At 40.2% G+C, this 72089-nt stretch overlaps 2 protein-coding genes across 3 annotated transcripts in view; one reads left to right on the forward strand and one right to left on the reverse strand.

The window, feature by feature from the left end:
• The window catches only part of LOC131253115 (probable LRR receptor-like serine/threonine-protein kinase At3g47570), a 5614-nt gene extending 3108 nt beyond the window's left edge, over positions 1-2506 (forward strand). Inside the window, exon 2 of the mRNA XM_058253946.1 lies at positions 1912-2506. Coding sequence (XP_058109929.1) covers positions 1912-2315 — 404 coding nt within the window. The 3' untranslated portion in view covers positions 2316-2506. The remainder of the gene's footprint in view (positions 1-1911) is intronic.
• An 11477-nt stretch (positions 2507-13983) lies between these two features.
• Positions 13984-52490, reverse strand: LOC131253116 (kinesin-like protein KIN-5D). Of its 2 annotated transcripts, none has more exons than XM_058253947.1 (23): positions 52319-52490; positions 33162-33369; positions 32909-33038; positions 32641-32799; positions 31798-32274; positions 31279-31376; positions 31036-31192; positions 30844-30913; positions 30597-30673; positions 30436-30489; positions 30262-30342; positions 30024-30135; positions 29066-29152; positions 28780-28955; positions 28522-28683; positions 28330-28437; positions 28065-28223; positions 27869-27952; positions 16159-16364; positions 15964-16065; positions 15765-15874; positions 15146-15297; positions 13984-14455 (listed from the first exon to the last, which is right to left on the reverse strand). In XM_058253947.1, the coding sequence occupies exons 2-23, from the start codon at positions 33335-33337 to the stop codon at positions 14222-14224; spliced, it is 3171 nt and encodes a 1056-aa protein (XP_058109930.1). In that variant the 5' UTR covers positions 33338-33369; positions 52319-52490; the 3' UTR covers positions 13984-14221. The 2 variants fall into 2 exon arrangements, with proteins under 2 accessions (XP_058109930.1, XP_058109931.1); XM_058253948.1 differs by lacking the exon at positions 52319-52490 and adding an exon at positions 51397-51415.
• Between the last annotated feature and the right edge of the window lie 19599 nt (positions 52491-72089).

Below are 72089 nucleotides of genomic sequence, written 5' to 3' on the forward strand. Positions count from 1 at the left end.
GTGTGTGTGGAGGAATGCTCACCTGCGCACCTCTATTTTGTTTTTTTATCAATAGGTAAATATTTGTTTTTATGGTGTGAAGCACTTGATCAGTAGATAGGGCCGATTTTTTATACTAGGTGATCCTCAATGTTGGGTCTACCCATTGGAAGCAATGGATTTCATAAGCACTTCACAGTGTGAAAGTTATCTCTTGATGGGCCATCAGTACTTATGGTCCAACTAGTTGGACTTGAGACCTATACATATTTATAGGTGTGTGTAGATTTATAGATGAAACATGTTATAACTTTGGGGAGGAGAATAGTTGTCAACCATTTCCCAATGATATTCTAGCCCAACGCATACCTTTGCACGTACCTACTTGAGTGTGTGGGAACAAGCCAGTGCATAGGGTGGAGATAATCATGCACGAAAGTAAGGTTCGACCACTCATTATGGCAGTTTTAAGAGGCATCCTAAATATAGTCCTTCGAGGCACACATTTGACGTGCCCAATGAGTGGATTGTCAGATTTCTGGATACTGTATACTTGGGGGCATCTCAAATTAACATCTCTCACAAACTTACTATGTTAGCAATATTTTGCCTGTGTGCTCACGGTCTTGTTTTCTTTTTCTTTTTTTTTTTTTAACAGCTATATATTGATATGGACAAGTATACAAGATGAGAAAACTAGTTAAGAAACTATACATATACATATACATACACACACAAATAAATATATATATATATATATATATATATATATATATATATATATATATATATAGAGCTCATATTTTTCACACAAGTGATACATTGATGAGAAGGTGTGAAAGCTTATCAATATATATATATATATATATATATATAACTGAATGCTCAGCTGATCACCTGTTCGCATAGAACTCATGCGAACTTTTTTGAAAACCCATCATACGTGATTTGGATTAAAAATCTAAAAGCAGCACCTCATGAAACCCCCCAAGTCCAATTTTTGCATTTCCCTTTGTTATGGCCCATCAGAATTTTAGATCAGGGTGAAATTTTCTCTTAGGGTTTCATGGGATTCCACATCACATGGACTGATCGGATTAGACACCCATGACACATACGCAAAGAGGTGGTTGTGCTTTAAATCTCACCACGAGTTAAAACAGGGAGATGCTAGGTGAGCCACAAACGTACCGTGAGTCAGATCGTGGGTTGTACCTTAATTTCGATGGCTCAGGCTACCTGATGAACAAACCATCCTGGTATGTATCCCAGGTCAGCTTTATGGTGCATCCCACCCTTTTCACAGCTTGGATTTTCTACATAAGTAAAACATCGGCAGGAAAATATGTTGTATGTAAAAGTCCGCATATGATATTAAATTTATCAATTTAAAAATGTCTGAGTGATCATATGGATGGATTCTCATGGTGGCACATGTACCACAATGGCACAAGTGGTATTGTGGCACGCACTCACAAAATCATAGCAATCGATCCATGAGCCGGGACCTTTCCAAAAATGCCATGGGCTAATGCTTCCGGCTTGAATAGGTAGACTCGGGTACATTCATCAGCCATGAAATGTACCTTGAATATGAAACACTAGCCATATTTTTTCTAAGCTTCGAAATTTTCCAATGCTTATGGATGATTAATGGAACTTCTTACTGTCTTGGTCTGGGATTTTTATAGTGGGTACCGCCTGTCAAATGGCTTAGGCTTTTATATGCCCAGCATATTAGGGAGCTTGTTCTTTATGTGGGCTCCAGCAAAATATGTTGCCTTGGCCTGATAGCTCTTGTGATCAGGCATGCCACTCTTATACATTGAATATGGAACACTAATAAATCCTTTAAGGGTTGGTTTGATTACAAACCTCTAATTTTAGTTTATCTAACTGGTTGCTTTCAATTATGAGATGTACAAATTGCAGAGTATGCGATGGGTGGTAAAGCATCAACAGAAGGAGATGTTTACAGCTATGGAATCCTTCTATTGGCAATAGTAACTGGAAAGGAGCCAACTGATGACATGTTTAAAGACAATCTCAGCCTTCATCATTTTTCTAAGTTGGCACTGCCTGAACGAGTAATGGAGATTGTAGATCCACGGCTGCTCTTAGAAGAAGCTGAAGTTACTCACACTAACGAAAATCATATCAATACCAGAAAAAGACTGCGCGACTGTTTGATTTCAATGGTCAGAATAGGCGTCTTGTGCTCTACGGGATCTCCAAAGCAACGAATGAAGATGAAAGAGGTTGCCATGGAAATGCATGCAATCAAGGACTTATATCTCGGGGTCAGGATTTATGGTGACAAACAAGTTAGGTCATAGGTGATAAGTGAAGGTCCATCTTACCTCAGTCATTACTAAGATATTGTTGGTAGTTATGTTGAGAAAGATTTCAAAAATAAAATAAGTTTGTTGAATACTTTTCATAACAAGTTTTAGATATATTTAATCTTGATGCAGGAGTGTGCTTATACTGATGGTTTATAAAGGGAAGATGTCTTCCTTTTTCTTTATGTTTGCACCACTATATACAATCCAGCAGTTAGGTAAAGGGGGATTATATCAAGAATTTAATAGGATAAAGATATCATCTTATTATAATAAGAAGATTATTGGATTACTAAGATATTTAATCCATGAAACATTTTATAAAATCCTTTTCAAAATACCACTATATACAATCCAGCAGACTCCCATTACAGATTTAAGATCTTTTGGCGGATGAATGAGTATCATTGCTCTACTTTCAAATGCCCATTGATACACCATCAACAAGCATTGTTGGAATCATCCAAACATTGTAATGTCCTGCTACCCAACCTAAGTGCATGTCCAGATAACTAGGTGAATACCAATAAATGCAAATGACCTAAGTCCATGTCCAGATAATTAGATAATTAGCTAGGTGAATACCAACAAATGAAATGCAAATGCAACCTTGTGAGAACCGTGTATACATTGATATGGTCCTGATTGAGGTTGAGGAATTAGTGAAATAAGGATTTTTCTCATCTCAATAGTACTTGACATTTATTTCTTAATCTTAATTAGGTTTTATGCTTCAAGTCGTTTATTTCAGTTCTATTTCTGTTAGTTTGAAAGATGTTATGGTATCTCCCTAACAGACCCAATACATTGTATATTACATATTTAGAATATTTGGTGTACAGTTGACTTATTCTTGCAATCTTCTAACTTAGGAAAGCCAGTTATTTAGAATATTTTAGTTTCCTTATTCTTTGGCTTTCTCGATTGTATATACGTGTATATATATTTGTGCATTCTAAATGGAAGATATACTTTTCCGTTCAACTCTGTTATGGTATCAAAGCCGTTGGCTCACACCTACAAAGCATAATTTTTTTTCTTTTTCCTCTTTCTTTCACCACCATTGTTGCTTGCTTACTGCTGCTGTCACCAAGGAATCACAGTCTTCACCAGCACATGCCTCCTCCTGGGTCCAGTCCACAACCGCTGTTACGGTTCAACCGGTCACTGCAGCCACTAATCCAACCGATCAATGCACCACGTCAACCATCATTGCGCTCAATGTTGCTGCGCAAGCACCATTGAAGCTTACCGCCTCAAGTTATTTTTCGTGGCGCCTACAATTCTCTACTCTTCTCACCGGCTATGATTTGCTCGGATTTGTAGATGGCACACACCCATGTCCTGAGCAAACCATCACGGTCAATGGCACCACAACCGTTAACCCCACCCATCACACATGGGTACGTCAAGATCAACTCATCTTGAATGCTATACTTGGTTCATTGTCTCCGACTTTGATTCCTTTATTGCAACCGTCCAAACGTCTCGCGATGCTTGGTCAACCTTGGCCCTCACATATGGTAAACCGACGCGTGGTCGAATAACCCAATTGAAAACTCAACTAAGTAACCCGATCAAAGGCTCCCAAACGATCACCGAGTTTATGCAAAATATCAAGACAAAAGTGAATGAACTTGCAATGATGAATGCCCCAGTTGATATCGAGGATCTTACCATCAAGATTCTTAATGGTCTTGATGAGGACTATACAGAACTTGCCAATGCTATTCAAGCACGAGAGACGGTGATTTCCTTTGAAGAACTGCATGAGAAGCTCCTCAATCGCGAAGCCCACCTTGCCGCCAAGAAGGGTAACCAAATACCCCTCCCGGTTACTGCCAATGCAGCTGCTAAGTCTGGACCACTGAATAGGCCGAATAATCACCACACGGGTTCACCACAACCTAGTCCTTTTCGACCTTCTGGGACATGGACTCCTCGACCTCCACAGACATAAAGTCAACGTGGCCCTCATCCTTACCTTGGGCGCTGCCAATTGTGCGAACAACAAGAACATTCTGCTAAGCGGTGCCCAACCCTCCAACATTTATCATGGACTGGTTTGGTGGCACCACGGCCTTAGCATAGACCCAAATATGCTTCTCCTCAAGCCAACGCTAGAGCCTATTCCTTCACTTCATCCTCATCTGAATGGATTATAGACTCGGGTGCCACACATCATGTCACAACGAATCTTGCTAATCTCTCACTCCATTCTCCATATGAGGGATCAGATGATGTCATCGTTGGCAATGGTGCCAGCTTGAACATTACCCATATAGGTTCTCTCTCTCCACCTTATAATCATTCTTCTCTTAAATTTTCAAATGCCCTTTGTGTGCTTTCAATGAACAAAAATCTGTTATCTGTCTCCCAACTCTGCAAAAATAATAATGTTATTGTTGTTTTTACTCCAACACACTTTCAGGTGAAGGATCCTCACACAGGGGTCATCCTCCATCAAGGTCCACTTAAAGGCAGCATCTACTCTTGGTCTTCATCTTTGGGTGTGTCGACATCACCACTGGCTTTTTCTGTATCTCATAAATCTTTTTCATTATGGCATAGTCGTTTAGGTCATCCCTCCAACAGAGTCATGCGTCATCTATCATTGTCTAAGTCTGTGTCCTATTCTTTTAGTTCATCGAGTAATTTTCATTGTAATGCTTGTCTATATAATAAAAGCCACAAATTACCCTTTCATGATTCCTCACTTGTATCCAATTCTCCTCTTGATTTGGTGTTTTCAGATGTCTGGACTTCTCCGGTTTTATCATGCGATGGCTATAAATATTATGTGATTTTTATTGATCATTATACCAAATATATCTGGTTCTATCCACTTAAAAATAAATCTGATGTTCTGGCTATGTTTAAATGCTTTAAATCGCTTGTGGAAAAACTTGTCAATCGACCTATTGTCACACTCTACACAGACAATGGTGGGGAATTTATATATCTCAGAGATTTCCTTAGGGCTTATGGTATCTCCCATTTGACGAACCCAACTCACACACCTGAACATAATGGTTTTTCAAAACGCAGACATCGTCACATTGTTGAAACCGATTAAACGTTACTTCACAAGCATCCGTCCCCTCCTCGTTTTGGCCATTTGCCCTTGCTACCGCTGTCTATTTCATTAACAGTATGCCCAAATGAAACCTACCCATAAAATCATCCTTTAAGTGTCTCTTTCAAACTCCTCCTAACTTCTTCAAACTTCGGGTGTTCGGGTGTCTTTGTTATCCTTGGCTACGTCCTAACACATCTCACAAGTTGGAATCTCGCTCTCGTCCTTGTACATTTCTTGGTTATTCCCTTACTCAAAGTGCTTACTTATGTTATGATCTGTCATCTCAAAAAATTTACGTCTCTCATCATGTTGTGTTTGTCGAGTCTGAGTTTCCTTTTCAATCGTCCTCTTTGGCTAGTGTTGGTGTTAATTCCCGCGGTGGATTGCCGAATATGGTACCGTCTGAGGTGGCCGAGGGGGCCTCTGTGCCGGGTTATCCTTTGCCAGTTCCTCCACCCCCACCTATTGCCGAAGTTACCTTGCCCAATTCACCTCCCAATCCTACATCCAAAGATCTCTTACCGTCTCCTCTATTCCTCCCGCAGACCACTTCCTGCGAGACATCTCCCATGACCTCCTCTCTTACTGACACCCAATAGAATCTTCCCCGTAGTGCCTCACCTGCTTTACCACTTCCCACTTTCCTCCACCCAATGGTAACTCGATCCAAGAATAACATCATCAAACCAAACCCGAAGTATAGCCTCATCGTTGCTACCGAACTGGATACCACTGAGCCTACCTCTCACACTCAACCTCTCAAAATTCCACGTTGGCGTGTAGCTATGTCCGAAGAGTTTGATGCTCTACTTCGCAATGGTACCTAGGACTTGGTACCTCCTGATACGTCTCAGAATATAGTTGGTTGTAAATGGGTTTTCTGTATCAAGCAGAAACCCAATGGCACCATTGATGCTACAAGGCCCGGCTTGTAGCGAAGGGCTTTCATAAACGACTAGGGCTTGACTATCATGACACGTTTAGCCCAGTGGTTAAACCCACCACAGTTCGGGTTCTCCTCTCCTTAGTGGTTTCCCGAGGTTGGTCTCTCCGTCAGATGGATTTTAATAACGCTTTTCTTCAGGGTCCACTAGATGAAGATGTCTTTATGTCCCAACCGCCGGGATTTGTTGACCCTAATCTTCCCACCTATGTGTGCAAGCTCAACAAAGCCATCTATGGTCTTAAACAAGCTCCTCGAGCATGGTACAATGAATTGTGTCGCTTTCTTCTTGAGGTTAGTTTTATAAATTCCATATCAGATGGATCACTACTTATTTATCATCATGGGGAGACTACCATGTATCTTCTGGTATATGTTAATGACCTGATTCTTACGGGGAGTGATGATATGGCTGTCCAGAATTTTGTTGATCAGTTGGGTTCTCATTTTTTTATAAAAGTTCTAGGTGCTTTATCCTATTTCCTTGGTGTTGAGGTTTTTCTTGTCCAGAGGGCCTACGCCTCACTCAGTAGAAATATCTTATGGATATCCTTACCAAGCACAACATGAAAAATTCTAAACCCATTCAGACGCTGCTAGCCACCTCCTCTTCCCTGCAGCTGCATGATGGTTCTCCACCTGCAGATGCAACGCTTTATCATCAGACAGTTGGCAGCTTACAGTATCTTCTCATTAGTCGTCCTGACATCGCCTTTGCTATCAACAAGCTATCCCAATTCATGCATGCTCCGACGACTCATCATTGGGGCACTGTTAAGCGTCTCCTTTGGTACCTCAATGGCACACGGTCCTATGGTATTCGACTGCAGCGCCATAACTCTTTGTCTCTTCATGCTTTTTGTGATGCAGATTGGGCGGGTGATCCTAATGATCGTATCTCTATAGGTGCCTATATTGTTTTTCTTGGTCCTAATCCTATCTCTTGAAGTTCAAAGAAGCAATATTCTGTTGCTCGCTCTTCCACAGAAGCTGAGTATCGGGCAATTGCTTTTGCTGTTGCATAACTTCAGTGGGTACATTCTCTACTTAAAGAACTTAGTGTCTTGGTCAATGTTCCACTGACTCTTTATAGTGACAACATTGGTGCGACATATTTATGCCCGAACCCGGTCTTCCATTCTCGCATGAAACATATCGCTCTAGACTATCATTTTATTCGTGAGCTAGTGCAAAATGGTCACCTTCAAGTCTCTCATGTTTCTTCCTAAGATCAGTTGGCAGATGCACTAACTAAACCGCTCTCTCGTTATCGGCTCCAAGATATTTCTCTCAAGATTCGTATCTCCACTGGAGCACCATCTTGAGGGGGCCTAACAGACCCAATACATTGTATATTACATATTTAGAATATATGGTGTATAGTTGACTTATTCTTGCAATCTTCTAACTTAGGAAAGCCAGTTATTTAGAATATTTTAGTTTCCTTATTCTTTGGCTTTCTCGATTGTATATACGTGTATATATATCTGTGCATTCTAAATGAAAGATATACTTTTCCGTTCAACTCTGTTACTCCCCTGATAAACTATTAATGTGGGGCCTTCTTGTGATCCAAATCATTCATCCGACAGGTCATGGTGGATTATAGTCTCTAAAAGCTTACAATTGTTCATTAGCTCCTGGAGAAAAGAGTGTAGAGAAAGCTCAGTGCGCATCAAGTAGGGGTGTAAATGGGCTGGGATCGGGCCATCCAAAATCAAGATTTTGAATAAGCCTCGCCAGACGGCCTGGCCTGAAATAGTTCAAAATCTGAGCTAAGACCAACCCAGGCTCAGCCTGTTGACAACCCTAACATTGAGTAATCCTGCTCACAAGCTACGGCGTGCTATTGTCTTAGTTATTTGGACAATAGTGCCCTAACCTGATATCCTTTCATCTCTGTACTATTGAATACTTGGGTGAACAAAATATGTGCTTTCCATTCTGTTATCTACTCCTCGTGTGTAAGCCAAAGCTCGGCGATCTCATCGGTTCATACGTTAAGCCCCCCTTAGGTGGGTCTTGCTTTGGGATTCTTCTTTTGGCACAAGGAGGGCCGTGATGAGGCCGATCACCATATTCTTCAGTAGATAGCTACTCTAAATCTAGGATTCTTCTTTTGGCGTAGGGAGGGACGTGATGAGGCCGATCACCATATTCTTCTGGGGATAGCTATTCTGAATCTACGGAGTTCTCTGGACTCTTCAGAAAGCTTCCTTGAATCCATGATAGATAAAAATAGGAATAATTCCTAAAAAATTCAAAATAACTTGCTTGATCATAAATTTTAAAAATAATAAAAATAAACAAAAATAAACAAAAATAAAATAAAATTACAACTCTTTAAATAAGGAATTCAATCCTAAGATGGAGTTTTAGACTTAAGACTCTAACTCAAACACCCTAAAAGCATGACTTACTATAAATAGATAACTTACTATTTATATTTATAGACGACGTCTATTCTTACTAGACTTCGTGGTTTTCAGCTAAAATAGTAAGTGTCCAATTTGGCCGAACCATGTTATTCTCCTAACTTTCTAATCCCTTTTCATGTTAGGCATAACTTCTACGACTTAAAGAATCAAAGGTTATAACTCAAACTAAAACTTACTATTTATAGTAAAAATGAAACTAATCATCGATTTGATGGAATCTCACAAATTCAATGTGCACAACCCAGCAAATCAGGGTTGATTGGCTTAAGTGGATTCTCCTACCCCCAAAATTATATATAATATATTGAAAAACTCATAACACTTTGTGAGATATGACTAATTTAAGGTTCTGACGGTCCGGATCGTTTCTACCTCCGATCGAGCCTTCTCTGGTCCGTCTTTGCCATGAAAGTGTCTGTGACCTGCTCTGCATCAGTCCCCTCTACTTCGAAAGAACTCAACCTCGAGTTCTCGTCTAGCTTCAGTTTATGATACTCTTTCAGGTCCGCAACATTAAAAGTACGAGAGATCTCCATGTCATCTGCAAGATCAACAATATAAGCGTTGTCATTGATTTTTCAGAGGATCGGTATCAGTCCAATCTCTTATTCTTCAACTTGTTATTGGTACCAGTCAAAAATCTTTCATTGCGTAGATAACCATAACATTGTCGCCCACTTCAAATACTTTTTTGGTCATTGATGCTTGTCGGCTTGCTCCTTATACTTGTCATTCGAAGCTTCCAACTTAGCTTGCACATCCGCATAAATGCCTACGATTCAGTTTGTTATATGTTCGGCTATAATGCTCATGCTCAGGAACTTTGGTCAAAGGGACCAAGTCAAATCTGTGGCAGGGCACTCGACCATAAATAATTTGGAATAGAAATTTTCCTATCAAGCAGTTCACTATATTATTGAATGCAAACTCCGCTTGAGACAAAGCTAAATCTTATTACTTCAGCTTAGAACCTAAAATATAATGGATGAGGTTTTCCAATGTGCAATTCACAACTTTAGTCTGCCCATTGCTCTGTAGGTGGTAGGCACTACTGAACTTAAGTCGCGTACCGAATTGGTTCCACAAAGTCCATTAGAACCGGCTAATAAACTGTGTTATGGTTAGAAGTAATGGTTATATGAATCCTGTGTAGCTACACGACCTCTTTGAATAATAGAATTGTCGCGTGTGTTGTATCGAAGGTCTTCTTACATGAGATAAAGTGTGTCATCTTTAAGAAATGATCTAGCACCACGAACACCGAATTCATGCCACGCTATGTTCATGGGAGACCATGCAAGAAGTCAATAGATAAGTCCTCCCAAGGGTCGTCAAGCATAGGTAGCAGGGTGTAGAGGCTCATATTTTGAGACTGTCCATTGGAGATCTGACAACATGACAGCTTTATACCGCTTTACCCACATCACATACTAATTACAGCCAGTAATACCGTTCCTCAATAAGAGCCCGCATCTTATCTCGCCCAAGGTATCCACAAAGGTCATCTGCATGTAGCTTTTGGATAATCTGCTCCCTCAGATAACTTTGAAGGATGCAAAGTTGATTCCCTTTGAAGAGGAAACCATCTTGCATATGAAGGTCACTACGATGACTCGCTTAGCACCTCATCTATGCATTCTTAAAGTCCTCATCTTCAACATATCGCTCCTTGAGACATTCGAAGCTGACCATATCATTGCTCATTGTAAGTGCTAATGATGCATGACGATCGACTAAGTGCATAAGACACTTTATTTTGTTATCCAAACTTATTTTTTAGAACGAACATGAATTCCTGTAAAAATGCAACTCATTTAGCATGCACACAGTTCACGTGACGAATCTAGAAAGAACCAAGACCAGTGTTATAGACAATCAATACTTGATTTCAGCAAAGCTCTTGTCAGCCTCATTGGTCCATTGAAATGGCCCTTTTTCCATGCAATCTATAATGGGTGGGACTATAATGTTGAAATTCTGCACGAACCGATGATAGAATATCGCCAACCCATGTAAACTCCTCACTTCATGAATGTTCGTCGGAATCTGTCATTATCTGATAGCTTTTACATTTTCATTGTCCACACGTATGCCCTATGGACGTCACAACAAATCCTAAGAATAACAAGTTATTCGTTAAAAACTGCACTTCGTCAAGTTGAGGTACAACTTGTTAACTACAAGTACTTGTAGTGCCTGCTTGAAATGTTACATGTGCTCCATCTCATCCTACCTATATATCATCAAAATATATATACTACCATAATTCGATCAATAAACGGCTTCATCACTTAATTCATCGGACGTATAAAAGTGCTCGGTGCATTCGATAGACCGAAGGGCATGACCGGCCACTCATACAACCCTGCCTTTGTCTTAAATGTCATTTTCCACTCATCATCGAGCAAGATACAAATCTAATAGTATCCGCTCCTTAGAACTAGCTTAGAGAACACCTAGCAAGTTCTAGCATATTAAGTATGTCATCAAACCCTAATATTAGAAACTGGTATTTAATGGTAATCTTGTTAACTATTAGGCTGTCAACACGCATGCGTCAGATCCCTTCTTTCTTTGGCATTAATAAAGCTGCCACGACACATGGGCTCATGATCTCTCTCAAAAGACCATTATGGATCAATTCCTCCATATGCCCCTAAAGTATCTCACACTCTTTCAAACACATTCGATAGTGAGGGCGGCTTGGCAAGCCAGTCGCAAGGATGAGGTTTATATGATGTTGAATGTCACATATGGGAGGCAATCCATCAGGTAACTCTTTGGGCTAGATTTTTTTAAATTCGTTTAGCAACGGCCTTAAACTTGGAGGAATATTTAAGGGATTTGGTTCTTCACTTTTTACCACCATAGCGTACACCTCGCCGATTTCCTTGGATTCCTTCACGAAATCTTGAATGGTCAGGAGGGAGCTCCCTTCCACTTTAAAAGCTTTGAGTGGGTTGTCTCGTGCTATAGGGACAAGGATTGTCATACGACCGTCCTTAACGAAGATGTAGACATTTTCTCATCATCGGTGGGTCGTATCATGGTCAGGTTGTCATGGGCGACTGAGCAACACATGGCATGCTTTCATGTCGACCACGTCATAAAGTAATTGATCCTTATAATTTCTATTACTTGAAAATGAGACAATGCATTGTTTAGTTACCTTTATCTCTTTTAATTTTTTTTTCCAGCCAATCGAGTAAGGGGAATAATGTTTTGTCGTATATAGCCATAACTTGTCCACCATCACCTTCGAGACAATATTCTCGCTACTATTGTACTGTTCAGGATGCACCTCCTTCCTTGGAGTGTATAATAATTACTGCCTCACGACCAAGGATTTGCCATGATCCTCAGCCAACCATTCTTCGTCACCAAATCCTTCAGCTGTTTTCATTGCCCTTTCATTAATGGCTAAGTAGGTTGTAGGGTATTGAGGGCAGATATTCAATAAGTGACTTGGTTGGCTGCAATGAAAACAATTATCCGGCTGTAATCAACCATAAGAATTTGGAATCTTGCTCAGACCTGCAGCACATTGAGGCTTAAATGGACCGCTCCCCGTGTCATAATTTACTATTGCTTTGATATTTGAAACCGACTGATTTTTTTCACATTATTTTGCTGAGCCATGCCTAACTAGTGAGTTTGATGAAAGATACACACCTTGGTAGCCCGACACACAACACTATGGTTAGCATCCCATCCCATCATTCCCTATGATGTGGCCCACCCAAGCTGTGGATCTCACTAACTTTTTTCTCTAAAGGTTCTAGAATCGTGAATATAACCTGATGGATGGAGTGGATTTTATGTATAAAACATGGTCAAGCATATAAGCTTGGGTGTTTTTGACGCTGTGTAAAACAGGTGTTACAAGCTAGATATTAAGAAAGAAAAAATAATAATAATAATAATAATAAAGAAAGAACGGTAAAAAAACTCAAAAGATCAGAAAAAACTCGTTTATTTTGTGGTAAACGGGATTAAACGAAGCATGTTTTATTAAGAGAAAAAAGGCTTCTGAAGATGATTTAAAAAATAGAACCGTTGGTACAATTGAGTAAATAAATGCCTGAAGATTTTAGCAAGGACGTATCGATTTATAAGGGAAATAATTGGAAAAAGAAATATTAAAGAGAGGCAAAGAATACTATTAACTCACTATTTGATTACATATGTGCAAAATCATATAGAACGTTGAATTTATTTTAATTGAAGTTTGTATTTTACTCTTATTTTATAACACATTACAATAGCTACCATTTAAAAATAAGACTGATTGAATGATCATCCAACTAGATTTGGCCTAGTCTTTTGTTGAGGTCCTTTCTCCAACTCATGGATGGGATTTTTAAGATTGCCCAACAGAAGTAATTCTTTAGAATCATGGCTAGGATTGTTAGGATTGCCCAACAGTAGTAATTCTTTAGAATCATAAGTAATCCATGATCGGAAAGCCCGAAAGGAAAAGCAAATGACTTAGGATGGAATCTGCTGGGAAAAATCAATCCAAGTCTGCTAATGCACATAACATAGGTCTCGGCCGTAACAATGCATACGTGTTAAGTGCGCCAAAAGGTGTTGAAGTAGCGTTATAACCTACTACTTACGCCATGTGCACACTATCCTTGTGGGAGTTCAATCCATGGACTTGGAGAGGCCAAATGCTCTCAAGTAACCAACTCGCCTCTTGTGCATTTTGGCCATATATTGATTTTCAGAAGTTGAGTGAGATGTAAACCAAAGGAATCTTTTTTTCCATTTTACAAAGATCCACCCTTATTTTGAAAAGCCATCCCAAACATGTTTACAATGCCCAACAAGATCGCAGTATCATGGCCTTTTTAGCAATTGAATATAGACATTCCTTAAAACCATCTATTTCCATTTTGCAGGGCGATGAAAAGTTGGTCCAATTGCATACCTCATATCCTTGGCCTTCTTTAGGTTGATTATAGACAACTCCTAATTTATCTGCATTAAAACAACTCATGCATATAACAATATTTGGACCGGGGTACTTTGTAGTTCCACAGCAGCATGCGGAAAAGTCTCCACCAGCCTTGAAAATAGAATGGAGTGAGCCTGAAGTTGTATTGGTAATTACTTCAATATCAAAAAGCTATCAACCAACAAACACTTGGTAGTCATGCACTCATTAAAAACAATTCAAACAGAACCGAAACTCCCCCAACAATGAAATTTTAGAACTTTTTTCCTCATTGCACTTTAATATCACACAATATATCTTCTGCACTCGTTCCTCAACCAAGCAAACAGTTACGGCCCTCAAAATCAGCGGCCTGCTTTCATCTCGAAACAAATTGATAATGAATGAATAACAACATTCATAATATATCTATGTAACTGATGCTATTAATTCTGTACATATGTTTTTATAACCAAAGGCATTGCTACATCCGGACGCCATTTAGTTGATAGTGGTAAGAGGAACTCTTGGGTCTCTTAACGACTGAGCTTGAGCCTCATACACCACCCCAAGTAAATGTTTCATGTCTCCATTTGCAAGCTGCTTTCCAGACCTTGCTTCCCAGAATGACTTTAACAGCTCTTCAAAGGATGGAGTCCGCAGTTCTTCAATGGATGCCATGCTTGGCAAATTGAATTGCCTTCTCCTCGGTGTTGAACAAGACGGTTCATCCACCTGGTATTGAAGGACGAGATGCCTGATTAGGCAAGGATCACAGGAAAAACAACTCTAGTGGACTTTGCTAATCCGTGCATGAGCAGGCAGATATGACCAACTTGAGTCGCATGAGTAAGATGCAATCATGTCAGCAGGACCCATCATGTCAATCCCAGCTCAAAGATTACAGTGGTCAACACCATCAGATGGTCCACACATGTACAAAGATCACAGTGGTCAACACCATCAGATGGTTCACACATGTACAAAAACAATGTACAAAAACAATGGACAGTAAAACAGAAGGACAATAGTTCATGTTCAATGTACATGCGTGGTCCACCTTGCAAGAGGTGCATGCCAGATAAGTGGCTTGGACCCTGCACAGGTTGGCATGAGTACCCTGTATATGCCAGATGAGTGACTTGGACCCTGCACACGTTGGCATGAGTACCATGTATGTGCCAGATCAGTGGCTTGGACCCTGCACACGTTGGCATGAGTACCCTGTAAGTGCCAGATGAGTGGCTTGGACCCTGCACACGTTGGCATGAGTACCCTGTATATGTAGAGATGTGCATGGGCAGGTTTGACTGAAATTAGAAAAGTTCACTTCTAGAAAAGATGCCAACAGACGCATGGGCAGGTTTGACGGAAATTAGAAAAGTTCACTTCTAGAAAAGATGCCGACAGACCAGACCACCTTACCATGTATTCTTGTTCTAGAGATTTCCCAGCATTTTCTGTAATCTCCACAATCTTGTGATAGTGACCGCTCCTCAAGTCCCTCAGCTCACCACAACAAGGAACGATCATCGAGTCCATGTTTCCGCATGCATCATGATCAAGCTTCAAGGAATCTGTGAAGTGCATCAAGAGTTAAAATTCATTGAGCACCTATGATGAGGATGCACTCAAATCAAAGGAAATAAGCAGTGTGCTTGATCGAGCTTTTGTTTATCCCAATGAACTATATGTGTGGGAAACATTTTCTAGTGACCCAAATCATTTTGAGAGTGCCATGTTTGATGGGAGATACCCCCAAATCCACCCATGATCCGAACCATCTGATTTAGGCTCCATGTTGAACGACATTCTGTCACTGTCCATTTCATTTGACATATAGGATCATTTCACAAGGAGAGATGTTGAGGCATGGACGTCCCATGATGGGTGCAACCAGATCAACAGCTTAGGCTACCAAAAAGTTAGCCCAACCTGTAACACCATTGCTGGGCAGAACAAAATTGCTCTGTAATTGCTCTGTTTCTCTTGATCAAATGCATGCAAGTAGAAGTTAATGAATACAGGAAGGACTATATCTTACAGTCAATAGCGGAAAGGAGACTCCTATTTGCAACATCAACATCTTCAAGAGCAGTAGAAGCAGCAGAAGACAGCCTTGCACGGAGCACCTGATTGGCTTCCATTCCACCCCTGCCAAAATCAAACGCAAAAAGAAGAAAGATCATGGATTGCCCCCACAGATGCAAATAACAGTAGAAAGTCATTGACTCCATAATCACCTGACAACGGAATTGACAGATGCAACATTCCTCTCTTCAAGACTGAGGAGAGATTCTTGCGCATTTTGCCATTGTTGTGCACTCACTTTCGCCTTTGTCATACTATGCAATTCGTATGATAGATCAGGAACAAGCTTTCAAAGTAATATTTTACCCAACAACATACATCAAAAATAGTCATGACTTTCCACTTACCAATGTTGAAGACCTTGTTCCAAGCTAAGCTTTCCACTCTCCACTGCAGAGGTATCCTCAAGATAGTGGCTCTCAGTTTTCTCCACGTAGGCTGTCCATTGATCTTTAACAGAAAAGGTGAAATCTTGCACTGTAGACACTTCTTGCTGCAGCTCATTAGTTTTACTGGCAGCAGTCTCCCGGAGGCTGTCGACTGCAGTTTGAACCTAAACAACAAAACACATAAAGAAGTCAACTTTATGGTGACATTTTGTATATTAAACACATGGTCAACTGAACCTTGTCTCTTCTTTATATCTATGCAACCAACTCTAACAAGAAACCTTAAGATGTCCCTAAACAAGATCTTTAGATGACTCCCATACTCAAACTAAACCTTTGAGGGTTTTTCCTTTTCTTTTTTTTTTTTCTTTTTTTTTTTTAAAATTTTACGGAGCTTTTAGTATTTCTTCTTCAGAGAGGCTAGCGAGGTAGTTCATTCCCAAGCTAGAAGACTGACAAGGAGATCACTAGTTTTGGGGAAATCGTTTCCTCTTTCTTAGCTTCTTTGGTTGTTTGTTTCTTTCTCTTGATAAATAAAGTTTAGTTATTCATAAAAAGTTTAAAAGCCATATCCTGATTGTATCTGGGTATTGGTGCCTCGGTGATGGGAAAGAGGTTCATAACCAACAGTTTTAACTATTGTGCTGTTTGGACGCACGCAAAGTCATCTATCACACATGCCAGGTCATGCAATGCAGGACTAGCTACACTTTATCCTATTTGCCAAGCACTTCGACCATTGTAGAAGATGTGGGGAGCTTAAGACAGTTAGCAACACATATAGCATAATGGTGCACTTGTACACTGACTGACACGTGACAAATGTGAGGCGCTTGAAGATTGATGGTGGCAAACACGGGACATGTGGGATGCTTAGACATGGATGGCAGCGCATCTAGAGCCTTTGACACAAGTGATGTAAGCACACAGAACATCGTTCCTGAATGCATCATACAAGCTTTTTAAGCATGTGTCTATCCAACCTTTAGAGCAAGGATACTCTGTCCATGGGTAACTGTTGTAATGGCTGTGTACCTTGTACTCATTTTCCTATTTTTGTGTGCAAAAGGGTGCGTGGCAAACTGCGTACATACTATTAATGCTGGATGGCGCATGCAGTACACGACTTTGCATGCATCCAAAGAGCCCCTCTGATTCCTACAAACCTAGATAACCTTCAAAATGTACAGCATGCACCATACAAGCCTTTTAAGCATGTGTCTATCCAACCTTCAGAGCAAGGATACTGTCCATGGGTAACTGTCGTAATGGCTGTGTACCTTGTACTCATTTCCCTATTTTTGTGTGCAAAAGGGTGCATGGCAAACTGCGTACATACTATTAATGCTGGATGGCACGTGCAGTACACAACTTTGCAAGCATCCAAACAGCCCCTCTGATTCCTATAAACCTAGATAACCTTCAAAATGTACAGCATCATGTGCAAAGCCCATACTTAATTGGTGTCGTGTGCAAAACGCACAGCGTCAAAATGTATGGTATCATGTTCAATACCTCAATTTTAAGGTGCAAAACCCCTACTTTTTTCATGCCCTTGATATTTCCTGACGTTCATGTTATAGAAGAAAAGTTCCATAAGAGAAGGAGGTGATTATAGATAGGTTACTTAGAGAGAGCAATACATTGGTAGCAGATTCCTGATACTAAGATCATTCCTCCTTTATTAATCTTTCTGAGCAACTTGACCCAAGTTCTTCCCAGAGTTGTTGGGATAAATTGGAGAATTGGTGGACGCCCCAGAAAATTTCGAGGTGCTATACATTCATGCCCAACAATCTTGTAGAATCTACTTAGTTGATAAGGAACAAAGAGAACGGAAGTGATAAAGTGTCCTATGCATAGATCTGAATATTAGTATCGTATTAGCTGATACGGCCATATCGTATCCATATCAGCACGAGAAGGTATGTGATACAGGGCTATATTGGCTTCTATCAACCTGTATTGGGCTATACTGGTTGATACAGGGCGTATTGGCACTAATATGAGACTGATACGCCCATAAAAGCCCAATTTTGAACCCCTTTTTTTTTCTTTCAAATTTTCAATCACGTCTCCTCTTCTTTTTTCATTTAAACCATGAAGGAAACTTAAAAACTCATTTTAGGCTAAATCTAGAGACATTTTGGGATCAAAACAAATGATTTGAATGGTATTTAACAAATCAAAGCACAGTGGACCATTATGGGAAATTTTGGAAAGAAGGGTAAACAAACATTCACTTTCTTTTTTATATTTTTATTTTATTTTTGTCATATTTCAATGTAATGGGCCCTAATTGAACACCAAAATAATGCTTGATTTGTGAAATTTCAATGTAATGGGCTCTAATCGAACTCCAAATCATTCTTGATTTGTGTTCAATTGGAGCCCATTTAGTTGACCTTCAACAAATCAAACCAACAAACAACATTCGCATAAAAGAATGGTATGATGCACCAAATCATGCTTGATTTGTGATATTTCAATGTAATGGGCCCTAATTGAACACCAAGTCATGCTTGATTTGTGTTCAATTGGGGCCCATTTAGTTGACCTTCAACAAATCAAACCGATGGACAACATTCTCATCAAAGAATGGTATGATACACCATCATTGCATGTCGAAAAAACAAAAAACAAAACAAAAAAAAAAAAAAAAAGAATTAAATAAATAAAAATATAAAAAATGATAGAGCAATCGCGCAAAGACTAATAAAGACATGAGATGAATGCCAATGAAATTTAAATGACAATCACTCTGGGAGCATAGGGATAAAAGGAGACAAACTCAAATGACGTCAAAGTCCATAGTTACTTTCGTAAGGTAAGATATGTAAGTGGAAGAAGCTTTGAGAAAGATGAAAACAAGAAAGGCCCTTGGACCGGATGATATACCAATAAAGGTTTGGAAGTGCATGGGAGATACTGGACTATTTTGGTTGACAAAGTTGTTCTAACAAGATTGTAAGATTAAAGAAAATGCTAGACGAATGAAGGAAAAGTACTATGGTACTTATTTATAAGAAAAAAGGAAACAAAACTATTGTGGGATTAAACTTATGAGCCATACTATAAAACTTTGGGAAAGAGTGATTGAGCAAAGCCAAATACATGAGACGAATGAATCATAGAGTTGATCAACAAAATTTTAAGATTGAAGAGAATGCCAGACAAATAGAGGAAAGGTGTCATGGTACCTATTTATAAGAACAAAGGAGACAAACAAAATTGCACCAACTATCGTGGGATTAAACTTATGAGTCTTACTAAAAAACTTGGGAAAAGAGCAATTGAGCACAGACTAAGGACACGAGATAAATGTATTAGAAAATCAGTTTGGTTTAACGCCATGGAGGTCTACCACTGAAGTTATTTTCCTACTTAGACAATAACAGGAGAGAAATAGGGAGAGGATGAAGAATCTTCACATGGTCTTTATTGACTTAGAGAAAGCTTATGATAAGGGGTCCCTAGGGAATTGATATGATGGGCGTTGGCAAAAAAAAAAAAAAAAAGAGTTTCAAGAGGATATATTGACATGATTAAGGAGACGTATGAGGGAGGATTAACAAATGTGAAGACCAATAGTGGAGAGATGAGCGAGTTCAAGTACTATAGCTTGCACCAGGGGTTGGCATTGAGCCTGTACTTTTTCGCATTGGTTGTAGACAAGTTAACAAGGCATTTGCATGAACAAATCCCATGGTGTATGTCGTTTTAGACGACATGGTTTTGATTGAAAAGATGAGGGAGGGCATAAACATAAAGCTAGATTTATGGAGGGTTCCTTTAGAATCTAAAGGATTTAAAATTAGTTGGACAAAAACATAGTATATCGAATGCAATTTTAGTAACATAAGAGTAGGAAAGAGAAATTAGTAAAGATTAGTAAAGAATTTTGACCGAGAAGTTTCCTAAAATGACCACTTTCAATATCTTGGGTCAATAATTCATGGGAGTGGAGAGATTAAGAAGGATATTGCCTATAGTATTCAAGTGGGGTGGAAGAAAATAAGATGTGCCTCTAGAGTTTTATGTGATCATCATGTACCACTCAAACTGAAAAGGGAATTTTATAGAATGCCTATAAGACCAGCCACACTTTATGACAAAGAATTTTGGGCAGTTAAGGAACACATGTTCATAGGATGAGTGTAACTGAAATGAGAATGTTATGATGGATGAGTGGCAAGACAAGAAGGGATGGAAATAGAAATGAATGCATTTGAGGGAATCTATAGTAGTTAATAAGATAAGGGAAAGTAGACTTAGATGGCTTGGTCATGTACAGCAGAGACCAAGAACTACGCTGGCTAAGAGTGAATTTGTACAAGTTGAAGGCTCTAAAAGGGCGAGGGGAAGGCCCAAAAGGACATGGGTGAGGTAGTAAGAGTTGATTACATTACATATGCTATAACTAAAGTTGTATCCCTTGATAGAGTGTAATGGCGGAAAAGGATTCCTGTAGCTGACCCGAATTAGTTGGGATAAGACAGAGATGATGATGATGATGAGTTAATTGACTGGCTATGCCTTGTGGAGTAGAGTGTGAGGTAATTAGAAGGCAACATGAAAAGTGGATGAACACTGCCAACTTGGAGAAGTTGAGATGTGTGCATGGGAAGACTAATAAGAAGGCTTGAATGGAGAAAGAGGTTTTCAAAGTAGTGTAAGAGTAGACCCAATTGGAGATGTGAAATGACTGAGATGAACGTATGCTTTGATAATTGGAGATGGCCCCAATGAGGCCCCATATAACTGTGGAATCCGAATAGAATACACGTGCCATCCAGCATGTATGGCAAGATTACATTATCATAATTAATAAAGAAGATGATGATAAAGAATGTAAAGTAAATAAGGCTGATGTCAACCATATATGAAAATACGATGATATCAATTAACATGATAACTGAGATATGGCCCCATTGAGGTGAGGAACTTTGACAAAATTGAATTCTTAAAAGGTAAATGTGGGAAAGACCTAAAATAACTTAGATGGAGGTGGTAAGAAGGTTTATAAAGGCCTGTTCACTAACCTAGGATTGGGGCTGACATAGAAATGCTCGGCAAAACAAGATCCATGAGACAACCATAACTAACAAGGACAATACTATGATGATGAGGATGAAGAGTTGCATATATTGTATGTGTTCTTCAAGCAATCATAATCTGAAGTAAAATAAGTTTTTGTACTTGCCATCCACCAACACGTATGGAGAGATTACATTATCATTATTGTTAAAGAAGATGATGATAAAGAATGTAAATAAGGCTGATGTCAACCATATATGACAATACAACAATTTAATCTCAATTAATATTGATGATGAGGATGAAGAGTTGCATATATTGTATGTGTTCTTCAAGCAATCATAATCTGAAGTAAAATAAGTTTTTGTACTTGCCATCCACCAACACGTATGGAGAGATTACATTATCATTATTGTTAAAGAAGATGATGATAAAGAATGTAAATAAGGCTGATGTCAACCATATATGACAATACAACAATTTAATCTCAATTAATATTTCCAACATGTATGACAAACTTTACCTTATAACAAACAAGATATCATGCTTGATACAAAAAGATGGTGTTAAAGAATGTAAAGGGTATGATTTCCGATGTAAATATGAGTAAAAAATCCAATCCTAGTTTACCATAATTGAGATGGCATGTATCGATACCCAAATTAAGTCAATGGATTCTAATTAATTATGAGAAATACAACTTCACAAGGCACTAGAACAAATTATTACAATAACCAAGAATAATTAAAAGAACTCTGCATGGTCTGACTCAATAGAATGAGTAGGTTCTTTTCTTCTCTTGCTTATTTATTTACTTATTGAGAGTTAACTCAATACAATGAGTAATTCAGGTTAACATTTAATTATAGATCAACTTAGAAATTGTTTTGCATGCAGAACAAGTAATGTAGAAGAACTTCTAGGATACTTGTGAGAACTTGTGATACCTTCTAGGATTAACATGTAGTTACCATTTTTTGGTAGAGGGAGGATAAGCTAATGAATTTCCAACACCACAGCCAAAGGCGAGCCAAAGGTGGCGTGGTGAGGCTAAATCATTGTAATTGGGAAAATGATATTCCTTGATGGTAAAGCTGTGAGACCCGACCCTAGTTCTCATGTGTGCATGTGTGTGTGTGTGAATGCATCTCGTCTATTTTGGGCCCGCAGTCCTACCGATCAAATTCCGGCGACTCGCGATCTTCGGATAGTGATTGCCGTTACCCTTGAGTTCGGTCACGTAGACCCAACTCGGATTGACCCAAGACTTATGCCATTGCGATCGCATCGTCGCCGCAGTTCCAACGCCACGTCTCATGCGTAAATCCGATATGTCCATCAAAAGTTATGGGCCGCGCATCATTTGGACCGTTGATCGCATTTTTGGTGGGACTCACATGATTTACACGTTTTTCCATGTGCACGTTTGCCAATGATGATGACATCACCATTTCCATGATGACCTATGGCCTAGTCTATGGACCTATAGCCACCAAGCAAGCATGGGATTTCTTTCTCCAAAAAAAAAATAATCATGAGCTATGTTTTTTTTCAAGGCAATTATGACTCACCCTACCCCATGAGCAATGAGTATTTTGCTCTTCTCAAAACCCATCATTTCTTTTAAACAATCATTTCCTCCCATAGCTACAACTCTCTCCTCTCTCTCCCTCTTTCTTCATTTCTCTCTTCTCCTTGCTAGGCTTTGGACGTCCACCATTGCTAAAATTTCCAGCCCTCTTTCCTCTCTCTTCCCCCTTAATCCAGCCCTCTAAATCACATCATCACCATTGAATCTTCTTCCTTGAAGCTTGAGTATGGTGGTTGAAGAATCTTGAAGATCCATCATGTGGGTGAGCATGTAGAATAGATTACATTGTTTTTCTTCATAGATCTTTTGTTGTTTCATATGGAGAGTATAGGACTCACCACATCAATGGTGGAAATCCTACACCACTCCTTGGATGTGGTCTTTAGCCACCACTTGCATGCGTGTGATCTTGATAGGGCCATTCTCCATGGACCCTATCTTGATGAGATTTTCTTTCATCTATGCATCATGGGTCATCTAAACCTTAGATTCCTAGCTGTAGGGCCCATGCATGCATGAGATCCTCTTTGATCTTGCATGTACATGTTGTTTCCTTCATTGTGGAGGGTTTATAGTAGCGGAGCCCTCCCTATGGCCGGCATGTTCTCCCCCTTCTGTGGTTTAGATGTGATGATTTTGTGGCCCACCTGATGTGCCATGCAACCAGGATTTTCATATTTTTGGGACTTGCAGGCCCAAGTTGCTGGACGCCCAGGCCCAACTGTGCTGCCCAATTTTGTTGCTAGATATTGGAAGGCCTTTGGGCCTGATTTTAAGGATTATTTTGGAAGGGATTTGGGCCTGAGGGTTGTGTGACACATCAAGGTGGACCCCACCTTGTGGAATCTGTGATTTATTACCCATTTATTAATTTTATGGGCTGATCTAGACAGCAACATGTTGTTGTCCAGATTGCTGGAATTTTTTTATGCTGTAATATATGGGTTGTAGGCCTTGTTTGTGGCTTCTTTTTCCCTGATTTCTTAAACTTTTCTTTGAGGTGTGGACCCCACCACCTTCAAATTTTCCTGTTTGATCACCCAAAAGAGGGGACCAAGGAGGGTGGACGGTCTAGATTTTTTCTAGACTGTCCAGCCACACTGTTTGCTGGAAAAACATAAATATCAGCCTGATCTTGAAATGGTGGGCCACCTTTGTGGACCTCACCTTACTATATACTTGTCTAGGAAGGTTGGCCTTGCATTTTTCCAAATTTACATAAACCTGGGCACACTTAAATGGGGTGCACAAGTCAGGGGCAGCAGCATGTTTCAGCAGGAATTATTTCTGGACCTTGCTGTCCATATTTTATATGAATTAAATAAAATACTTATACTACCTCAAAAATTCTAAAATTTTGCAGAGAGGTGTCCCATCCATGGTAGGACCTACCTGCAAAATTTTAGGGCCAATGGATCCCATTTGGCATCCAAAAGGGGTGGGCCAACATAGTGGGCTGCCAGAAATTTCTGTTGTGCAGTTCAGCAGCAAAATCCCATAAAAATAAAATCTTAAAAAAATATTCTCTTAGAAGGTGGACCATCTTTCTGGGTCCCACTTTGTTGTAGGCTTGATGAGGGACCTTGGGTCCAAATTTCAGGAATTTTGGAGGCCCAGAACCCACCCATTTGGATGGCCCAAATTCATGACAGTTACATTTCTTGCAACATTCCACCCTGGACAGATTGTAATTTCAAAATTTATTAAAATACTTTTGAGTGTCCAAAAATTATGAAAATTTACAGGGAGGTGGCCCACCCATGGTAGGACCCACCTACCAAATTTTAGGTCCAATGGACCCTTGTGCACACCATGGCAAGGGCCGGACTGGCCCACCACGTTGGGACGTCCAGGTCAGTTCGATTTTCTGGACAGACTGATTTCTATAAATTAATTAAAATACTTCTAGTTATCCAAAAATCAGAAATTTTGTGGAGGTGTGGCCCACCCATGGAAGGACCACCCTACAAATTTTTAGGAAATGGGTGGGCTGGAATTCCAGCAAGGGGCCCAAAATTGTTGCATGGTTGATTTCTTTTGGAGCTGTTGTGGCCCACCAGATTTAAGGGAGTGTTGCACACACTCTTGCCTTCGTTCCTTAGACATTTTTGGGCTTAATTTGTGCCCCTCAAGGCCCACCTTTGTGGTGATATTGTAAGCTAACATTAACCAGATTTTTAAGTAGTTTTATAAATGGGAATAACGCTCTCTAATCTCGGCCTCGTATTCCCAAGACGCCTCGGTCTCCGAATGATGACCCTATTGCACTTTCACCAAAGGAATGACCTTAGTCCTCAGGACCTGCTCCTTCCGATCAAGAATACGAATTGCCTGCTCAATGTAAGAAGCATCCTCACGGACCTCAAGTGGCTGCCAATCAATCACAGGAATAGTGTCGGACCCACATTTCCGCAACATAGAAATATGGAATACATCGTGAATTGTGGACAACTCAGGAGGTAAGGCAAGCCTATAGGCCACAGCGCCTATGCGCTCGGTAATCTCAAAAGGTCCAATAAATCTCGGGGCGAGCTTGCCCTTCATGCCAAAGCGAACCACACCCTTCATAGGCGAGACCTTGAGATATACCATGTCCTCGACTGCGAACTCGAGGGGTACGCCGACGATCAGCAAAACTCTTCTGCCGGCTCTAAGCTGTATGCATCCTCTGCCTGATAACATCAATAGCCTCCGACGTCTGCTGCACAAGCTCGGGACCTAAGAGACGACGCTCTCCAACCTCGGTCCAACAACTAGGAGATCTGTACGGTCTGCCATAAAGTGCCTCAAAAGAAGTCATGCCAATAGTCGCCTAATAGCTGTTGTTGTTTGGTGGCCCATAGAGGCCCTTATAGGTGGTTGAAGGTCCACCTTGGGCCTGGCTAGGACCGTTCCTTTTTAAGATCATAACTCTCTCTTAGCTTGTGGGTCATCCCAAAGTACTGGGCCCCCACTAGAGAATTTTTCTTCTCCTTAGGACACCTGTCTATGTGCTTAGACCTTGACCCTCCTTAGGACGGAGGATTCCATATTCCACAGGTAGCACACTTATATTTTGTGACCCATATGCATCATCTGTATGAATTGATTGCATTGTGTGGTGGTCATTGAGGGATGGAGTGTCCCATGACTCTCTTAGCTTGCGGGTCATCCCAAAGTACTGGGCCCCCACTAGAGGATTTTTCTTCTCCTTAGGACACCTGTCTATGTGCTTAGACCTTGACCCTCCTTAGGAAGGAGGATTCCATATTCCACAGGTAGCACACTTACATTTTGTGACCCATATGCATCATCTATATGAATTGATTGCATTGTGTGGTAGTCATTAAGGGATGGAGTGTCCCCCCTTATGCACATTGTGTGCTTGTAGCTAGTGCATGATCTGTGTATGTGACTCATGTATTGACATCGCATTTCATGATGGTATCCCTTGTCCATCAGGGCCTTACCTCCACAAGGATATTCGTGGAAGGTCGTATGAGTGGACACCAGAAATGTTGTGTGAGCATACCAGGTGCATAGGATGCCTATGGGTGAAATTCTTAAAACTTCCATGGTACCAAGGATCTGCTCCAACGCCGTGACCGAGTGGAAACTATGAGTGCACGAGGGCCTTATACCGTTAGGCCGCGACTCCCACTATCGTGTGGTTGTTTGGATAGGGGTGTGGCCTTACCTGCCTAGTGTGAGGAGGCGTTGCTAGGCTGAGTTTGACCAGCTCGTAAATGGGTCTGCTACCTTCAGGCCTTGTTGGTGATTGGCTGTCCACAGGCGGGTAGTGAGGTCTCTTACGCTCGTTTGACTATGAAGGGTTTGTAGAGCGGCAGTCATTCAGCAGTGTAATGGACCCCGGTGATTTCCTTATAATTGAAAATGTACTTGATATGTGGTTTGGATATGAGCACTGGCATTACTTGCATCGCATTAACATTGGATGTGTAAGCCCCTTCATGCATTGCCTTAGTATGGCGTCCAGTACTTATTGCATCGTAATTATGATAAGCCTTGGTAAGGCTAGTGATATTCTCATTGAGCACGTTTCTATCCTTGTACATCTTGTTATTCTTATGTGCACCTTTGTCACACACTTTCACCACCCTCTAAGCTTCTATAAGCTTATGCACGATTGATGCATGCAAGAGACTCTAGGCAGGCATCGTAGCAGCAGAGCGTGGAGTAGATCTGAGTTGAGGACTCTAGTGTTGCTGACCTTTCTCTCTTTTCCCATTATCTTATGTATGTCCTTTCGGACCTGATGTAAGCTTGTAAAAGTTCAAATTCTTAGTGGATTTTGTGATGTGTGCCCCTTGTTATTCTCAGACATACTTGTTATAATTTTGGGTATGATTGTATTTGAATGATTATACTGTTATGGAAATCCTCCTTATAGGATCCCAGGATCGGAACCTGCCTTAGGAGCCGAGAATGGGATACTACGGAGGCTGTTGCGGCTAGAACCGGCCATTGGGTTCCTCGTGAGTCCGGTTACCGAGTCTGGGGTGTGACAAAAGCTCTTTGAATAATTTTCTTTTCAATTACTTAAAAAAGATAAGAACGTGTTAACCGGTTCATATAGCCCATTACATATGGATATTGTCCATGAACAATACAGCAATATCGGCCCATATTGGCCCAAGACAGTACAGGGTGATAGGGGAAGCTGTATCGGGGCTGAAAATACAATACCCAATATACACCAATTTTAAACCCTGTGCATCCAAAGATTCTTAGGGACACCATGCATTAGTTGGATGTGTTTATTTTTTGTTACATTACTAACATTTACAGTTTTTTTTTTTTTTTTCTATAAGAGGTGTTTTATGACATTGTACCCTCTCTTCTTCTTTTTTTCTTAATTTCATACTCTGCTACGTCACATAATGGAGGCATTTATGGATTAAGAGTAAGCTACAAGATAAGAGTTTCATCAATTATTTCAATATAGAGCACCTAAGTAATTCCAAAAGGTAAGATTTCAAGGCCTAGCGGTAATTGCAGTTGCATGTGATTTACATTAATAAGAAAAACAAGGATGCATACCAGTTTTTTCTTCCTAGCACTTGAACTTGCAAGCATCTCAGCCACTTTTTGCAACAGTTGCCTTTCTTCATTAGCAGAACACTCCTGCAATATGAAGTGAGGATTAGATTGAAAAGGTTTGGCAAGATGAGAAGATCATACGGTTAATATTCTTCTAATGTGAACCCAATGGTTTGAATTAGAAAATGGGAACCACCTCAAACTTCTTTTCAAGCTCACACAATTTCTGGTCATGGAGAGTTTGTGTCTCTTCAACAATATGGCTCAATTTGGATGCATGCAAGTCCAGAGTCTTGAAGAAGTTCACAGTAATTTTTGAAATAGATCGAGTTGTCTCCACGGCTCTATAGTGTCCCTGTCATAAAGGAAGCTGTTTTATTAGAAAAACCCTCAAAAAAGGGATTGCAGATCATGAAAAAGAAAACGAAATGCCAATTGCCAATATTCTTTTAGTTTCTGACCTCCCGCTGCTGCTTTGCATACGAAGCCAGTTTCTCTTGTTGATTAGACAGGCTACTTTGAAGTTCATTCAATATCACATCGGCTTCCAAAGCAATTCTTTTGAAAAGCTGTGTTACGGGAAAATAAGGTTAAAACAGCAAAAAGAGAAAGGAAAGAAAGATCCACTTAAACAGGAGTAAAGATAAGCTTACATCCTCAAGAGCCAATGAGTGCATTGATACTTCTGAATTAAGATTTTCAAAAGTCAACCTAGAATTCCCATCAAGTTCTCCAGCCAAATCATCCAATGCTCTGATCCCAGAGCCATACATGGTTTTCAACTTTCCTACCCTTTCTCTAAGTTCTTCAGTAGCCTATGGACAAACAGGTCACCAGATACAGTTACTGAGAATGGATTATATAGGCACAGAAAATGGCATCAGTTTGCTTTCACAGATGTCACACTCTACCTCAGCCTTTGTAGAGACAAAGGAATGCATATCTTCCTCCATTCCTTTCAGTTGTTGCTCCTGTTGCATTACGGAAGCAGCAACGGTCTTATGCAAGAGCTCAAGCTGCTGAGTTAATTGAGACTGGAATTTATGGACAAGAGTCTTGTTTCCATCTTCTATTTTGTCTTTACGCTCTGAACATCAAAGAGAGCAGAATCACTGGCAGTAATGAATTATTGTACCTTGTCTGTCATGCAATTAAATGCCCAAAACGAATGGGTTCCTCAAAATCACAGATACGAACCAATTTTAGCAAACAAGCCGGATACATCTGATGCTGCATTCTCTAGCTCTGAACGAAGCTCAAATGCACGCTCAATGAGTGCTTTCTCTGAAAGAACAACAAACTATCATCTCACAGCTATCAAGAAAAGGGGAAAAAAAAAATTTGCAGAAAAATAAATATTTTTAGTTTCAAGTCACATAAATAATAACCAAGATGCAAATATGTGAAATGAGTATCAAAATTAGCAACAAAAAGAACAAATATTGCACAAATACATCTGTACAGTTTTTTTTTTTTTAATAAGCTATGCTACAATACAAATATACATTTCTTTAGTATAACATGTGCGTTTAAAAAATTATAATAAAAGTATCAATACTTGCATTTGGATATAGCAACAACTTCGTGTTTCTGAGGGACTTCCGAGCAAACTTGCAATTAGATGTTGGGAAGGCATGGAAAACAGAACTTGCATGAAGCTGGCTTCCCTTTTCTTGCTTTTTCCACCCAAATCAGAGGAGAGTATGTACTGGGAGGCACTAAACATACCTCACATGTGTTTTGATGATAGTGAATCATGTGTGAGAACAGGAAATTCCAAATGCACCCTAAAATATTCTACATAAGCTCAAGCTTATTGTGCATGTAATATGAGCGAAAAACATATAACTTCCCCTGATACCACCTCTCATAGCATCAATAGGTGCCAAATGCCACCTTGAGGAGCTCTCACTTAACAGGCATGTCCCAAATATTTCTATATGTGCTCAAGCTTATTATGCAGACAATACAAGGAAAAGGGAAGATAACGTATAGAGGATTTTGTCCTAGGTACCACCTCTCAAGGCACCAATAGGTGTGTCCCAAATGCCACCTCAAGGCATTCTCACTCAACAGGCATGTCCCAACTCCCAACACAGCAGATATTAATGGAAAAGGATGAACTTGCTAAATGGATATGATAAACTTCGCTCACCTGATCTAAGGAGATTAGCAATCAGGTATTCCTTTTCTTTAATAGTGGAGTTTGCTTGTCTATATCTTTCTTCAAGGTCACATAATGCATGTTCAGTGTCCTCGAGTTTTCTCTGCAGCAAATGCGAAATAGAGATAATTTCTTACATTCAAGTAACATAATTAGCAAATAGATCAGAATTTGGACATTGCTCAGTGTACAGGTCAGGTCTTAAACATCGCTATCCCTGTAGTTATACCTGAGTCTTTTCGAGTTTGTCACTTAAATCTGCAGTCAACTGCTGCTGGGAATCATAAAGTTCTTGAAGCCCAATGAGTTGCTGCATGCCACATGCAACTATGTAGTTAGACATTGAAAATAGAGAAATGAAATGATCTGCAAGGAACCAACTAAATGGAGATGTAGGATGTACCTTGTCCTTGGATTCTGAGTCAAGTTCTATGCGCTCAATTTTTTCCACCATGGCCTGGACAAAGAGAGGAAAAAATAAAAAAGCTTGATCAAAAAACACCAATTCATTTCTGTTCCAAAGAATAGATATTCACAAACAGATTGGATTATTTAGAGCCCAACCTTCTTCTCAGCTTCTTCATGCAGGTAACGATCTCGTGGAATATAGATGCCGTTCTTCTCTCTTGCAGCATAAACCTCTGGTTGGGTTCAGAAACATAATGAGCAATTGTATCCATCAGATGCAAATTTTAATCTAATTAGATTGACATCAAAGCATCCAATTGTTTGACGGGAGGATGAAACTGATGTCAAAATCATATTTCACTTAAATTGACAGTCGAGATCCAAAATAGTAGGCATTAGCAACCTTGTTTAAGACGATCAATTTCAGAATAAAGATCCTTGATCAATGCTGATTTCATCATCTTCTGATTAACCTGCAAATATTTAATAAAAAATTAAAAATTAAAAAATTAAATTAAATTAAAAAAACCCTTCAAAATAATGTTTGACTTCAAAGATAGTGGACAAATGGCATTAACCAGTCCCCATTACTGACCTCTGGCTTATTCTTGATATTTTTTGCACGGTGTGCATAATCTAGAGTGCTGAGTGTCTCTTCCAAGCAGTGTATGGAAGGTGATATGGTTGCAATTATGCATGTCTTTGTTTTTCCTCCCAGGGAATCCCTCAGTAACCTCGTCAATTTGCTATCCCTGTTGTACCAAGGAAATCATCATTTTCTCACACCCACATTATCAAGACAACAATTGGAAACCAATCAACTGCCACTGATTCACACCTGTATGGAATATGACCAGAATGCTCAACAAGTGCATTAATGACACGACCAAGTGTAAGCAAGCTTTTATTGATCTCTCCTGCTTCCCTTGCTCTACCCTGCAACCAAATCCAGAGAGCATATCCATAACAATTTGCAAGATAAGAATTTAATATAAATAAATGCCAAATATTAGTTTAATCAGAAATCCCAATGTGGTACTTAACACTAGTACTCGGCAATTCGTGGTATTAATTTTAAATAAATTAAAAAAAAAAAAAAACCCTTCTCTGACTCTACAAAAGGCTCATTTTGCATGGGATAATGCATTTTACATACATGCTTACAAGCATACAATATAAATACATACACTAAAAAAGGCATTCTAACAGTACCCATCACATAGGATAATACATCTACATATGCTTAGCACTGTACAATCCAAATACACTTCAGTAGGCACACCAATCATCAGCATATGTAACTACAATAAGACATTTTCTTCAGTACCAAAATGAAACATGATAAAAGGTGGGATACCTCTCTAGCACCCGAACGTGAAATGTTCTCAGAACCAGCAAGGTCGACAAGGTTAAGTTTTCCGCATTTGATAAGCTCTTCACCCTCTGGTGTACACTCCTTAATGTGAATAGTGATAGAAAATATAGAATGAGAGCGGCTACTTTGCTTGTTAAGAAGGGTTTCTGCAGTACGCCGTTTGGAAGAACCTTTATCCAAGATCTTATAAATTTCATTAGCCGTTGTAACTATCTCCTCTTCCAGGCCTCTCACAAAAACACCACCTTTCCCATCTTCCATAAGGGCTATGGGTTTCTTTGACTTGTCATCTACGAATCTCGAACATTCCTCCAGTGCCAAAAGATCTGTTATCTCTTCATTGTATAGCTCCAGAAATGTAACTTTCATGCTGTACTCAGCATCCTGTGCTTCAAGTATATCAAAAATTTGTCGAACGGCTCTCGGAATAACACCTGCATCACTCGGAAATTCCCCATTCTGCAAAACCACCACAATCAGAAAACAAAAGGAAAAAAAAAAAACTATTTACGTTGTGCTTGGACAGATATTGGATTATGCATAATCATGCCTTTATGTGATATAGAATAAGTTTCTAGTCTGACCAGAAACATTTTCAATCAGGAAAAGTGTCAGGAATCAGTGATTCTCCTGCTTATCAGGGGCGCCATTTCAATCAGGAAAAGTATCAGGAACCCGTGATTCTGCAGCTTATCAGGGGTGCCAAACACACCCCAAAACTTGATAAGCAATCCTGCAGGATTGAGTTCTGAGTTTTATTTGATAACCAGGTGTCTGGATCATTGAAAGTACATGAACATATTCATTTATAAATCAGATGAAAACCTTTGTTTTCTTCCCCCCTCCTTCCATCGTGTAAGTTTTCCCAGTGCCTGTTTGGCCATATGCGAAAATGGTGCAGTTATAGCCCTCGAGAACTTCATTTACAATTGGAGAGACTGCTAGATCATACAAATCCTTCTGTTGGGATGTTGGCCCAAAGACCTATGCAAAGATTATTTGAAAAGAGAATCTATTAGTGATTAATGGAAATTTTGATTCTAGCCCTGTATAAAGATAAAAGCAAAGGTCTTAAAAGAAAAGGAATTCAAACCCTGTCGAAGGCAAAGGTTCTATCAATCTGCTTGTTAGCTATGCTTTGAATTGCAGAAACTTCCCGCCTATGCTCATTGCAAGAAATGACAACAGGCGTGTTCACCCTCAACTCATCCTCGCTTAATGGCCTAAAACAATTCCCACAAAATGCAAAAGGAAATGAAGGGAAAAGAAAAAGAAAATTACCATCCAAATTGAAGCACCAACTCAAGCAATCACTAGAACTCAGGTAAACGATCAGCAAATCTCACCTGCATCGGAGAAGGACCTGAACATTCACTCCTTTGTCTTTATCATGCCTACCATTATTTGAATTTCCATCACCTGATCGCATCTCTCTTATGGATTTGTCACTCGATCGTGGAGTCTGAGAAGGCGAAAGAGAGACCATTCCCTTCTTTTGTTGCTGCAACTGAGAGTAATCCATAGCTTACAGAATTCCAAAATTATCCAAGCTCGCTGCAACCACAAACCATAGAATTTCAAATGCCAAAAATATCAGAAATTCAAAAGCCATAGAAACCTAACAAAGGCTGAAATTTCAAATCAAACACCCAAAAAAAAAAAACTACAAAGACAACTTCAAACCATGTGCTGAAAGCATCCAAATTTCAGAAACCATAAAAGAATTTAAAAATCCTAGAAACTTAATGCAACTAAGATCAAGGAAGAAGCTAGCTGTAATGAAGTTCAGCATACCAGATTGAAAGCTCAAATAACATAAGAAAATAGATGCAATAACTGGGAGCATGCTCAACAATCCTCGAGTCAAATACTACCCAGTGTTCGCAATATCGATACTATTGGCCGATATTATCGGCATCGCAGTCCCAATGATACGAAACGCAGTCCAACGATACGAAACACATCGGAAGAAATATTAGGAAAAAATCGGAGAAAAGAGAGAGAGAGAGAGAGAGAGAGAGAGAGAGAGAGAAACTTTCAATAGGGTGGATTTCCATACATGTAGAATAGATTGCCCTGATTGGAAGCTGCATTTGGTGGGCCATTTGAATCGAAGCTCACCATTCGTAATTCCCTTTTTTCTTTCTTCAATTAGATTGTTACTTGAAAACGGAATTGATTTAGGAAGAAAATGCGAAAAAAAATCCAGAGAAATCCGGAGATTTGGGTGAGAATTAAGGGTTTTAGGGTCTCTGCAGTAAAAAATGGCTTCGGAGCCCTTTTTTATCGGGCGCAGATTCACTACTGATGGGTTGAGTAGCCAAACTCGCTACTGAAGTGACATCACCAAGTTCTGTGGGTCCCACCATGATGTATGTTTTGTATCCACACCATCCATCCATTTTTAGAAACATTTTAGGTCATGAGCCAAAGAATGAATCAGATCCAAAGCTCGAGTGGACCCCCACCACAGAAAAAAGTGAAGAGAGTGATGCCCACCATTAAAAACCTCTAAGGGCCACAAAAGTTTTCGATGACGCCCACAAAGCACAAAAGTAAACCTATCGTGTGCACTTTTTTTATATGTTATGATTTAAAAGTGTGAATTAAGATCTTTTTTAACAATACCTAAAGTTTCATTGAAAAATTCAATCATTTTCCCAATGTTTCCACATGTTTCCCAAAAAGTACAATAAATTATGCGATACAAACGATATATCCCGTGCGATAACCGATATGTATATGTATCCCAACTCCCAAGGGTGCGATACATTGTGCGATACCGATATTTCGAACATTGATACTACCATAGAGAAACATGAGAACTTGCTCAAAGAAAATATCATTCAACTGTCCTATTCCATTGGGCCTATGCCTTATTTATAATGAGTCTTAACAAAGTTTTCTACTTGAGAAAATCTCTATCATAATCTATAAGGAATCTAAAAAGAGAATTCCTTGCTAGCTAAGATATCTAAAATAAGAAAACCCTTAAACATGAAAATCTAATAATACTTATTTCTTAACATAGAGATATTTTCCTAATGTAGAGATAAGAGAAGCGAATAATAAGAGACAAGAAGGAAAAATAAAAAATAAAAAAAGGAATTTGGGCATTTTTCTTGTGCACACATGTGGAGCGTGTATGTCTGGGATGTGGTGAGATTGCATCAATTCCCCATTTCGGCTTGGTAAAAACTAGGCTCCACCAAGTTAATGGCTATGCATTCCTCATACAATGTTGGGTTGATGCACTTCAAATTGTCTATTGAGATCCACATGCTGTTGGATCTCGGTTAGCTCTTCCACTTAACAAGAAACTTCTTATATGCTCCTTGGTGTGTGGAAACCATCTCATTGTCCAACATGTGTGGGATGTGGTGCAATTGCATCAATTCCCCCCTTCGACTTCGAAAAAACTAGGCTCCGAAGTTAACAGCAGTGCATTCCTCATATGGCTCTAGGTTGATGTGCTTCAAATTGTCTATTGAGATCCACATGTTGTCGGATCTTGGTCAGCTCTTCCACTTAACGAGAAACTTCTTATACCCTCCTTGGTGTGTGGAAACTATCTCATTGTCCAACACGTCTTCAATGATTTCATCAAACTAGCATGGGGTACCTCAAGTATCTGGACAGCTCATTCTTCCATGCTCTCATCTTCATGATATCCAAGATAATATCGTAAGGTCTTCATGGTGTGGAAATTATTTGATTGTCCAACACATCTTCTATGGTTTCTTCGAACTGGCATTGTACCTCAGGTATCTAGATAACTCATTCTTCATGCTCTCATCTTCATGACATCCAAAATAAAACTGTAAGGTCTTCAACATTGAAAATGAGGCTGGTTTTCATTTCGAATGGAAGCTCAATACCTCATGCATTATCACCTAGCTTCTTTAAAATACGAGTATATGGATAGCTCATTCTTCCATGCTCTCATCTTCAAGATATCTAAGATAAACTATAAGGTCTTCTTGGAGTGTGGAAATTATCTGATTGTCCAACACATCTTCTACGATTACTTCATACTGGCATGGTACCTCAAGCATCTAGATAACTCGTTCTTCAATGCTCTCATCTTCATGATATCCAAGATAAACTGTAAGGTCTTCAACATTGAAAATTAGGTTGATCTTCATTTCGGGTGGAAGCTTGATTAGGCATGCATTATTCCCTAGCTTCTTTAAAATACGATAAGGACCCGCCTTTTTAAAGTGGAGCTTGGAGTAAGAGTCTGGTGGAAACCTCTCAGGCTTGATCCCCACCATGACCTATTTACTTCTCAAAATTGTGCAAAATGCCATCGAACATATGCACACCCCTTACAATTTTCATATCTGCTTCTCAAAATTGTGGAAAATGCCGTCAAACATGTGCAAGCCCCTTACAATTTTCACATCTGCTTCTCGAAATTGTGCAAAATGCCATCGAACATGTGCACACCCCTTACAATTTTCATTTCTAAGGGTGGTCTTCCATTTGAGTTCCTTATGTTCTTCCGTGTGATCATCTCCATGATATCCCAGATAAATTTTAAGGTCTTCAACGTTGAAAATGAGGTTGATCTTTATTTCGAGTGGAGGCTTGATGAGGCATGCATTATCACCTAGGTTCTTTAAAATAAGATAAGGACTCACCATTTCAAAGTGGAGCTTGGAGTAAGAGTCTGGTGTAAACCTCTCAGGTTTGAGCCCCACCATGACCTACCTGCTTCTCGAAATTGTGGAAAATGCCATCGAACATGTGCAAGCCCCTTGCAATTTTCACATCCGCCTCTTGAAATTGTGCAAAATGCCATCAAACATGTGCACGCCCCTTACAATTTTCATTTCTAAGGGTCGTCTTCCATTTGAGTTCCTTATGTTCTTTTGTGCAATCATCTCCATGATATCCCAAATAAATAGTAAGGTCTTCAATGTTGAAAATGAAGTTGATCTTTATTTCGAGTGGAGGCTTGATCAAGCATGCATTATCACCTAGGTTCTTTAAAATACGATAAGGACCCACCATTTTAAAGTGGAGCTTGGATTAAGAGTCTGGTGTAAACCTCTTAGGTTTGAGCCCCACCATGACCTACCTGCTTCTTGAAATTGTGCCAAATGCCATAAAAAATCTGCATGCCCCTTGTAATTTTCATTTTTAAGGGTGGTCTTCCATTTGATTTCTTCACGTATCTCCTTAATATATTGTGCCAAAGCGTCGACATCCTAGCTCGATCAAGTCACAATAGAAAGTAGGACTAAATCGATAGGCTATTAAGGCTACATACAGACGTAATGTTGAAAAGAGAGAGCCCCGCGAAGTGCGGTTCACAAATTTGTTATAGGCAAACTCAGTTTGTGATAACACGATGTCCGATGAACTAATGTGATCACCAACCAAATATAGAAGTAGATTCCCAAGGCTGTAGGTTGACTACCCTAATATGTCCATCTTTTTGTAGATGATAAGCACTTGAAAACTTTTATTTGGTTTCCATGCTAAACACATCATGATCAGATACAATTGTCATGGAAACACCATGTAGATGAACTAATTTGTTATAGGCAAACTCAGTTTGTGATAACACAGTGTCCGATGAACTAATGTGATCACCAACCAAATAAAGAAGTAGATTCCCAAGGTTGTAGGTTGACTACCCCAATATGTCCATCTTTTTGTAGATGATAAGCACTTGAAAACTTTTATTTGGTTTCCATGCTAAACACATCACGATCAGATACAAATTTCATGGAAACACCATGTAGATGAACCAACTCTTTGAAGAAAATATCAGCAATGTGTAGAGCATCCGATGTCTTCTTATAAGGGATGAAATAAGCCATCTTAGAAAACCTGTCAACCACAATATAATTAGAGTCATAACCATTGCAGGTTGACTACCCCAATATGTCCATCTATTTGTAGATGATGAGCACTTGAGAAATTTTAGTTTTCACAATAAACTTAACATCAAAGTCAGATACAATTGTCTTGGGAACACCATGTAGACGAACCACCTCGTTGTAGAAAACATCGGCAATGTGTAGAGCATCCGATGTCTTTTTATAAAGAATGAAATGAGTCATTTTAGAAGACCCGTCGACCACAATATAATCAAAGTCATAGCCACATTGAGTCTTACGTAATCTAAGGACGAAACCCATACTGATGTCTTCATATGGAATATTTGGCACAAGCAATGAGTATAAAAGACTAGTACTCTGCTTGCTACCTTTGCTAGCTGACACGCTCGACACTATCAAACGACGATTCCAACCTCTTTCTTCAAACCCAGCCAATAGAAATGATTCTCAACCAAGGCTATATTGTTTTGTTGATTCCAAAATGACTGCTAAGGCCACCAAAATGAAAATCTTATATCACAAGCTCTTTTAATGAGCTTTTTGGCAGACAACATCAAATCATAAAATACCCCCATCGTGGAGGCTATATCGTGGGTATTTAATGCCTAAGCTGACAAAGCGATTTGAAAATAGCTTTCCAAAATCACTATTTACTGCATAGTGTCTTTTTAAGTTCCTCAAACCGAATAACATAGTAGGGTAATAAGGTAGACAATAAATGTGATTTTCAACTAAGGGCATTTGCTACCTTATTTACAATGAGTTGAAGCTTCAGGTTGAATGTGAACTCTTAAAAAGAAGCACTCCACTTAGCATTGTTTTATGCTCAATTTCTTCTGGGAATTCAAATAACGTAATGCCTCGTGATCAGATTACAGCACAAACTCTCAATGAATAAGGTAATAATCCCAATGTTTTAAGTCATGTACAATGGCGTAAGACTTCAAGTCATATATACTTCTTTCATGCCTTGTACTCAATTTCTTTTGGGTATACAAATAATGTAATGCCTCGTTATCAAAATGCAGCACAAAATCCTGATGAATGAGGTAATGATGCCAATGTTTTAAGGCCTGTAAAATAGCACAAAACTCCATGTCATATATACTTCTTTCATGACTTATGCTCAATTTCTTTTGGGAATTCAAATATAACATAATGCTTCATGATCATAATATAGAACAAGCTCCTGATGAATGAAGTAATGATGTTAATGTTTTAAAGCCTGTACAACAATGCAAAACTCCACATCATACATGCCTCGTTGAGTTTTTCATTGAAGAATGCCACCAAATGTCCTTATTGATTGAGGGCGCCTTCTATGCCTATGTGGGATGCAACGCAAGTAACCTCGAGCACTATCTCAAAATTACGAAACCTAAGAATTAGAGCTTTCGTCGTTTTTCGCTTGATTTTTAAAATTACCTTAGTTGTTGTTTTGGTCCACTCAAATGAACTGAGATTCATACATATAGTAACGGGCACCATAATGGAACTAAAGTTATGGATAAACCTTCGATAAAACGCTGCTAGTTTGTGAAAACTGTGGACCTCATGAATATTTGTTAGAGTAGGTCAATCAAAAATGCCCATATCTTTTCAGGATCACCCCTCACACTTTCTGATGAAATGACGAATAGCAAAAAGACCAAGTTGGAACTCATGGCGTAATACTCTCATCACTTGGAAAAGATGGATTCAAATGATCTTCTCGTGCACAACTATAAATGGGGATGTCATCGAAGTACATGAAACAGGACTTGCCTATAAATGATAGTAGAATTTGCGTCATCACCCGCATGAACATAATTAGGCGCATTTGTCAAGCAAAAAGGCATGACTAGCCACTTATACAATCCATCCTTTGTTCTAAAAGCAATCTTCCATTCATCCCCAGGATAAAATCTTATATGGTGATACCAACTTTGTAAATTGGTATTCGAAAAAATTGTAACATTCGTCATCAAGTCCAACATGCCACCTAGGCTTGGAATTGGAAAACAATACTTCACCATTATCTTGTTGATGACATAACTGTCAACACACGTCTGCCAACTACAATCCATCTTTAGTGTCAACAATGTTGGCATGGCACACAGGCTGATGTTATCATAAATGAAACCCTTGGTCAACGATTCCTCCACCTGTCGACGTTGCATGCTCTATCCGGTTCATTTAGTAAACTGGGAGATTTGGCAATGGCGCTCCGTATGCCAATCAATTGCATGTTGAATGACATGCATAGGTGGAAAAGCTCACTAGGTAGTCGTTAGAGGCCAAATCCTACAATTAGGACAAAATGTCCTGAATCTCAGGTGGTTGAACAAAACCTTCACCAATCGGATCGGTTTTGAATTCACATCCTACCAAAGCATACATAATTTCCCTATTCTTGACTTTCTTCCATGAATTGGGCCACACTCAACATCGTGGAAACCGATTTTGCCTCTTCGAACTCACCATCTCTCATAGGGTTAAGACAGAGATGGGCTTTCCTTCGAACATGAAGCTGAACATGAACTGATCCTTATGAGATACATCTCTTTCGTACATACACCAACACTAGCAACATCTCTATGACTTTCATTGGAATAATATTACATCAAAGTGATTCTTTGTAATAACCCAAGGAGAATTTCACTAAGCACCACTTGGTCACAAGGACGAATGTGTTATTTACCCATATAATCTTGTATGGCTTGTATGGCTTGGATGCTTTTGAGTCTTAAACTTCAACTTGTCCACCATGCTTTGCGAGGTCACGTTATGTTCACTAAGCACTCCTTGGTCACATAGATGAATATGTCACCACACAATCCTATACAACTGGAAATGTTTTTTAATCTTCAACTCCAACTTGTCCACCATGCTTTGCAAGGCCATGTTCATATTGGTGGTCACAAGGATGAATGTCTCATTCACCCAACCAATCTTGTAAAACTTGGGAAGTTTTAGAATTTTCAACTCCAACTTGCCCACCATGTTTTACGAGGCCATGTTTATACTACTTGCTTTGTTAATAATGACCTTGACAGCCTTCCCACAATGTAACACTTATGTATGAAAGAAATTGATTCTCAACTAGTCTTTTTTGGCCTCTTCTTTTAGTGCCATCAGAATCTTTCAGACCACTAACAATGCTTATTTTACTTAAGGCCATTTAAGCCTTCCTTGGGTTCTTAATCATCACCTTTTAGATTGCTTTCATGTTCACCTTCCACATGGTCTTTAACAAAGTCCTTTTTGTAACATTGACCCTCTTGTCCCTCGTAAAAGAGGAGATTACGAAAGGGACACTCCACATAATGTCCACAATTCCAGCACTTAAAATAAGTTTTGGTTGACGGAGCTGCCGAATAGACTTTTTTCTTTCTATCAAAGTTTCGAAAAAGAAGATTAGAGGCAGTGTTCTGGTTAATTTTGTAATCCTAAGGAAAACTACCTAAGGGCATAACCGACACATTGTGGAGTTGTTATCAGTAGGGCATCAGTAGGTCAAGTGAATGCGTCTTGAGGGTTATTGCATCTTGTCACCAACTTCTACTCATGCACTTTTCAGGCCATCTGGTACGCTTTGTCCATAATGTTAAGACCCACAATGTAAGCCGAATAGTCACTAGTTCTCTTTCAATGTCAAACCATATTCCATTACAACAATGCTTCACTTGTTACTTCCCGATCTCTTTAAGCCACAACGAATCACCACTATCCATAAAAACACAGTTTCTATTCCTTCACAATCAAGTTGTCTTGTCACGATATGAGGAACTCCCTAAAGAAGTTGTCTCATAATCCAGCGGCAAAAACTTCTACTCCAATCTTACTTTCATTACCTCCTAATTGCCTACAAGAGTCGCTACATGTCTTTTTCAATATCATGTGTAAGACCCGACCTGAGTGCATGTGTGTGTGCGCATTTTGTTTCTCTTGGTCCTGCGGTCCTACCAGTCAAATCCCGGCGACCCGTGACCCTCAGATAGTGTTTGTGGTCATCCTCAAGTCCGGTCACGTTGACCCGACCCAGATCGACCCGAAACCTATGTCATTTTGTTCGCATTGTCGTTGCGGTTCCAATGCCACGTCCCCTGCGTCTATCAGATATGTAGATCATAAGTTGTATGCATTTCATTTCTAGCCCTTTAATCATGATCATGTGGCTCACTTAGAGAGATATGCACGTTTTCCCAAGATGGCCTACCCATTTGCTCAATTTCTAACACACACTACCCACACCACCTAAGATTTCATCTCCATACTACCCACATCCTTAACACTACCCATCCCTAGTCTATAGCCACCATTTAGGTCTTCTTTTGCTAGCTCATGATGAGCGGTCTATCCAAGCCACCCTTCCCTTAGAGAGAAACCATCATAGTTGCTCTTTTCTAACCATTTGCAATGATGGATTTTCTACAACACCCCTCTCTCTCTATTCTCTCCCTCATTTCTCCCTTCTCATCCCAACCTCTTGCTAGGGAGAGAATAAAAAGAACAAGGACGATAGGCACATAGGGATCAGAATCTTACAGGGTAACGGAACGAAAGGAATGCCCTTGGGACACTACTTGTCCTAAGCTCAATAGATTGAGTTCCAGATTGATTTGGTACCTGGTACTGTGCCTATCTCGAAGGCCCCTTACCGGATGGCACCGATGGAGTTGAGGGAACTGCAGGAGCAGTTGAATGAGTTCCAGGAGTTGAGTTTTATTCGTCCCAGCAGTTCGCCTTGGGGAGCCCCGGTGTTGTTCGTGAAGAAGAAGGATGGCTCGTTGAGGCTCTGTGTGGATTACCGCGAGCTCAACAGAGTCACTATCAAGAACCGATACCCGCCTCCTCGTATAGATAATTTGTTCGACCAGTTGCAGGGTGCGCAGTTCTTTTCCAAGATAAACTTACGGTCCAGTTACCATCAGATTCGGGTCCAAGAGGAGGACATTCCGAAGACAGCATTCCAGACGCGCTACGGTCACTTTGAGTTCTTGGTCATGTCGTTTGAACTAACCAATGCGCCCGCCGTATTTATGCAGCAGAGGACCCGAATCTGATGGTAACTGGACTGCAAGTCTATCCTGGAAAAGAACTACGCACCCTGCAGCTGATCGAGGACATTCCGAAGACAGCATTCCGGACGCGCTACGGTCACTTTGAGTTCTTGGTCATGTCGTTCGGACTAACCAATGCGCCCGCCGTATTTATGCAGCTGATGAACGAGGTCTTCCGACCCTTCCTCGATCAGTTTGTGGGGGTGTTTATTGATGATATTCTTATGTATTCGAGGACTCGGGAGGACCATATAAAGCACTTGTAGATTGTGCTAAAGACCCTCCGTGCCCACCGGCTGTATGCGAAGCTAGAGAAGTACGAGTTCTGACAGGAGGAAATGAAGTTACTCGGTCACGTAGTGACAAGGGAGGGTGTTGCGGTGGACCCCTCGAAAGTTGATGTTGTGAGTCAGTGGGGCCAGCCCACGAACGCGTCCGAGATCTGTAGCTTCCTTGGTCTGGTGGGATATTATCGACGATTCATCAAGGGTTTCTCCCATATTGCAGCACCGCTGACCGGGTTGACGCGGAAAGGCACCAAGTTTGTCTGGAGTGACACCTGCGAGGAGGCATTTATAGAGTTGAAGGACCGCCTCACGTCCGATCCTATTCTCACTTTTCCTGATGGGAGTGAGAGTTTTGTTGTATTTACCGATGCCTCCAAAGTTGGCTTGGATGCTGTCATGATGCAGCATGGGAAGCCAGTAGTGTATGCCTCGCGCCAGCTCAAGGTCCGCGAGCTGAACTACCCCACCCATGATTTGGAGTTAGCAGCAGTTGTCTTCTTGGATCATAAGAGCTTGAAGTATTTGTTTTCGCAATCCAAGTTGAACATGCGACAGAGGCAATGGATGGAGCTATTGAAAGATTATGACTTCGACCCTCAGTACCACCCAGATAAAGCGAATGTGGTGGCGGACATGCTCAGCCGTCAGCCATGAGGCCTGGTGGCACATATGATGGTTCGACAGTGGCAGATGCTCGAGGATGTTTCGGAGTTCGACTTTGAGTTTGGTCTGCATTCTTCTATTGTTCAACTTTCGAGCTTGTCGATTCAACCCTCTTTGGCTGCTAGGGTGATCGAAGCTCAACAAACGGACGAGTCACTTCAGGAGTACCGAGCAGAGGCAGCATCCGTGGAGCAGTCAGATTGGCAAATTGGTTCCAATGGTGGATTATGCTTCAGAGGCCGATTAGGTGTCCCGAACATGCCAGAGTTACATCGTGATCTGATGACCGAGGTACATCGATCAGGACTTACTATTCACTTAGGCTCCATGAAGATGTATAGATATATGAAGAGGCAGTATTTTTGGTGGGGGATGAAATGCCAGATTGCTAGCTTCGTGGCCGAGTGTGACACTTGCCAGCGTGTCAAGGCCGATTACCACAGACCCCCTGGTCTCTTGCAGCAGTTGAGAGTTCCAATGTGGAAGTGGGAGCATGTGTCGACGGATTTCATCGCGGGTTTTCCGAGGACTCAGCACAGTCACGATACCATCTGGGTTGTCATCGATCGTCTGACGAAGTCGGCTCATTTCATTCCGATGCGTGCTTCCTGGACTATGGACCGGTTGGCGAGGATCTTCATTGAGGAGACAGTGAGACTGCACAGCATTCTGGTTTCGATCGTATCTGACCGAGACTCCAGGTTTACATCTTAGTTTTGGAAGAGTTTCCAGCAGGCGATGGGGTCTACTTTGCATCTTAGCACCGCTTATCATCCACATATAGATGGGCAGACCGAAAGAGTCAACCAGATCCTTAAGGATATGCTCAGATCCTGTGTGATTGACTTTGCGGGCAGTTGGGATAAGCATTTGCGCCTCACCGAGTTCGCATACAATAGTTATCAAGCGACTATCGGCATGGCTCCTTTTGAGACACTATATGGTAGACCATGCAGATCTTCTAGCTGTTGGACCGACGTTGGAGAGTCTCGTCTCCTAGGTCCCAAACTTGTGCAGCAGACATTGGAGATTATTGATGTTATCAGGCAGAGGATGCGCACAGCTCAGAGCCGGCAAAAGAGTTTTGTTGATCGTCGGCGTCGACCCCTCGAGTTTGCAATTGGAGACATGGTATATCTCAAGATCTCACCTATAAAGGGCGTGGTTCGAGTGTGAAGGGCAAGCTTGCCCCGAGATTTATTGGACCGTTCAAGATTACCGAGTGCGTGGGCGCTGTGGCCTACAGGCTTGCCTTACCTTCTGAGTTATCCGCGATCCACGACGTGTTCCATGCTTCTATGTTGCGGAAGTGTGGGTAGGACATCATACTTGTGAATGATTGGCAGCTCCTCAAGGTCCGTGAGGATGCTTCTTATATTGAGTAGCCAATTCGTATTCTTGATCGGAAGGAGCAGGTTCTCAGGACCAAAGTCATTCCCTTGGTAAAGGTGTGTAGTGGGATCATCATTCAGATGTCAAGGCGTCTTGGGAACGCAAGGCCGAGATTAGAGAGCGTTATCCCCATTTGTTTGATAATTGATTGATATATGATTGGATGAATTGCCTTCTCTTTGATGATTGTTATATGATGGTGGTGTTTTGCCTTTCATTTTGTCCTAAAATTGGTAAATTTTGAGGACGAAATTTCTTTCTTGGTGGATAGGGTTGTAAGACCCGACCTGAGTACATGTGTGTGTGTGCGTTTTGTTTCTCTTGGTCCCGCAGTCCTACCGGTCAAATTTCGGCGACCCGCGACCCTCGGAGAGTGTTTACGGTCATCCTCAAGTCCGATCACGTTGACCAGACTTAAGGATGACCAGACCCGAGAGGGTTGTAAGACCCGACCCAAGTGCATGTGTGTGTATGCGTTTTGTTTCTCTTGGTCCCGCAGTCTTACCGGTCAAATCTCGGCGACCTGTGACCCTTGGATAGTGTTTGCGGTCATCCTCAAGTCCGGTCCCGTTGACCCGACCTGGATCGACCCGAAACTACCGGACTTGAGGATGACCAGACCCGAGAGGGTTGTAAGACCGGACCCGAGTGCATGTGTGTATGTGCGTTTTGTTTCTCTTGGTCCCGCAGTCTTACCGGTCAAATTCCGGCTACCCGTGACCCTCGGATAATGTTTGCGGTCATCCTCAAGTCCGGTCCCGTTGACCCGACCCGGATCGACCCGAAACCTATGTCATCTTGTTCGCATCGTCGTTGCAGTTCCAATGTCACGTCTTGTGCATCTATCCGATGTGTAGATCATAAGTTGTACGCGTCTCATTTCTAGCCCTTTGATCATGATCATGTAGCCCACCTAGAGAGATATGCACGTCTTGTGCGTTTTGTTTCTCTTGGTCCCGCAGTCTTACCGGTCAAATTCCGGCTACCCGTGACCCTCGGATAATGTTTGCGGTCATCCTCAAGTCCAGTCCCGTTGACCAGACCCGGATCGACCCGAAACCTATGTCATCTTGTTTGCATCGTCGTTGCAGTTCCGATGTCACGTCCTGTGCGTCTATCCGATGTGTAGATCATAAGTTGTACGCGTCTCATTTCTAGCCCTTTGATCATGATCATGTAGCCCACCTAGAGAGATATGCACGTTTTCCCAAGATGGCCTACCCATTTGCTCAATTTCCAACACACATTACCCACAACACCTAAGATTTCATCTCCACACTACCCACATCCTTAACACTACCCATCGTCTATAGCCACCATTTAGGTCTTCTTTTACTAGCTCATGATGAGCTTTCTATCAAAGCCACCCTTCCGATCAAGAATACAGATCGACCCGAAACCTATGCCATCTTATTCGCATCGTCGTTGCGGTTCCGATGCCGCGTCCTGTGTGTCTATCTGATGTATAGATCATAAGTTGTAGGTGTTTCATTTCTAGCCCTTTGATCATGATCATGTGGCCCACCTAGAGAGATGCACGTTTTCCCAAGATGGCCTACCCATTTGCTCAATTTCCAACACACACTACCCACACCACCTAAGATTTCATCTCCACACTACCCACATCCTTAACACTACCCAACCCTAGTCTATAGTTACCATTTAGGTCTTCTTTTGCTAACTCATGATGAGCTCTCTATCAAAGCCACACCACCTAAGATTTCATCTCCACACTACCCACATCCTTAACACTACCCATCCCTAGTCTATAGTCACCATTTAGGTCTTCTTTTGCTAACTCATGATGAGCTCTCTATCAAAGCCACCCTTCCCTAGAGAGAAACCATCATGGTTGGTCTTTTTTAGCCATTTGCAATGATAGATTTTCTACAACACCCCTCTCTCTCTCCTCTCCCTCTCATTTCTCCCTTCTCTCTTTTCATTCTCTCCCTACCAAGAGGTTGGGACGTCCCACCATTTTCTAGCCCATTTTCTCCCTCATTTTCCCTCCATCTCACCCTTGAAACACCATCTTGACCATTGATCTTTGACCCTTAAAGCTTGAGGAGTATAATGTTTGTAGAAGTTTGAAGATCTAAGAGGTGGGTGATGTATATGAAGCTTCTTCCTTCTTTTCTTCTTGCATTTCTTTTCTAGAACATTTGGTAGTATGTAGGACCCACCAATCAATGGTGAAGGTCCTACATTACTTCATGATGAGAGGCCAAAGGCCTATTTCATGCATGCACGTTTCCATGGTGGGCCATTCTCCATGGACCCACCATGATGGATTTCTTTGATTTCGGATCTTGTTTGGTCATCTAGACCATAACATGCATGTTAGGAATAGCATCAGCAACTTCTTTGGATTGTAAGATCACATGCATGCATGATTTATGAAGGACATGTGTGATTGTAATGATGGAGGATTCATAGTACCGGAATCCTCCCCTATGGTCGTTGATCTCTCTCTCTCTCTCTCTCTCTCTCTCTCTCTCTCTCTCTTTTCTCTATTTTTCTCCTAATGATTGGTGGCCCACTAATGTGCCACAAACGTCCCAGACCTTCAGATTTTTGGGACGTCTAGGCCCACTAGGTTGGACGTCCCTATGCATGTTGCATGCATGGGTTGGATGACCCCAAGTGCTTGATTTTCTTGGAGATCTTTGATTGGGAATGGGTCTGGAATTTTTGTAGTCCATTAGAAAAGAAATGCAAGAAGAAAAGAAGGAAGAAGCTCCATATACATCACCCACCTCTTGGATCTTCAAACTTCTACAAACACTATGCTCCTCAAGCTTCAAGGGTCAAAGATCAATGGTCAAGATGGTGTTTCAAGGGTGAGATGGAGGGGAAATGAGGGAGAAAAGGGGATGGAAAATGGTGGAAATGGTGGGACGTCCCAACCTCTTGCTAGGGAGAGAATGAAAAGAGAGAAGGGAGAAATGAGAGGGAGAGAAGAGAGAGAGAGAGAGAGGAGTGTTATAGAAAATCCATCATTGCAAATGGCTAGAAAAGAGCAACCATGATGGTTTCTCTCTAGGGAAGGGTGGCTTGGATAGAGAGCTCATCATGAGTTAGCAAAAGAAGACCTAAATGGTGGCTATAGACTAGGGATGGGTAGTGTTAAGGATGTGGGTAGTGTGGAGATGAAATCTTAGGTGGTGTGGGTAGTGTGTGTTGGAAATTGAGCAAATGGGTAGGCCATCTTGGGAAAACGTGCATATCTCTCTAGGTAGGCCACATGATCATGATCAAAGGGCTAGAAATGAAATACCTACAACTTATGATCTACACATCGGATAGACGCACGGGACGCGGCATCGGAACCGCAACGACGATGCGAACAAGATGGCATAGGTTTCGGGTCGATCCGGGTCGGGTCAACGTGACCGGACTTGAGGATGACCGCAAACACTATCCGAGGGTCGCGGGGTCGCCAGGATTTGACCGGTAGGACCGCGGAACCAAGAGAAACAAAATGCACACACACACATGCACTTGGATCGGGTCTTACAGCATGGCACCAATTTTGGGCGGCACCCTTAAGTTTCAAGACAGTAAAACATAACTTCACAGCTTCTTCCATTTCGTACCAGCAGAAATTTCACTTCATTAACTCTAACCAGTCAGTGAAAACCTCAAGATCCAGATTACTATCATAATCCAAAATCTCAATTTTGACATACTTGGTGGGATACACAATGTAAACATAATGCCCTCCTAATTTGGATAGTCCGGCTAGAGGTTGTTCGTTCCTCTTATTTCTATTTGCCCGTAGAGATCGGTCTCTTTCATTTTGTACCAACGGAAACACCATTTTGTACCAGCAGAAATATCACTTCATTGAAACCAGCCATTGAAAACCTCAAGATCCAAGTTACTATCATAATCCAGAATCTCGATTTTGACATGTTTAACGTGATACGCAATGTAAACATGACGCCCTCCTTTGGGATAATTTGGATAGTCCGGTTGGAGGTTGTTTGTTCCTCTTGTTTCTAGTTGCCCTTACTGATCAGTCTCTTTCATTTTGTACAAACGGAAATAACATTTCGTACCAGCAAAAATATCACTTCATTAACTCTAACTAGTCATTGAAAACCTCAAGATCCAAATTACTATCGTAATCCAAAATCTCAATTTTGACATGCTTGGTAGGATACACAATGTAAACATGACACCCTCCTTCGGGATAATTTGAATAGTCGTAATCCAAAATCTCGATTTTGACATGCTTGGTAGGATACACAATGTAAACATGACACCCTCCTTCGGGATAATTTGAATAGTCAGATTATAGGTTGTTCGTCCCCCTTGTTTCTAGTTGCTCGTAGCGATTGGTCTCTTTCATTTTCTACCAGCGGAAATACCACTATATTGACTCTAACCAGTAATTAAAAACCTCGAAAAATCCATATTACCATCATAATCCGAAATTCAATTTTGACATGCTTAGCGGGAAGAGTCCGATTAGATGTTGTTCGTTCCTCTTGTTTCTAGTTGCCCCTAGCGATATGTTTCTTTCATTTTCTACTATTAGAAATATCACTATATTAACTCTAACCAGTCATTAAAAACCTCAAAAATCCATATCACCATCAATCCAGAATCTCAATTTTGACATGCTTAGCAGGATCCGTAGAGTGAGCATGCTGCCCTCCGTCAGGATAATTTGGATAGTCTAATTGGGAATTGTCCGTTCCTCTGGTTTCTGGTTGCGGATAGCGATATTGTTGGATCATATAGCCCGACTCATAATTTCAGCCAAGGTGCCTTGGGACATCTATTCCTAGATTCCAAGTCTCCCTGAAGGCCATCCATAGATGTTTGACAATCTAGATAGATTACCTTTCTTGCTTCTTCAAGAATAGTACTTCATCCTTCCAGAGTATCAACTTTGGTCGTGAAAGAGCTTCCATATCGTCCAATTGTTTTGTGATCAAATGGACCACATACTGCAAGGTCGATATAATCCCATCTTGAAGTTCAATAGTCATCCCACAATTAGAAGTCCTCCACCTTCGGATGCTTATATGATGTCAAATCTATACAAAATATGCAAGAATAGCTTTTGGTTGTCTTTTTTTTCTTTTTTTAGAAAGGAAGAAAGGGATGATTGGGGCTAGTTTTTTTTATTTTTACTTTTTTGGAATGCCGAAAGTTTTGGTAGGGTTAAGTTTGATGGTTTCTTTTGTATGGGGAATGGGAAGAAGGTTTTGGAAAGGTTGGGTGTATGATAGATTATGGGTTGTTTACTGATTGAATGTGGGCAGGTTTTGGTATTTTTTGAGATAGAAATGGGGCTTAGGTGAGATGGAGGTTGTATATAGTATGTGGTGAAGGGCTGAAATAACAGGCTAGTCTAGGGAATTGAGGGTAGGTTTGGGTTGAATATTGGGATAGAATTTGTGGAAAGAGGATGGGGAAGAGGACAAAAATAAAAGAGCAAAAAATTCCTAAGAGCAAAACTTGCTCTGATATAATAAATAATGCAACGATTTCATGGACTAATAAAGTCACCAAATAAATCGTAATGACAATTGAAATGATCGAAAAAGAGATGTGAGTTTTTCAAACAACAACAAAAAAGAAATAGTTAAACACAAAATACAAGGTTTCACTTTTCATTATAGTAGATTTTGATAATTCGCGAGACAGGGTCAAGGAAGAAACTCATTGTAATGAAGTTCAGCATAGCAAATTTAAAGTTCAAATCACACAGGAGAAAAGATACAAAGACTATGCTCAATAGTCATCTAAGTCTTGTACTAGAGGTCATCACTGCTCCATCAACACACTACCGTAGAGAAACAAGAGAACTTGCACAGAAAAAATATCATTCAACTACCTAATTCCATAATGCCTATGCCTAATTTATAATGAGTGTTTATACGCTTTCCTCCTTGAGAAAATCTCTAACTAATATTAAGGAATATGAAAATAGAATTCCTTGCTAGCCAAGATCTCTAAAATAAGACAACCCATAAACATAAAGATCTCTTATTTCCTAACATAGAGACATTTTCCTAGCATACCAATATGAAAGAAAGGAAATTAAAAACAAGCTAAAAAAGAAAACAGGGCCTTTTCTTCTGCACAAACGTGGAGCGTGCAGGTTTGGGATTGACCCAATTGCGTAAAAACTGAACCAAGACCTTGCAAATTTCAAATCAAATTCCCAAAATGTCAAACATCTCCTTGAAACTCTAGGTTTTTACATTACCTCTAACTTAGCATCATACAATAACCAACAAAAAAAACAAATGGGATCCGCCCAAAAAAAACAAAGGGCACTTAATAAAAAAATATTAAATTAAAGCCTTCATCAGAATTGAGAATTACCTAAATGCAGCAAAATTGAGACAAGAAAGTTCCGGAATGAAGGGCCTAAAAACCTCACATTTGCAACACCAGAACCATAACATATAAAAACAACACAGAAAACTATCAATAAAGGACAATTGGAACAAATAAAACTCCAAAAATGTCAAATAAAGTAGTACAAACCCTACAATTCCAAAAAGCCCAAAAATCCTAGATCGAGTCCAATGATCAGAAGCTCTTAACAAGCATCTGAGTGAAATTCCTCAATATCAAACCATCAGAAGCCACCAATAGAGAAGGAAAGAAGGAAAAAAAAAAAAAAAAGAACCCACAGAATAAAAGGATAGCAGCAATTCCAGAACTATCAAGTAAGAAACTCTTCACTAAAAAAGAATAATAACAATACACAAATTCAGTAAAACAAATACCGTGATTTTCACAACTGAGATTTAAACGAGCAACCAAAGATCCACCATAAGATTGAACAGCCAATATGCGCCGAAAAAAAAAATCAGGAGAATCAAGAATCCTCAAAAGAAGATAATTATAACAAAAATGCAGTTAAAATCAGACAGTAAAATTATCCAGAATCGAAGTTCAAAAAGTCGTCAAATCCTCAAAAACTAAAAACAGAAATAGATCCGACACCCAAACCGAGCATCATCCAAAAGCCCACAAGATGAAACGGCTGAGATTCACCTAAATCTATTCAATGTAACCGATTCAAGAACTGATCAGATCAAAACCTCCGACGGAAAATTAAAATTAAAATTACTACAAAATGCAGTAAAACATGACGGTAATTTCAAGAATGAAGATTTCAGCATATCAAATCCAAATCAAAAGAAATGCAGCGGGAATATGGAGCAAGATCGACGGAGTTGCGGAATGTACGAGAGACATAAGAGCAGAAGAGGCTGAGGAATGGAGGAAAACTTACGGTGAAACGAAAGCCGTCCGGTCGAGAGATGAATCTTAGAGAAAAAAGAATCCAAGAGAAGAGAAAGGAGGTTTCTAGAAGCTGGCTATGATTTTCTAGCAGACACGGCTTCTGAAGAAATGCTGAGGACTGGTGAAGACGGAGAGGAAGGAGAGAGAGAGATGGTATGTCTTAAATGAGAAATAGAAACGGAGAAATATTTATGCCGCTAAAGCACGTTAAAAAGCCAAGGACTGCCTGGGAAAGGTTTTAACGGCGTCAGAGAGCCGTTTGCGATCATATCTGACCGTTAGAAATCGACGGATATAAGATCTCTAGATTCCAGCTATTCGGCGCTTTTTCCACTTGAAGGCTAATGCGTGCGTACGCCCATCTTCAAACGCCAAACGCAAGCGCCACACGTGCCGTACGTGGCAACGTGGGATTGGGTAATGGCAATTCATCAAAAGGGTCCCACCGTCAATATACCCTGATTCAAGCTGGTCCTCTTGAAGTGGGCCAAAGGAGTGCGAAAAAGCACGGTTAGAAGGATACTAAGGGTCCAGGTTTAATAATTGATTTTGGCACACATTGTAATAAAAGGGTGGATTGTGTGACATCGATGTGTCTCATACGATGAACGGTCCCGATCTTCCAAACGTGTTATATTGGCTCACGTTGGACGCTTATCATTTGCACTTGCAAGTTGAGTATTCTTCTTTCAGCTTTAGCTTTAAAAAAAAAAAAAAAAAAAACTGTAGCTTGTATGTTAGTCTTTTGCATCATCCGAGAACTGGTGGTGACTCATCTTTCTCACATGTGGCACTGATGCACTGTTATCTAAACTATACAAATTGTGGGTCCCATTTCTATATGCAGCATCTATCTAAAATCCCACCCATCAATAAATCCAAACCAACCAATTAATAGCTATCCAATGGACGATTAAAAGTTAAATACTTGGTGGTCCAAATCAGCAGGGGAAAATCAGATGATCATATTATCTTCTCAGTGAAATGTTTTGTTTAAGTTTCATCAACAGGGTGGTCCGGGTTGCATTAAAACTATGCCAGGTGTACTTTTAAATACTCATCACCTTGTAAAATGGTACTAAACTAACATAGGAGCCTAATTTTTTTTTAAAAAATGAGAGAGAGTCAAGAAGGAAATGGATTTGATATTTCGGACGGAAGGAAATTACAAAGAAGTGGTGTATTTTGAAATGGTTTAAAAGCCTACCCCTGGATCTTTCAGAATTTACGACATGCTCTGCAAGAAATTGAAAAGAGTTTGGGTTGGTAGTCTGCCGGACTACGAAATCGTTTGACAGCTCCGACACCTGTACGGGAGAACCAGTGGGACCCAGGAGTACTGGAGTGCACTGATTCGACCTTCAATAATTCTGCCAGAGGATTTGTGTCTACGTGGGTTGCTAGTTCTGATAAGTTGGGCCCCTCGTTCGGTAATCCTGAGATTCCTGACCATCGACTGGTCTGTTGAGTCCTACCCTAGATGGAGAATGCCCCAAAAGATAGGAAGATCCCAGGAATTGTCATTGGATTTGTTTTCTTAACCCTGTATTGAAGGTCATAAATTAAAAAGCTCTGATCATCCCATGAAGGGCACTTTTTTAGGCATGGTCCATCTATGATGGGACAAAATGAAGCAATGGACTGGATTGGGTAACAGCTACTTTCCTTGATGCAATTGGTCCTCCGACATCAGAGGAAATGTTCCTTAATTCCATTCCGAAAACGAGGAGACGGATTCATGGGCTGTGTGTCCAATGTCGACAAGGACACGAATTGCCTAATGGCCTGTTTGAGAGAGTGGATTTGGAGAATTTGAAATCTTCGTATTGTGCTTGGCACCTTATCATGAATCAACTTTAAAAAAAATAAAATAAAATAAAAAATAAAAAATAAAAATAAAAAAAGAGAGAAGAAGAAGAAGAAGAAGCTGTGCATGGTATATTTATGAGGATTTGAACTTAATTACTAAATCAATTTTAATATCTCTAATTAGTGAACATATGTAACATTTGACATAATGGTTGTAATAAGCCTGTTGAAATATATACTTTGCCTGAAAATGATGAAATTCTTAGTTTTGGATGGGCCACAACCACAAGATCATGTCCAAGTGACTAACTAACAAATTTTAACCGTTGATTTATATTGACAACATTTGTACGGTGTTAATCATCATGTTAGAGTAATTATAGTAATGCAATTGATAATCTAATTATTTTAGAATATCATTAGTGGGCCATGAGCCTAATAAATTAGTAATCAAGTGACACACATATTACACATGTAACTCTTGGAAAGATTTTAGATGTAATTTAATCTTTCACCTTGGATTTCAAACCTTCTCTTTGAGGGGATTTGAAACCCTAACTTACATTATGGTGCCAAACAACGATGGGATTTGAAATCCCCTCAAATCCATGGTGTCATTATGTAGAAGTATATATTTCAATGGACTAATTATAGCCATTATGTCAAACATTACATCCGTACATCAATTAGACATATTAAAGTTGATTTAGTAATGAAATTCACCATTGTAAATATATTATGCATAGCTACTTTTGGAAAAGAAGGGATTATAAATCCAAGTGCCAAACACAATAGGAGGATTTCAAATCCAACGGGTTCCAAATCAACACACTCAAACAGGCACTAGCCTACTAGGTACTAGTAAACCCTTGGGGGGCAAAATGAAGCATTTTCGAAGCTCAGGCGGACCACACCACAAGACCACTGGAAACAATGGGGGACTCATTTTAGGTTATGATCCAAAAAATGCATCAGATTCAAATCTTAGGGGGACCACATCACATGAAACAATGATGATTGAATACCCACCATTATAAAATTCTCTAGAGGCCATTAAAATGTCCATTTGCTATCCAACTTGTTGCCATCAGAATGAAGAGACCAAACAAGTATCACTATGATGTGTCTTATCTTATATCAGCTCATTTTTAAACATAAGCCAAAATGAAGCATTTTGAAAGCTCAAGTGGACCACACCACAAGACCACAGGAAACATTAGGGGCTCATTAAGGTCCTTGCTCTTGCTCCAGTGGTGGACTCCCAGGAGTTTCAACACCTTGTCAAGGGTTTGAGTACCCATAGGTGGTGAAATCCCACTACGGCATGTGTGGCGGGGTATGTGTGTGTGTGTGTGTGTTTAAATTTTAAAAAAAAAAAAAAAAAGGTTATGATCCAAAAAATGCAACAGATTCAAATCTTAATTGAACCACATCACATCAAATAGTGATGATCGAATACCCACAATTCAAAATATCCTTGGAGGCCATCGAAATGCTCATTTGCAATCCAACTTGTTACCATCAAAATTAAGAGACCAAACAAATATCACCCTGATGTGTCCCATCTTATATCAGCTCATTTTTAAACATGATCCAAAATGAAGCATTTCCGAAGCTCAAGCGAACCACACCACAAGACCAAGGGAATAGTGGGGGCTCATTTTAGGTTATGATCCAAAAAAGGTAGTAGATTCAAATCTCAGGTGGACCACATCGCATAAGACAATGATGATTGAATACCCACCATTAAAAAAATAATAATAAATAAATCTTTGGAGGCCATCAGAATGTTCATTTGCCATCCAACTTGTTAATAGGGCACAAACACCCAGATGAAGACCAAGCAAGAATTAGCTTGATCCAAAACTTTTGTGGCCCACATAAAGTTTTTAATAGTCAATCACCATTTTTTTTCCTGTGGTGTAGTCCACCTAGGATTTGCATCTACTTTAATTTTTAGATCATGCCCTTAAGCAAGTTGTCAAAATGGATAGACGGCATGGATATAAGGCACATAAATCATAGTGGGCTCCATAGTCAGGACCATTGGATACAAGATCCCAGATCTACCAAAGCAGCATCCCATTTAGATATAAACACAGACTGAGTGAGCTCGAATTGGTTTGAAAAAGTTCGGCTTGGATTGGTCCAAATAAAAGTTCAAACCAAACCAAGCATTGAATTCAAGCTCATTAAAAACAAACAAATAAATAAACCAAGCTTAAACCAAGGGCAGGCTCAACTTGGCTTGAAGCTTGTCTTGATTCAACTCGATTTGATTTGGCTTGATTCACCTTGTAAATTGTAAGCTCACTATTTCGTGTGGTGTGATCCACTTGAGCTTTGGATATGATTCATTTTTTGGAACATGTCTGAATATGATATGTAAAAACAGATGGACAACATGAAGACTATATATATATATATACACACACACACACACGCTCGACCTCATGAGTCAGTCCCATGAGGTCAAGCTGTGTGGGCCCCACCGTGATGTGTTTCGAACATTTACCCCATTAGTCAGATGCACCATTCCATCGTGGGCCTAGGTCTCAAAAATCAAGTCAATTCGTGACTTTTGTGGGCCACACCACATACAGAAGTGGAGAGGGGCCGTGCACCATTAAAACATTCATAATCATTTTTTGGGCCCACCGAGATGTGGTTTGCAAATCCAGCCCATCCATTATGTGTGTCCCACTTGGATGAGGGTTCAGACCAAGTTTTAGACGCATGCAAATTTCAGGTGGGCCCCACCAAGTGCTTTTATATGTTTTAACGGTGTCTTCACATGATTTTAGATGGTATGGCCCACCTGAGTTCCGTATATGGCTGATTTTTGGGATATCCCATAATTTAAAGGGGACCCATCAAATGCATGGTGTTGATGGTCGACACGCATCACGGTGGGGCCCACACAGCTCGACCTCATGGGAGCTTATCGTGAGGTCGAGCGCATAGTACCTTTTTCCACACACACACACACACACACACACACACACACACACACATATATATATATATATATATATATATATATATATATATATATCGATGTGGATAATACATAATACATGTACATGAATGCACACTATTTCCTGTGGTTTGTTCAAACTTGGCTCAGTTCATCTCAACTCATCTCAGATATTTGGACCAAATCAAATCAAGCTCAAGCTTATATAGTCTAGACCAAACCAAGCTTGATTAGTAAAAATAGGCTCGAAGCTCGGTGTATGTAAAACTCAATCAGGGGATGTCACATAAATAAGCCAAGCCAAACTAACTCGGTTCAGCACAGCTGGTGTGCAGCTTGAGACTTCCATCAAGCCTAGGCCAGATACATGACCTACTGCTTTTTCTTTTTTAGGATTAGATCCATTACCTACTTTCCTACTGCTTTTTTTTTTTCTTTTTTTTTTTGGCTCAATATATGAGGTGGACACGTGAAACATTCCGATGGAAAAGGTGCTGGTGATACATGTATGGGATCTGAGGCATTAAGCTCTTGGTCCCCGCATGAATAGGCTGTACTATAAAATTAACACTGATTTGATGATCCTAGCCACCAATTGCAAGAACCTTCAAGGTTATAAAGTGGACCGTTAAACTGACACAATGGTCCATATTCAGTGGCGGAGGTGTTCCAGTCAGCCTTTGGAAGCACTCGACCCGACTCCCATCATGGCAGGGCCCTGCAGATGAGGCGTGAAGATCTCACACATATGGGTTAAGGTGTTTAACATGGGAACATTTAAAAATGACCATGACTCGTAGATCTTAGACATGTATAGTTGTACGGCAATCTTGACTATCCTAATCGTTGACGGTCGAACACGTCTAACCCAACTTCTACGTTTCTTTGGTTGTTGTTATTATTATTATTATTATTCCACTTATAAATTACTTCTAATCTTTTATGTGCTTACTAAATCAAATCCATCCAATGGGTTGACCCTATCATAAGGATTACCTTATGAAAAATTCAGCCATATCCATTCACCAAGTGGTCCACACTACCATTTTGCTATTCATCAATGGCTGGACATTGTTTCCTATAATGTCGCTCATTTGATAAGTAGATAAGCCATTTTTAGCATTAGATAACCTCACGGTGGGGCCAATTTATAAAAATGGTTGGATATCACATGCACTTAATAGGTTAGAAGCACACGCTAAGTGGACAGTGAGATGCATTAATTATAGCTATGGGAGAAGCACATGCAGCTGATGCATAAAGCGGATGAAAATGGAGAAAAAGTTGGAGAAACGGAAAAAGGATTTAAAAAACGGGAACAATTCTATAAGTACATGGACTTGAGAAAGAGAAGGTCATCTCCATATGTGCCACTATTTGTGGCTCACTTATGCTTTAGATTTATCTCATTTTTAAGTCGACATGTGACATAGAGTAGGACGTGGACACTTTTATGTCTAGGATTTTTTTAAAGCCTTATCGGAGGCAGAAGCCATCAAGACTGTCAAAACCTTAAAACAGGCATATCCCGCAAACCGGAATGATTTACTTGATGTACCATATATGATTTTGGGGTAGGATGAGCTATTTTAGCCAACCAACATAAATATCCAGTTGCCCATGCCAAATTTGCAAGATTCCATTAGATCAACGGTCAAAAATCAATTTTATTTTCATTTTTAATATTTATAGTAAGTTTTAGTTTGATTATAACTCTTTAAGCTCTAGGATTTGTGTCCAACATGAAAATTGTTTAGAAAAATTAACAGAATAATGTGGTTAAGCTACATAGGACATTATAAATAGTAAATCTACTATAATTGAATTTTAGGGAGTTTTAGTTGTAGTTTAATTCTGAAACTTCTTCCAAGTCTTGGTATAGCTATTTAAAGGGTTGTAGACTCGTTCATTTCAATCATTAATAAATTTACGAATTTTCATAAATATTAATTTTATTTTCTTGCTTTTTCTTTGTGGATTCAAAAAGTCTATATGCAGATTCTAGGGAAGCTTTGTGGATTCCAAATAGTTATCTTTGAAGAAGATGGTGATCGACCTCATTACATTCATCCTTGCATCAATGTACTAATGGCGCTTCTTATTCACTAGGTCCTAGGTTCAGGTACTCATTGTTGTGAAATCCCACAGAGGTGTGAATATGTGTGGGGGTGTGAGTGTGTAAGTAGATAGAAGAGATAAGAACCAAAAAAAAAAAAAAAAGTTGCTATCTGATGCTAGATAACAAGATATATGTATAGCATTAATTTCACTGATGACATAGAGCTTTCACTACATGGTCCTATTAATATGCTCATGCTGCCCCACACAAATTAATAATAAGGAAAAGCTCTCGTAGGATATTTGCATTCAAAAAGCATCTTCATATTTCCCAATGTTGTGATTCACTTGTGCTTTAGATTTATTTTAATTTTAAGCTAATGTCTTGACGTGAGCCAACGTAACAGATATATAGTATGAATTTCATACGTTCATCAAAGTGTTACCACATCACCTTTTGTTACCTAGTCTACTTGTTAATTTGCTCCATGGGAACCAAATGCAAAAACTAAGTTCATTTTGGTGAAAATTGAGCTGCACTTTATTACGCTGAGGGGTGTGACTCTGGAACCAGTGAGGTGGGTGTGACTCTGACCGTGGAGCCCACCTTGATATATGAATTGTGTATCTACTTTGTCCATCAATATTTTCAACTTATCATAGGGCATGTTTAAAAAATGAAGTAGAAATAAAATTTAGGCTATCCACACCACAGGAAAATAGAGGTCATTGAACTGCTATCGTTAAAAACTTCTTAGAGTCCACCATGCTGTTTATTAACCATCCAATCAGTTGATAAAGTCACAAAGACGTGGATGAAAGGAAAAGAACAAATATCAGCTTGATCCAAAACTTTTGTGGCCCATTAAAGGTTTTTAATGGTCACTAACCATTGTTTTGGTGTGGTGTGGTCCACTTAAAATTTTTGTCTGCTTTATTTTTAGGACCATTACCTAAAACAAGCCGGCAAAACCAATGGACAGCCTGGATATACAATGCATACGTGGATGTGGGCCTTAGGTCAGGGTCTCACCCACTGGTTGGGGTTTGCAGCCAAGTCCTGCTACCATACAGCCATATTTAAAAATTCCCAAGACATTTCCGGCTTCATTTAAAACTTATTTTTATATCTTTAAACATTGAAAGTTTTGCACCCATGAAACTCATTACAAGGGGAAAAAACTTCATAATATGGGGTTAGATGATATTTGCCGCTTAAACCAAAGTCATTTTAGAACGACAAAAGAGCCCCTCTAAACACAAGAGTCATGTGACGTTTATGGAAAAAGTGGACGTCGTTTTAGTAAAATGTCTTTATATTTTCAGTACAAAATTACAGAAACCACTCGAATTTCGGATTATTGCTATTTCGATTTCAATTTGTCTTTTTTATCTTGTTTTTCTTTTTTCTTTTTTATGAAATTGGATGTCGTTTCTTTTGGCTGTTTCCGTTATAAAGTGGGGAGTTTTTTCTTTTGTCTCCTTCAATGAAAGGCTTTCTTAACGTTCACCCACGAGGCGAAGGTTAGAATGGCCCTTTCAGTACCCCTGTCTCAGGACTGGAAACTTATGGGTGAAGGTTAGGACAGGAATAGGAAGAGAAAAGCTTTGATACTCTGATAGTGTGCATTTGATGATACACAGGCACTTAGAAATTAATTACAAGTAGCAAAGGTCGCATAATATTAATTCAAATTAAACGGTCCAAATTATGCGCCTCAATCTGGATGTGTCATGAACCGAATGTTGTGCTTATTTGATAATCTGAGTATCCGACTGGTAGATTTTCATTGGACGGTGAAAATGATTCCTGTTTCAACAAAAAAGTGTTCACGAATCAGAGTTAAGATTTCTCGATCGACCATAATCTTAGTTTGGGACTGTGATTAGCTAGCGCTGGGTGTTGTGTGAGTTCATGCACGCTGAGTGTACGATTGCTACGAGCATGTGTATCAAGTATGATGCTCTGCAAGAGTATCAGTTAACTCCCATTCAAAACCAAATAACCAATGGCTGAAAACGTAAAAGGTGTGGGTGAAGGTGTGGGTAGGAATTATAGTATACGGTACGGCAACTGCGTATTTTCAGTGAGCGGATCAGATGTTATCCGAGTAACACGTCAGTGGATGTTTCCCTGACCGTGGAGCCCACTCTGATGTATATGTTTGGAAACGGATTGGCTACTCCCCCTGACACCAGCTCCGTGGCTGCTGGTCGGTGCTCTGTGGCCCCCACCATGATGAATGTGTTTCATCCATTCCGTTCATCCATTTTTAAAGATCATTTTAGGGCTTTATTCTAAAAATGAGACTGATATAAGTCTCAGGTGAACCACACCAAAGGAAAACAATAGTGATTGGATATCCATCATTTAAATCCTCCTAAGGTCCACTGTACTGTTTATTTGACATACAATCTATTGATCAGGTCATAAAGACCCAGATGAAGGGAGAAAACAAAGATCAGCTTGATCCAATACTTTTATGCCCCCAAAAAGTTTTTAATGGTTGACATTCATTCAACACTATTTCCTGTAAGGTGGTCCACTTGAGATTGGTATATGCCTCATTTTTTGTATAATACCATAAAATGATCTTGAAAAATAGATAGATGGCATGGATGAAACACATACATCATGGTGGGTCTCACAGAGCACCAACCACTAGCCATTGGCTGGTGGCAGGGGGAGTAGCCAATTCATTTCCTGTATGTTTTACATCAACGCTGTCCATAAGTTTTCGCGGATGATTTTAGGGAAGCCCCAAAAATAAATTAGATCCAAATCTCAAGTGGACACACCACAGGAAACATAGTCTTTGACCAATAAAAACTTCTTGTGGGCCACAGTTTTCGATGAAGCGAAATTTTTGTTTTCCCTTCATCCAGCTCAATGCACCTTATCAACGGTTGGATGAAAAATAAAGATCACAGTGGGCCTTAGGAAGTTTTTAATGGTGGGCAATCAATGACTACAGCTTTATGTGGTGTGGTCAAATTGATATTTTGATCTACTTTATTATTTTGGACCATCCCTGATAATGAGCTAGAAAAACGGATGGACAGCGTGGATTTACAAAAAATACATTAATGCGGATCCTATGGTCATTGGAGTACCGAGTACGGTGTTATCCAGTAACACCTTATCCGGTCTTCTTTTTAAACGGAAGCGATCTCGTACCGAGCAGCTCAAGCCTACCGTGATTTATATATTTTATTCACTCCCTCCGTCCGTCTTACCCGGTAATTTTAAGACTAAGGACAAAAATGAAACATATCTAAATTTGAAGTGAACCACAACACATGACACAGCGTGAATTGAACATCTACCATTGAAAAATTCTAGGGGTTTTTCCACCTCATTGTCTGTAATTATTAGAAAAGTCAAATACTGCAAATTGCATGTACTCTGGATGGATTTGCATGGTATAGTTGGAGTACATCTAGCGATGCCACATTATCCATTAAGGGTCTGTTTGGTTTTCTAAATTAAACGTAATTGCATTGTAAATAGGTAATAATTATTTCCACGTGTAATTACTGCATCGTTTTCGAAAATTGATTTAACTCTTACTTTTCTCAACGCTAAAATCGAGGATGCTGCCAAATATTTGTGGGGCCCACCATGATGTATGTGGATTATCCACACCGTCCAATCTGTTATACCAACTGAATTTAGGGTATAAGCCAAAAAATAAGTCAGATTTAAAGTTAAAGTGGACCACACCACAGAAAAAAGGAAATCAAACACCTATCATTAAAAACTTCTTAGGCCCACTATTTACTTTGGTGTGAGTCACTTCAATGTTAGATCTACCTCATTTTTCGGCTCATGCCTCAAAATGTTATGGTAAAGCAGATGGACAACATGGATATGTCATCTACATCATGATGGGGCCTACAAATTTAAGTTTATCCTTTTGAACCGTTTTCCCAAGTAGAAGTACATGCCTATTTCCAAACTAGGTGAAATTGTAATAAGTTGGTATTTACAGGGCATTTACAATGAATTTGAAAAATCAAACAGGCCCTAAGTGGTTAATCGTGTAGAGGCGATTAGAGGACAGATGATAAGATTATTATAGGCAAGAAAAGTCGATACTGTGATACAGTTACATCAATTGTTACATCAATTGTTAGAATGTAGGAAGCATTTAGATTGCTAAATCAAGGCTATAAATAGTAAAGGAATTTAGAAGGAAGAATTTATCTTATACCAACATAATCAAACCCAATATATCTTTCAATTACTCATCATTTACATTTCTTAGTGTAATCATTCTACATTTCTACAAGTCAATTACATTTCTTAGTATAATCCTTTACTTTTTGTCTGTTGTTTACATTCCATAATGTAATTTGTAGCATTAATCAAGTAGCTGGTAATCTTAGTTGTAATTTGGGTCTATGTTCATACGTTGGATTCAATTCTCCATTCAGGAAGGTGTTCTGTAGCTTTTCTTTGTGATTGACTGTGAGGTTTCCTTTCTTGTTTTCTTTTACTTGTATTGAAAAGTCCTTTTGTACGAAAGACAAATTACTATAGGAAATTGCTCTTTTACCAACAACATAATTCGTCGTTATTTTATATTTTTTCATCAGTAATGATTATTACCGACGAAATATGTCGTCGCTAAAATCGTCACAATAAGACCATGACTGAAGGCTTTTTCCAACAAAATATAACTTCATCGGCAATGATAAAACAAATATCAACGACTAAAATCGTCAGCCAAACATGTTACTTTTAGTAGAAAAAATAATATATTTCGTCGGTAAATACAACTTATACTAACGAATATCTTCGTCGGTAAAACTATGGATAGACGACATTACCGACGAGTACGTTCGTCAATAAAACAATAATACTGATGAGTATTGTTATCGGCATAAGCCCGGATAAACGACATTACCGACGAGTACGTTCGTCAATAAAACAATAATACCGACGAGTATGTTCGTCGGCATAAGCCCGCCATTGCCGACGCAATAATTCGTCGGTATATCTCACACATATATATATCGTTGGTATAAATTTTTGTATTAATTTGTACCTATGAAATATTTCGTCGGTAATAGTCTGTTTCTTCCTAGTTTCATTTATTTTTAAAATTCAGGAAAAAATTCTTGATATACACCTGTAAATACACATGTTACAATACATTTTCATCATATTCACATCTACATACATCCAAACACAAACTACATTCATCTAAACACAAACTACATCCATCCATATACAAACAATCCTATCCACATTCACATACAACCCACATTCATCCACACACAAATACATATAAGTTTAACATTCGCATATAAAATAAATCATAAATAAAATTAAAAAATCCTATCCACATCCACATACAAGCCACATTCATCAACGCACAAATACATATAAGTTTAACATTTATATATAAAATAAATCATAAATAAAATAAAATAAATCACAAAGATGAAGGCGGAGGTGGTGGGGCATCAATGGCAAAGCGTGCAGTGAGAGCATGAAACATCTCCTGCATCTGTTGCTCATGCTCCACCCACATCTCCTCGATCCTCCTCTCCTGCTCCTCCCATTGCCTCTCCTCCTCTCTCCGCCTCTGCTCCTCCTCCTCCTCCTCCCTACGCCTCTACTCATTCTCTCTCTGCCTTTCCAGCTGCTCTTTAATCTCATCAACGACGACCCATAACTGTTGAACCTCTCTTTATGTGATATCAGCTCGGCGTAGGGCACTCTCCCCAGCGACGGATCGGCTGGAGGCAGCTCTTGTGAGTGTCATGAGCTTAGCACCATGACTAAGCCCACACATATATCCAGAACGGGTGTTAAGTACCTCGCTCAGGATATCTGACTCACTCTACTGACTACCATCGGGAGTGGCTTAACTGCCTATGGTGTTCATCGCCGCTTGTAATGAAAACATATAAATTTTCATAACGAATGACATTATTATAATTCAATGTAATTAAATTTTACAATGTAAGGATTTTTACCCAATTCTTGTTGGCTCTAGGATAAACCCAAGATCCCGTCGCCTGCCGACAGTGAGTCCCTCCGTAGAGGTCTACTGGTTCAGGTTCTTAGCTGGTGACGGGATCTCGCTGCACAATTGAAAGGATAATAGAGTTAATATAAATGCATGGAAAGAATATATTCACTTAATAATCATCAGTAATTTCTTATCATGTCATAACGATGTCGTACAAATGACTTTGAACCAACTATGTGGTTCACTTATAACTTTTCCCTGTTTGTAAAATTTATTCTTCTCCTCTTTTGAACACATTATTCATAATACATTGTTATTAATTATGAATTTAATTGTTACCTTAAGATATCATAAATATGTAAATATTACTTGAAAAGCCTGGTGTAACTCTTCGCGGTATTCCCTGAACCGCTCCCAGACCATGTCGTCGATGACATGGAAAATGTAAGGAACACTCGAATTTAAGACAAATTTATCCTGCAGTTTCATAAATAATAAATTAAGGTAATAAACTTATTAAGAAGATAACTTAATCATAAACGAACTTTCACAAAAGAAAATTTAATTTACTAAAATTTACCTGAAGGCGCTGACGGATGAGCTGCCGCACATCATCCATCACGTCTACCCAATGGGGGTTGGTGGCAGGGATCAGAGATCGGCATAGGACACCGACCTCCGACGTAAACAACCTAACATTGTCCCCAATAGGTCTAAGGCAGTCCTATGGGAACTCTACCGTTACTCTACCCTCACGTGTAAGTTGCTCTAAAACTAACCCACGCATGGGTCCACGTCCTCGTTGGCTGGTTGACGATGATATCGCATGTCACGCCCCAAACTCGGAAACCGTGCTCACAAAATTTTCGATCGCCGACTCCGACGCCGACAGCCCCCGTAGTACCCCATTCTCGACTCCCGGCATCTATACACCAGGTTCCAATCCTGGGATCGTACAAAGAGAATTTCAAACATGATTTTGATTCAGTATAAGCATAACCATAAGCATAACCCACGAACAATAACCACAAGAACACTATCACAAAATTCACTATGATAAAAAACTTTGAGTACAGTGCGTATGAAAGGGAAATACAATATAATGAAAGTAACAAAAACTCTAGAAGCTCGGCTGTACGCTCCTGTTGCTACTATGTTACGATTGCGTCCTGGCGTCACCTACACGCATCAATCGTGCATAAGCTTATAGAAAACTTAGAAGGTGGTATAAGTGTGTGCGCAGTATAAGCGTGCTGAGAATGCAAGGTCAGAGTAATGTGAAATCATGCTGATGGGTATATGAATGCAATCAGCCGTATTAAGGCTATGCGGTGCAGAATATAAATGCTATCGGCTATATCAAGGCCATGCGATGCACGATGCAAGTCAAGCATCCCAATCCACATTCAAATCCTCATACAGCTCATCAAATATCACTACAGTTCTCATTCTGGATAATCACCGGGGTCTAGTACACTCTACACCAGCTTGCCGCCCCTATCCGAACGCACAACTGGGAGAGTGAAAAAGACCTCACTATTCGTCTGCTAATATTGGGCCCGGCTCGTTGATAGCGGAGCCATTCCTCAAGCTAGTCAAACTCAACCTAGAAATTACCCCCTTACTCAGGCGGGTAAGGTCACACCCCTTTCCAACTGACCACGATATAGTGAGAGACGCGGCCTACTAGTATACGGCTCTTGCGTGCTCATGTATCCACTCGGTCTCGTCGTTGGAGTCATCTTCTGGTACCATCGGGTTTAGAAAATTTCACCCAGGGACATCTCTGGCGCACAGATGCTAGAAACAATATTTCCGATATCTAATCCAGCCATCCACGATGTGTTTGTGGAGGCTATGACCCTGATGTCGCTAGGCCATACAATAATTACAATCACACAATGCAAAGTGCATGAGTCATGCAGTCCAATCATGCATTAATCCTACGCATACCGTGCACTCATGTGGGATAACTCCGCCTATCAGGAAGTCCCATAAACCACCTGTACTATGACATATAAAATGACCAATCACATCTCATAACAAACATACGGATGATACCTATGGATATGTATCATGATGCTATGCTGTCGTATACTCATAATCAGCAACGGTAGCCGGTATCGGCAACCGACACCGATAATTGGCATCGATGATCAACCTCGACGTAAGGCGGGGTCCATAGATGGACGACCGATGATAGATCAATTAAAATCAATGGGGCCCAAGCGTTTGGATTAACCCACTAGAGAATGATAAAGATGGGCCTAACAAGGCCTAAGGGAAGGTCACAATGTGGACGTCCAACCATCATTGCTTATCAATGTGGACCTTTAACCAACATTGCTCCCAAGGAATGTCGCTCATAGGGTCAACCGGATAGGGGTCCACGGCCTAGAACAAGGGCTTAATATGCATCATCATGGACCTCAATTACATCAAATGGGCCGAATCAATGGGCCGGTACAAATGGGCCGAATCGATTGGGCCGATCAAAGGGGTCAAATCAAATGGGCTGGTACAAATGGGCCGATCAATGGGGCCAAATCAATGGACCGAATCAATGGGCCGATTTGAATGGACCAGTCATCCATTGTTAGAGGTCATTTTAAAGCATTATGTGTGTATATATATATATATATAAATGAATCATATGCAAAGGATCATCTGGACCATACTACACATAACAGTGGTGATAATGATTTCCACAATTAGAATTTAGAGGGCCCACCATAGCATTTATTTTCCATCTAGACTGTTCATAAGGTCATAAAGACCTAAACAAGGTCATAAAGACCTGAACAGTGAGGAAATAAATATCATGTTGGTTCAAAACTTTTGTAACCCAAAAGGGGTTTCAATGGTAGGCATTCCATTCTACTGTTTGGGCAGTGTGGTCCACTTTAGTGTCAAGCCTTAAATGAGCTGCCAAACGGTTGGACGGTGTGGATGAAACGTACCAGGTCAAGGTGGGCCCCACACGTTGCCATGGTGGGGTCCATGTCTTGATGATGGACAGACATGATAAAATACATGCATCACGATGAGGTACACGGAGTGGACAGTGCAGATGGACCCATCTAGCGTGGGATCCACAGGACCTGCTGGTATCTGATATGCTAGTTAGTCCCTCCTCAATCAGGTGAGTACCCACGTGGGACCCACCACAGATTAATATATATATATATATAAATATATTATTGTTATTATTATTTTGAAATGAATTGCACGTCCAGCGTCCAGATGGACGGCTGGACAAAACACATATGTCAGATGGCCACTGGTGGGCCCACGTTTGTACTGCACGTGTGCAGCAGTCCCACGTGTGGGGGTCCCACCGTCCTTTGGTGTGGACGGCGTGGATAAAACACATATATCAAGCTCCATGGCACCGTACAGACCCACTGGACGGTGCAGATCTCCTTACAATTTAAAGGTGGGTCCCACGTAGGAGTGGCCCACTATATCATTTAATATAATATATTATATTATATAATAATATATCATATATATATTACATATATATAAGTGTGTGTGTGTGTGAGGGTGTGAAAGTGCCAGCGTCCAGACCCTCTAGACGTTGGATGGACGGTTTTGATGCAACAAATGCATCATGTGGTGGGGCCCATATTCACCAGCTTGGTGACGTCAGTACACACACCATGCTAGTCGCCCTTGATAGGAATCGACACCAAGACCTCTAGTGCTGAAATGAGGTATCTCCACTCAGTCTGCCAGTTAAACTATGAATCTGGGTGTGTGTACTGCACGGTGAAGTCCCACCGTCCACGATGGACGGTGCAGATAGAACATGAATTAGTGGGGCCCACTACATCAAAATGGATAGAGAGAGAGGGAGAGAGATACGGTGAGATAGAGAGGAGGGACCCCGCCACTATGGGCCCTCCATTTCTTACATTCATACATCAAACGGGTCCCACCACATGTGGCCCAAAAATATGAGAAACAATAGTGGATCACCCACCTCTAGGCCTTCTCCTAGCTCCCTTAGGCTTATATGCTCCTATGCTCAACTTTTAACGATGGATGATGGAGTCTTGATGGTGGGGATGAGAGATGAGAGGGTGGGAAAATGGGCCACACTTGTTGCTCTTGGAATTACTTGTGAAGGTTGGACGTATGGAGCTTGGGAGAATAAGGATAGAATGAGGGAAAGAGAGAAAAAAATATATTAAAGGGATGGGTGATGTGGTGGTTGTAATGAAGAGGTATGGGTGAGTTTGAATTTTTGTAAAAAGAGAAATGGTGAAGGGAGAGAGAGAGTTGACTTATGGAAAAGAGAAATGGGTTGTTGTACTTCGGTATGACTTGTACTTGACTTGTACTTGACATGAGTGATTGATTGATTGATGGGACATGTTGTAGAGATTCCTTCAAAATTCGCAATGTGCGGCATTTCTTCGGAATGAACGCAAGCCACATCTCCTGGCCTGGGTATCGGATCGGTGCGCGAGTCGTGGCGTTAGAATTGCGGCGATGGTACGGTCGCTAAGGTACAAGTTTCAGTTCGAACCGACTTCGGTATGCGGGACCTGGCTTAAGATTGTGCATAAACGTCGGATACGGGTCGAGGGTTGCCGGAATTCGACCGGAAGGACCGTAGAAGCCTATGGAACGATACGGACTGGGATATGGGTCTTACATCGCAAAAGAAATATGTAAGTCTAAACATAAACAAAAGTCACTAAATAAATATATGTCTACACTTACATGCAGTGCCTGGTGTATGCTCAACCGAGGAGTCAGACGCCTGTGATGCAGCATGCGACATCGATGTTGTCTCCGTCGCATCACGGGTGGAAGGGGTAGATCTAGTGCAAAAATGACCTGATCTCCTACCTGGTGCCATAACTGAATATGTGTGAACTACGAACTTATAAATTTAAACAATATCAGTACAAGTGTATGAACAACAATATAATAAACACATTAAACTTTACACTGTAATTAAAATATACTAAAACATTATATAAGTAGTGTTAATGGTAGAATGAATTTATGCTTATGCTTAAAGAGATGATTAAAATATGATTAAACCATTACACTATAATGCAAGCAAAATATAATAAAATCGTAAACATTATAATAAAATTTAAAAATTCTATTACACATTATCATTCTAAATTAAATACATGTATTTCATTGTAATACGAAATAACTTCGGATCAACTATCCGAAGTACTCCTTGCGTATGTTATCGTACATTGTAAAAGTAAATGTCAAGCTATGTGAAACACTCGATATTGTTACAGCCAACATGCCAATAACAATAGGAGAAATCTTATCACACCCCAAACTCGAAAACTGGGCTCACAAAATTCTTGATCGCCAAATCCGGCGTCAACAGCCTCCATAGTACCCCATTGTCAGTTCTTGGTACCCATACACCAGGTTCCGATCCTGGGGTTCTACAAGGAGGATTTCTAATATGATTTTGATTCGAAATGAGCATAACTATAAGCATAACCCACGAACAATAACCACAAGACCACCATCACAAAATCCACGATGTTTAAAAACTTTGAGTACAATGCGTATGAAGGAAAATACAAGATAATGATAATAATGAAAACTCCTGAAGCTTGACTGTACGCTCCTACTGCGGCGAGGCTACGATTGCGTCCTGGCGTCACCTGCATGCATCAATCGTGCATAAGCTTATGGAAAACTTAGAAAGTGGTGTGTGTGCATAATATGAACATACTCAGAATGCAATGTCAAAGTAATGCGGAATCATGCTGATTGGTACATGAATGCAATCAGCCGTACCAAGGCTATGCGGTGCAAGATATGAATGCTATCGGCCATGTCAAGACCATGCGATGTGAGATGTAGCTCAAGCATGCTAATCGTCATCATATATCAGTACAGTTCTCATTCTGGATAATCACCAGTTTAGTACACTCTAAATGGCACTACCCCTTTCCCAAGCGCATAGCCCAAGTGAGCGTAAGAAACCTCACTATCTGCCTGACCAATAGTCTGCCAATACCTATTTGGCACGTCGATAGTGGACCCATTCATGAGCTGATCAAACTCAGCCTAGTAATGCCCCCTACGCTCAGGCAGGTAAGGCCACACCCATTTCTAACCGACCACGACATCATGGGAGATGCGGCCTCCTGGTATTCGGCCCTCGTGGGCTCATGTATCCACTCGGTCTTGACGTTGGAGTCATCCTCTAGTACCATCGGATTTAGGGATTTTCACGCATGAACATATATGGCGCCCCGATGCTAGAAACAGTATTTTCGGTATCTAATCCGGCCATCCACGATGTGTCTGTGGAGGCAATGGCCCTGATGTCGCTAGGGCATATAGTAATCTCAATCACACAAATGCAAAGTGCATGAGTCACGCAGTCCAATCATGCATCAATTCTGTGCATACCGTGCGCTCATGTGGGATAACTCTGCCTATCAGGGAGTCCCATAAACTACCTTCACTAAGGCATATGCAATGGCCAATCACATTACATAACAAACATACAGATGATGCGTATGGGCATGTATCATAATGCTATGCTGTCACAAACTCATAATCGGCAATGGTAGTTGGTATCGGCATCGATAATCGACCCCGACGCAAGGCGGGTTCCATAGATGGACGACCGATGATGGATCAAGCAATATTAATGGGGCCCAAGCGTTTAGGGTAACCCACTAGAGAATAATGAGGAAGGGCCTAACAAGGCCTATGGGAAGGTCACAATGTGGATGTCCAACCATCATTGCCTATCAACGTGGACCTTTAACCAACATGGCTCCTAAGGAATGATGCTCATAGGGCCAATCGTATAATGGGCCCACAGCCTCATATAAGGGCCTAATATACATCATCATGGGCCTTGCTTAAGGGGCATATACGCATCACATTGGGCCTCACTCATGGGCCAATATATATATATATAA

The sequence above is a fragment of the Magnolia sinica genome, chromosome 8 (genome assembly GCF_029962835.1).
Source record: "Magnolia sinica isolate HGM2019 chromosome 8, MsV1, whole genome shotgun sequence".
NCBI lineage: Eukaryota > Viridiplantae > Streptophyta > Magnoliopsida > Magnoliales > Magnoliaceae > Magnolia > Magnolia sinica.

Bases quoted from the DNA above. Each gene is read 5' to 3' on its own strand.
- LOC131253116 (XM_058253947.1), bottom strand. From the start codon at position 33,337: ATGGATTACTCTCAGTTGCAGCAACAAAAGAAGGGAATGGTCTCTCTT. The intron at 30,490-30,596 runs GTTGGGCTCTAA...CTCTTTGTCCAG, and splicing joins ATGAAGAAGCTGAGAAGAAG to GCCATGGTGGAAAAAATTGA. The intron at 29,153-30,023 runs GTGAGCGAAGTT...TTGTTCTTTCAG, and splicing joins TGCTAATCTCCTTAGATCAG to AGAAAGCACTCATTGAGCGT.